The sequence below is a fragment of the Quercus suber genome, unplaced genomic scaffold (genome assembly GCF_002906115.3).
Source record: "Quercus suber isolate HL8 unplaced genomic scaffold, Cork oak 2.0 scaffold_66, whole genome shotgun sequence".
NCBI classification, from domain to species: domain Eukaryota; kingdom Viridiplantae; phylum Streptophyta; class Magnoliopsida; order Fagales; family Fagaceae; genus Quercus; species Quercus suber.
The window spans coordinates 1309631-1380092 of record NW_027069531.1 but is presented as its reverse complement, the minus strand read 5'-3'; the positions used below and the strand labels follow the sequence as shown (position 1 = coordinate 1380092).

The 70462-nt window shown below is 36.5% G+C and overlaps 8 protein-coding genes across 14 annotated transcripts in view; 3 read left to right on the top strand and 5 right to left on the bottom strand.

The window, feature by feature from the left end:
- Positions 1 to 6285: 6285 nt before the first annotated feature.
- LOC112031035 (protein SHORT-ROOT) lies at positions 6286 to 8587 on the bottom strand. The gene has a single exon (XM_024063715.2). It carries the CDS (start codon positions 7982 to 7984, stop codon positions 6530 to 6532), a length of 1455 nt encoding a protein of 484 aa, XP_023919483.2. The 5' UTR covers positions 7985 to 8587; the 3' UTR covers positions 6286 to 6529.
- Positions 8588 to 17456: 8869 nt separating this feature from the next.
- LOC111990171 (peptidyl-prolyl cis-trans isomerase CYP65) lies at positions 17457 to 24797 on the bottom strand. Of its 2 annotated transcripts, none has more exons than XM_065772914.1 (11): positions 24455 to 24797; positions 24272 to 24334; positions 24058 to 24161; positions 20578 to 20669; positions 20384 to 20473; positions 20069 to 20144; positions 19604 to 19974; positions 19103 to 19359; positions 18689 to 18977; positions 18145 to 18258; positions 17457 to 18056 (listed from the first exon to the last, which is right to left on the bottom strand). In XM_065772914.1, exons 1-11 carry the CDS (start codon positions 24580 to 24582, stop codon positions 17850 to 17852), a joined length of 1791 nt encoding a protein of 596 aa, XP_065628986.1. In that variant the 5' UTR covers positions 24583 to 24797; the 3' UTR covers positions 17457 to 17849. The 2 variants fall into 2 exon arrangements, with proteins under 2 accessions (XP_065628986.1, XP_023877732.1); XM_024021964.2 differs by lacking the exons at positions 24058 to 24161; positions 24272 to 24334; positions 24455 to 24797 and adding exons at positions 22702 to 22805; positions 22916 to 22978; positions 23089 to 23425.
- A 1622-nt stretch (positions 24798 to 26419) lies between these two features.
- Positions 26420 to 29284, top strand: LOC111990169 (uncharacterized). Its single transcript, XM_024021963.2, has 4 exons — positions 26420 to 26770; positions 27962 to 28109; positions 28559 to 28629; positions 28752 to 29284. The coding sequence occupies exons 1-4, from the start codon at positions 26435 to 26437 to the stop codon at positions 28971 to 28973; spliced, it is 777 nt and encodes a 258-aa protein (XP_023877731.2). The 5' UTR covers positions 26420 to 26434; the 3' UTR covers positions 28974 to 29284.
- Positions 29285 to 33770: 4486 nt separating this feature from the next.
- LOC112000419 (adenylyl-sulfate kinase, chloroplastic) lies at positions 33771 to 38977 on the bottom strand. Of its 6 annotated transcripts, XM_065772912.1 has the most exons (8): positions 38314 to 38390; positions 37257 to 37359; positions 36851 to 36991; positions 35727 to 35876; positions 35476 to 35594; positions 35255 to 35339; positions 34750 to 34796; positions 33771 to 34375 (listed from the first exon to the last, which is right to left on the bottom strand). In XM_065772912.1, the coding sequence occupies exons 2-8, from the start codon at positions 37282 to 37284 to the stop codon at positions 34277 to 34279; spliced, it is 669 nt and encodes a 222-aa protein (XP_065628984.1). In that variant the 5' UTR covers positions 37285 to 37359; positions 38314 to 38390; the 3' UTR covers positions 33771 to 34276. The 6 variants fall into 6 exon arrangements, with proteins under 6 accessions (XP_065628984.1, XP_023888309.1, XP_023888333.1 ...); XM_024032541.2 differs by lacking the exon at positions 37257 to 37359 and having other exon boundaries at positions 38314 to 38977; XM_024032565.2 differs by lacking the exon at positions 37257 to 37359 and having other exon boundaries at positions 36851 to 36974; positions 38314 to 38439.
- An 8552-nt stretch (positions 38978 to 47529) lies between these two features.
- LOC136067296 (uncharacterized) lies at positions 47530 to 48252 on the top strand. Its single transcript, XM_065772934.1, has one exon. The coding sequence runs from the start codon at positions 47530 to 47532 to the stop codon at positions 48250 to 48252; it is 723 nt and encodes a 240-aa protein (XP_065629006.1).
- A 9810-nt stretch (positions 48253 to 58062) lies between these two features.
- LOC136067308 (BTB/POZ domain-containing protein At3g49900-like) lies at positions 58063 to 62065 on the bottom strand. Its single transcript, XM_065772946.1, is given in 5 exon segments — positions 58063 to 59004; positions 59856 to 60377; positions 61643 to 61712; positions 61850 to 61892; positions 61895 to 62065. Coding segments are annotated over 5 exon segments (1479 nt in total). The 5' UTR covers positions 61992 to 62065; the 3' UTR covers positions 58063 to 58257.
- A 1326-nt stretch (positions 62066 to 63391) lies between these two features.
- Positions 63392 to 64169, top strand: LOC136067289 (large ribosomal subunit protein uL24z). The gene has a single exon (XM_065772911.1). The coding sequence runs from the start codon at positions 63490 to 63492 to the stop codon at positions 63928 to 63930; it is 441 nt and encodes a 146-aa protein (XP_065628983.1). The 5' UTR covers positions 63392 to 63489; the 3' UTR covers positions 63931 to 64169.
- A 3000-nt stretch (positions 64170 to 67169) lies between these two features.
- Positions 67170 to 70462, bottom strand: part of LOC136067288 (mitochondrial outer membrane protein porin 2-like) — an 11953-nt gene continuing 8660 nt past the window's right edge. Inside the window, exons 3-6 of the mRNA XM_065772910.1 lie at positions 68303 to 68413; positions 68127 to 68213; positions 67822 to 68030; positions 67170 to 67696 (exon numbers count right to left, since the gene is read on the bottom strand). Of these exons, the coding sequence (XP_065628982.1) occupies positions 67390 to 67696; positions 67822 to 68030; positions 68127 to 68213; positions 68303 to 68413 (714 nt within the window). The 3' untranslated portion in view covers positions 67170 to 67389. The remainder of the gene's footprint in view (positions 67697 to 67821; positions 68031 to 68126; positions 68214 to 68302; positions 68414 to 70462) is intronic.

The following is a 70462-nucleotide window of genomic DNA, read 5'->3' as shown; positions in this document are numbered from 1 at the left end:
TTATGACAATATATTTCATAAGCTTTCGCAAATTATTTAGTTGATAAGTTGTGATTGGTGGGAAGATGGATTTACAACTGCTAACAAATTTTCATCCACCAATCACAATTTACCACTTCATTAAATTTAAAAAAAAAATTGTAAAAAAATTGTGAATATAAATTTACTTAAATAATCACTTCAAAAGAAGAATCTCATTTTTAAAATAGGTTAAGAAAAAGTATCGTTATTAGTTGAACAATGACATATCGTCTTAACATCTTTTCATAATGCATGTCATTGTTTTGTAACCTCAAGTGCTTGATAAATCAAGAATGTTATGACTGAACATCTAAATCTATTGTTTAACTAGCATATTATATAATATTTTTATTAGATACGTAGTTTTCAAAAACTTTTGTAAAGTAATTGAATATATATATAATATATTTTTTTTTTTTTACCTTTATTATTAGGTTAATAATATTGAAGAAAAAAAATAAAATTCAAACCACCGACATCATAAAATTCCCTTATTTTTAAATTACCACTTGAAACTCGATTGAATGTGTGACCTAAATTGCCTTAAGATCAATTGATCTATTGCACACAACACAACTCAGATTTAAATCTCTCCCACCTACACCAACTACCACCATCCTCCACCACCACCAAATACACACCACCAATACTCTCTGACCTTGCCTAGTCAATGTGCTTTTCTTCCATTGCAAGCATCAAGTACCATTCCAGTATTCCATTGTACACCATTCATTTGCAACGAATTATTACATATAAGAATTGAAAAGAGAATTCAAATTGCCACATAAAAAAAGAGAGGAGATTTCAAACATCTTTAGCCACGTTCTATTTGAGCTGTGAAATCAGAAAAGCAATGAAAGTGTCCATAAGCATTTTAGCAGCAAAGGGTACAAATATGGCAAAAGTGAAATCATTGGTGAGGGAAGAAATTGGAAAATTATGCACAAACAATGATAATGATCATAAAACGTCAAATTGGTCCCCCATTCCCACGCCCCAGATGCTAATGCGTAGCAGGACTGGCTTGCTATGTGACTCCACGATCGTGACACTGATGATGGAGTGGTTAAGCTAACATCGATCCTAATTATTTTGGCAGCTGATAACGAAGAGTAGGCATGACCACAGTCCATAGAACTGAAGTAAGGTGATGAGAGTGGGCAGGATCGGGCCAAACCTTTGTCTCCTCGATTACATAGGACCCGTACACAAATGGATGCACTTGAACTCAAAAAAAAAAAAAAAAAAAAAAAGAAAAGCTAATAAGTTCTAATTATTTTATATTGTTAAAGTTTGAAAGATTGTGTAATAAATAATAAAGTACAAGAGTCTGCCTTATACAAATAGACAATATGTGATGTACAAGTAACCTATAACTATGGGTCTAAGTTCATTGGCTTATACTCTAATAGTATTCTAACAGTCCCCCTCAAACTCATGTTGGGTGATGTGGTGTCAACTTGAGTTTAGAAGTCAAAGCACGAAAAAATCCTAGTGGAGGAGGCTTAGAAAATATGTTCGCAAGCTGATCTTGAAAAGAAATTGTTTGTAACTATAGGGTATCCTAGAGTAGATGATAACAAATAAAGTGGCAGTCAATCTCAATATGTTTAGTACGTTCGTGAAAGACATCATCGTGGGCAATTTGAATATCACTTTGATTGTCATAGTAGATTAGAGTGGCAATGGAGTAGTCACTAAGATCTTGTAGTAGCTAATGTAGCCATAGAAGCTTGATTATGATGTCTACAAGAGCGCGATATTCTACCTTAGTGTTAGATGATGCAACAATAGTTTGTTTCTTATTTTGCCAAGAAATGAGAGAGTCATCAAGAAGAAAGTAGCACTCTCTGGTAGATGTATAGTTAATGGGATCACCTGCCCAATCTACATTTGAGTAAGCTCGAAGGATCAGTAATAACTTAAAAGAGAAGTGTAGTCCACAAAACATAGTTCCTTTCAAATTTCAAAGAATTCTAAGAACATCAGCATTGTGAGAGGATCGTGGGGCAGCCATAAACTGACTAACAAAATGAAATTCATTGGAAATGCTTGAGCTAGGGACAATGAGATAAACAAGACCTCCAATTAGTTGTCTACATGTACTAACTTAGAAGAAAAGTGTAGTCCATAGAACATAGTTCCTTTCAAATTTTAAAGGATTTTAAGAACTTCGGCATAGTGAAAGGATCGTGGGCAACCATAAACTAGCTAATAATATGAACTACATAAGAAATGTTTGAGCGAGTGATAATGAGATAAACAAAACCTCTAATTAGCTTTCTATAGCAAGTTGCATTTGGAAGAAGTTTGCTACCATTAGGAGTGAGACAACTATTATACTTGATAGGTGTGTCTTCTACAGAGGGCACTCTATGGACTCAAGCAATCACTAGGAGCTTGATTCTCAAAGTTTAGCTCAACTATCTCCCAGCTTTTAGGAGGCGGTGAATTTATTCATTTGATTTGATCCAACACGTGTTTTCTGGGACATGTATGATAATGAAACGCAAAGGCTGGCACTGTTTTTTGCCCAGAAATAATACTGTTGAACGTGTGTTCCACTACAACCTGGTCCCGTGAAACATTAAAGTAATAGCTGGTCCTGTCAATTTCTTAGAAGGAAAACATAACCAAAGCTCCAAGCTAAATAACTTATTTATTATAGGTCCAGTCCAGTAGACGGCTGTTTTTAACCTCTATTAAAATAATACCCACCTAATTTATAATTATATTAAAATATATAAAAGCTAATATTTTTGCAATGCATTAAATAAAATTAAGAAAAATCATTAGTTTGTATTATAGACTAAACAATGTGTAAGCGTTGTACTTATTTGCAAAAATTGTTCAATATTATACACTTTTATTTAGTATACAACATAAAATTAAGTTGATAGTACAATAATTGAATAACTTATAATTATCTTAAAATAAAGAGATATGCTACGTTTACAACAAAGTTATAACATTTTTACAATAAATCATAAGTGGTTAGTTGTTATTGGTTCAAATTTAAAACTAATATTAAGATTACTTTTTTCCTCCAACAATAACAACTAATAACAACCTGCCACTTAGAATTTGTTGTAAAAATGTTGTAAAAATGTTATAAACATATCGTTTCTCTAAAATAAATGATTTACTTTAATGTTGTCTTTAGGATAATTATTAATTTAGTAAAATATAACAATTATTAATAAACTATTTTAAAAAAAAAATTGATACAATTTTTATAAAAAATAGAAAAAATGATCAAAAACTTATTATTTTTTCCTTCTTTATAAAAACTTTTAAAAAATGATCCCCTAAAAAAATGCCTGAACATCTGTTAACCTTTTTCGAAACAAAAAAGAGGAAAGGTAGTAATACGTTGACGTGGAGGGAACAAGTCTCATCAAACGATTAAAATGTGCAATGCAACCATTAAAGAAGTTCCCACTTTCCGCAATGCTTCTCTTCCACTCTTTATTATTATTATTCATTTTTAAAATCCTTTCCCCTCTCCCTCCGTGGGCCTAAAAAAGGAAGGAAACCATTCCTTACGTTATTGACATATATGTATTGTATTACACAACAACCACCATGAAAATTGAAAATGAAAGAGTTTCTATGGTGTGGGGGCCATAGATTTTCACACACTCTCTCGGATAGGCTAAACTAAAGCAAAGCAAAGCAAAGCAAAGCTCTCCCTTTCTCTGTCAAATGAAAGCTGATATTGATAGGCTTTTTAAAACCAAAAAAGAAAGAAAAAAAAGAAAGAAAAATAGTGAAATTTGAGAAGACCACATCAAACACAGAGTGCTGGCCACTAAAACACGTTGTGCCACTAACGACTGGACACCTTTTTATGAGATTCTCCAAACACAACCCAACTTAATGGCCGTCCTAAGATTCTATGGCCCCAATGTTAGATAATGACTTTGTGTCATTGTTTAATTATTAATCCAAAGTACTTTAAATTTTAAACCCCTTTCTTAGCTCTTTAATATCCTTGGGATGATATCATCTTTCGCTACACCAAATACCAAACCACCCCATTTGAATTTTGGACTTATGTCTATACTAATCTTCAAATTTTATAGGCTTTTTTTAATTATATAATTAACCACCATTCATCTAAATTAAGAAAATGAAGGATGTTTTTTTTTTTTTTTTTTTCTAAGTAATATAAGAGGTGCTTCATTCTTAATTGTAGCTTAAGCGTAGGGACAAGTGTGCAGGCCATGTATATAGTCAAAGTTGGACCAACCCCNATATATATATTACTTAAGCTTTATATGTTTTGATCTTAAGAATTTATACAAGATAGGGAGTAAATTGAGCAATATTTATGACAATATATTTCATAAGCTTTCGCAAATTATTTAGTTGATAAGTTGTGATTGGTGGGAAGATGGATTTACAACTGCTAACAAATTTTCATCCACCAATCACAATTTACCACTTCATTAAATTTAAAAAAAAAATTGTAAAAAAATTGTGAATATAAATTTACTTAAATAATCACTTCAAAAGAAGAATCTCATTTTTAAAATAGGTTAAGAAAAAGTATCGTTATTAGTTGAACAATGACATATCGTCTTAACATCTTTTCATAATGCATGTCATTGTTTTGTAACCTCAAGTGCTTGATAAATCAAGAATGTTATGACTGAACATCTAAATCTATTGTTTAACTAGCATATTATATAATATTTTTATTAGATACGTAGTTTTCAAAAACTTTTGTAAAGTAATTGAATATATATATATATATATTTTTTTTTTTTACCTTTATTATTAGGTTAATAATATTGAAGAAAAAAAATAAAATTCAAACCACCGACATCATAAAATTCCCTTATTTTTAAATTACCACTTGAAACTCGATTGAATGTGTGACCTAAATTGCCTTAAGATCAATTGATCTATTGCACACAACACAACTCAGATTTAAATCTCTCCCACCTACACCAACTACCACCATCCTCCACCACCACCAAATACACACCACCAATACTCTCTGACCTTGCCTAGTCAATGTGCTTTTCTTCCATTGCAAGCATCAAGTACCATTCCAGTATTCCATTGTACACCATTCATTTGCAACGAATTATTACATATAAGAATTGAAAAGAGAATTCAAATTGCCACATAAAAAAAGAGAGGAGATTTCAAACATCTTTAGCCACGTTCTATTTGAGCTGTGAAATCAGAAAAGCAATGAAAGTGTCCATAAGCATTTTAGCAGCAAAGGGTACAAATATGGCAAAAGTGAAATCATTGGTGAGGGAAGAAATTGGAAAATTATGCACAAACAATGATAATGATCATAAAACGTCAAATTGGTCCCCCATTCCCACGCCCCAGATGCTAATGCGTAGCAGGACTGGCTTGCTATGTGACTCCACGATCGTGACACTGATGATGGAGTGGTTAAGCTAACATCGATCCTAATTATTTTGGCAGCTGATAACGAAGAGTAGGCATGACCACAGTCCATAGAACTGAAGTAAGGTGATGAGAGTGGGCAGGATCGGGCCAAACCTTTGTCTCCTCGATTACATAGGACCCGTACACAAATGGATGCACTTGAACTCAAAAAAAAAAAAAAAAAAAAAAAGAAAAGCTAATAAGTTCTAATTATTTTATATTGTTAAAGTTTGAAAGATTGTGTAATAAACTAATAAAGTACAAGAGTCTGCCTTATACAAATAGACAATATGTGATGTACAAGTAACCTATAACTATGGGTCTAAGTTCATTGGCTTATACTCTAATAGTATTCTAACAGTCCCCCTCAAACTCATGTTGGGTGATGTGGTGTCAACTTGAGTTTAGAAGTCAAAGCACGAAAAAATCCTAGTGGAGGAGGCTTAGAAAATATGTTCGCAAGCTGATCTTTATATAATGTTACTATTAATCAACCCCACGCCGACAATCCTAATTGAATTTCTAGTTCTTGCACATCTTTAATTACACATGATCAAGTAACATCTCCCTCAATTACACGGGAAGTTCTTGATTTACATACCTAGGTAACTATGAGTCTAGTGGAATAAAGTGTAGTTAATTTGGACTTTTAAGAAACTATTTTTCCCCATAAAAGACAAAATACAAGAAAAAAACCAAACCCTTTTTTTAATCACATGTAAAATGAGCTTATTTGACATAAGTATCATTTTTTTATCAATACGAAAATTATAAAAACTAAAATGAGTTCATCTAAAGACAAACACACAAGAAATGAGAAATAGTGTAAAATGTACCAACAAAAGAGAGTAACGAAAATCAATTTACTTCATTTATATTCAAATCAAGCAAATCCCTCATATCACTCTTTCCTCCTTCTTCTTTTTTTTTTTTTTTCCAAACAAATCATCCACAAACTACAACCCATGCACTCACCCAAAAATAAAAATAAAAATAAAAATAAAAAACCAAAAAAAGAAAATAAAAAGTTATTACACGTGTGGACCAACCCCAAACCCAAAGCGTGTAAAGAAGGTACGCACCGCCATAGTTGTCAAGGCCTCCATGCACTGGCCCACACCACCGGCTGATCCTTCCACGCCAAGAATATTCCGGCATCGGAGCACTGTGTCATTGACCAACCTTCCTTGTACCTCCTCAACAAAGCTCTCACATCATCACAAACTTCATCACTGAACGAAATTGGACTGAACCCACTTACATGCAATCTCCGAGCCCATCTAGCCGCTGACTCGCGCCTCTCGATCGACTCTGACGGAGCACAAGCCACTAAGTCCACGATGGCTCGACCAGCAGCTCGCTCGAGCATCAAGCGCTCGTTGCTGGTTTTTGAAAAGCTCTCCTCCAGAGCCTCCAAATAAACCCTAAACCATCTCAAACACTCCTGAAACCCTTTCACAAACTCGACCCCATCAACCCCAACATCAAGATCAGCTTCTTCTTCCACCACTGTGATTATCCTTGGCTGCAATCTTCGAAAGTTTGATATTAGATAATCACGGCGGTTGTCAACGGTTGTGGTGGAGTGTAACGTGTTGACACAGTTGATTGCTAAAGCTTCATCGTCTTTGATGTCTAGTTCAGAAGCTAAGTTAAACTCGGAAAGATCACCAACATGGTGAATGACATTGAATTTGAAAGGCACACCCATAAGTCTAGCGAACTTTTCCATTCTGTTACCAATCTCTTTCATTACTTTTTGTACAGCGGCTACACCACCTGATTTGGTGGCTACCACTGTGGTGAGACGGAGGTGTGGGGTTTCATCAGTGCGTGTAGCTAAGGCTTCAAGCAAAGTAGGCCATTGGGTACAATATGTGTTGCTAAAATCAACTATGTGTAACTTAGGCTCACCTTCTAGAGCTTCCAAGATTGCACCATTACAAGCTACATGTCCGAAAGTGGTCCAAGGGCTGACTTCTTGGAACTTCAAAACCGTTTTTCTAGTTGACTCGAAGGAACAGGTTTTGTCAGAAGCGGAAGCTAGAGTTCGATAACAACGCTCACCAGAGTCAGTCATGCGACTAAACAAGGCTTGGAGGAAATAAGAAGCGAGCTTTTGATCGGTGTCACCATAAGGAGAGCTGAGCTCGTTGAGCATCCACATGAGCTGTTGGACACGATTGCTGTTCTTGTCAGCAATGGCTTGAGCGGTTTCGAGGAGAGCTTCGGGTGCCCAGTTTGATGAGAATTCGAAGTTGAAATCAAAGTCAGTTGGGGTACTAATGTTTGTGTTTGTGGTGGTGGTGGGAGTGAGAGTAGGGGTGGTAGTGGTTGAAGGATTGGGTTGTTGTTGTTGATGATAAGGATAGTAGTGTCTAGAAGAAGACGAGGAAAAGTCTTCTTCATCCATGAAAAAGTTGAAGCATTCTTCGTCTTCTTGTGGGTAGTGATGGTTTTGTCTGGAGGATCTAGAGCTGCTTGATGTTCTACTTGAGTTGAATGATTGATCAGATTGAAGACTGACTAGCCTAAACAAGGTATCCATTTAAACCCACAGAGACCCACATCAATAAACTGTGAGTTCAGTTTTTGTGTTTGGGTGGAAGAGAAATGAGATGATGGGTGTTTGATGTTTTTTAAACAGTAGTAGTGGAGTGGAACTGGAATACAGAAATATATATCTATATATATATATATATGAATGATTAAAAGAAGGATCTTTAAGTTGGAGTTTAGCTGAGATTTAATTTCAAAAACATATTTAGGGGGGAATCTAAGTGGGTTAATACTTTGCTTTCTTTTGGTGTAACCGATGAGAGAATAATGAGAGTGGGGTTGGGGTTTGGGTTTGGTCTCTTTTTCTAGCTTAGGTTATTCTTTATGTGGTATATTTTTTAGACAAATTCATAGGAGGATTGACTGAAATAGGTCTTCCTGTTAAAACTTGGATGGTCGGCGTGGACTGGCTGGTGTTATAGAATTAGAATTGTCTGACAAAAGATGGAAAAAAAAAAAGTTGGAGAAAAAGTTAACAAAGTCGAGATCACCAAATGGGTTAGTGGAGTTTAGCTTTTCATTCTTTGAGAAAGAGAGAGAGAGAGAGTGTTACAAAGCTTTTTAGTGGGAGCAGGCGTGCCAACTGGGTTTTTGGGAGAGAGAGAGAGAGAGAGACATGAATAAAGCTGCCGGCGTGCATCATCATCACAAACGCACCATCACTCCTAGCCACAACCCACTTACATTCGTTGCCTCCTAATCCTTCTCCAAACTCTGCCAAAATTCCCACCCTTCCCTTTAACTTTTACTATTCTATTCTATTATATGATCCCATATACATGAAAATGTCATAGAATAATGCTGTATCCAAATACCAATATGTGCTCTTCCCCAAAATCAAGGGCATGCCTTTTGTTTTGTTTTTTTTTTTTTTTGACCTTTTTTTTTATCTACTTCCATATGATATGTAGTTTACTGTAATCTCATTTCCACACCACCAAGGTTAGGCCTTCTCTCTACTACATATATAGCTTGACTATAATCTATAGCTCTCCTCCATGTCACAATCCCAAAACCTTTGTATCCACTCGACCAACTTTTTTTATGTTATCTTCCTAGCTACCAAGTTGGCTCACAATGATTGTGCTCCAAGCCCAATTACTTGATGAATTTCCAATTTCTCAATTTCATTGTAGTCAGTCCTGAGTTTGGACCAACTATAATATAAATGTCGTCAGCTTAGAATGAGCTTATTCTCAATATTTTGTTTTTTTGGACCAATGTTCTAAATTATTAAATGGTTTGGTCGGATGGGTGCTGGTATGTACACATGCTAAAATGTGTAAAATTGTGTGAAAGCCCTGGATTATTTGTTTTGTCATGTTTGATAACCAACAAACTTTGTTTGATTGGAAATTTTTGGATTTGTTGTTGTTCTTGGTGTTTTGTTCATCAATCATTAAGAAAATTCCATCTTAGTGCTCTCTGTCCCCTGTAGAGAAGTTGCTTCAAGGTAGTTTTCTCGGAAGCCATCATTTCATTGCAGACAGAACAGAAGCACAGAGTGTATTATCATCCAATCCAAGTACATCCAACAGTCATGGATTGCCCTGAGAAAAAGAGCAGTTTGGTGACTTTGGTCACTCCTCCATTCCCAAGAATTATCTGAAAGAAATATTCTTTCCCACTTGCAAAACTATATATATCTTTTTGGTTTAAAAAAAAAAAAAGATATATAGTTTTGCAAGTGGGAAAATCATAAATAAATCATATGAAGTAATTGAAAATCATAAATAAATAACAGCCTTTCTGTGATGTGAATTGTTTAACTGAAAGAAACAAAGACAAATACATTAAAAGTCTAAATTAAGGGATGTTTTATGGATTTCAGAGGCCCACATTCTCCCTTACATTTCGTTTTCAGGATTATTTTAACAAGAATATAGATGAAATGTCACTGTCTTTAACCATAATAGATTTTTTTTTTTTTTTTTTTGGAATGGGATGGTGATGGCAACTTAATCAAGTTCCTAGACCGAGTACAATTGTGCTTAGTTAAATCCTATTTGAAGAAGAATATTAAGAATTGAGAATTATTTATTGGCGACTAGCTGAGCCAGGCAGAGAATACTTATCATTTCGGTTTGTTGATATCTGCTACGCATGGAAACAAAGCACACCTTGACACAGGGTACAATGGCCCCTACTGTGGTTTGCCATATCAGAAAGAAAAATGAAATTTGACTTGCACAAACTTGCTTCAGTGGAACTCGTCCACGCGTTTGCCGTTTACACCATTAGATCACTAATTAAAAACAACAGTGGCCCTGTATGCCTTCTCTTCCCAGGACCTTTTACTGGAGAGCTAACTTTTTGGTTAGTATTATATTTCTTTGTTAAATGTTGGGATAGGCTCTAGAAGTAGTTATTAACCAAATGCTTGTAAAAGTTGTCATCGATGGAACATATTTGAGTTCCTAAATTTATAAATTTTGGGAGACCAGCTCATTCAAAGGTCTAACTTTGCTAAAATATTACTATTTTTGTCCCTAAGCTTCACAAAATATTTAGTTTTGTCCTTAAATTTTAAAAAGTTTATTTGTTGTCTCTACACTTTTGCAACTATTCTACTTTGTGGTCTTTGATCCATGCATGCTCATTAATTTTTATCTTACATGGCCTAACAGAAAGTTGATGTAGTGTATATATATCATTAAGTTCAGACATGGATCGATTTAACATTTCTAAAATAGGATTGAAGATGTGGCATTCGATGTTGGTCACATGTGAGGATAAACCTTTGAGAATGACAAAATAAACCAACCACCACCCCCCCCCTCCCCCCCCCAACATTTCACAATTGAACAATAGAAACCTCACACTTAGCAAAAGAAACCTCACACTTAGCATTAACATCTCAATACATCCTCATATCGGCACCTCTCAAGTGGTCTTCTATTTGAACAGGATTCCCTATATTGTTCAGTCGTGAAATTTGGAGATTTCAATGGGTGAGTGTTACTTTTATCATTCTCTAAAGTTTATTTATACATCTAATCAAGCATTAGATGCCACGTGTTTAGTCTTATTTAAAATCAAATAAAATAAATCCAAGTTAGATCACTTAATCCTTAAAAAAAATTTAAAAAAAATACCATATCAACTTTCCAATAGACTAGGTAGGATAATAACTAACTGACATATGAAATGACACAAAGTAGATCAATTACAAAAGTTTTGGGGCAAAAACTGAAGTCCCTGTAAAATTTAAGGTCAAAGCCGATATTTTAACCCAAAAAAAAAAATCTTCAAAACCTCCAAAATGCCACCATAAAACCTTCAAAACAACTAAAATACCCTCAAAACGACTAAAAGATCTTTAAAATCTCAAAAAAGAAATAAATGTCATAAAATCTCCAAAATAACCGAAAACATTCAAAATGACCGAAATATTCTTAAAACATTTTAAACGACCAAAAATTATCCAAACATAAACATTCAAAATGACAAGCATATCCCCAATTTTCTAAAATGATAAAAATATCCCAAAACCTTCAAAATAATTGAAATACCATCAAAAGATTCAAAACCTCTAAATTGAAAAAAATACTCATAAAATCTTCAAAATGACCTAACTTACTTCAAAACTACTAACATTAATTACTTAATAACCCCATAAAGCCACAAAAATACTACTCACCAAAAAACAATAATCAAATTGACGATAATTCCTCCTAAAACCTTCAAAATAAAATGACCATGATATGCCTTAAAATTTTGAGGAATTGCCCCAAACTTTTAAAAATTACACAAAGCAACTTCTCAAAATAAAGTAAAAGGGAAGTTAGGTCCTAGCTATAATAAAAACAAATGGGTTGTGTGGGTAATTAGTTTTAGTGTTTAACTAATAGCTTTTATTTTTGATAAGTTTAGTGAATATTGGTTTTGTATTCTTATTTGATTGTGATTAATTATATATATGTGTGTAATTTTTTTTTTAAAACTATATTTATTGTTATTATTTTTTAGGTTGGTTGGTTGTTATGTAATAATATTTTAAAGTAGCAATTTTTGAGTTTTTATTTAGTATCTATATAAAATTTTGATATTTTGTATGAGCTAAATACCAAAAAAATGTTTTTCAGAGGATTCAAAAAATAAAAACCAACATTTAAAAAGAAACAATTTCCCATAAATTGCTTTAAATTGAAAACATATTTCGACACAACATTTAACATTGAAACAAATAGAGTCTTAGTATTGCATTTGCTCTTTTGAATTTAATTTTTCTATAAAATTGTATGAATAGGATATATGGTTTTCATTTTTTTTTTTTTTTAAATTTTACTTCTATGTGACTAACAAACACAAGTAAGGGCCATTTTTTTGAACCAAACTAGAATGGGTAGCACCCATTCTCAAACCATAACTTCCTACATTTTTTTTTTTTTTTTTTGGGTTGAGAATTTCTGCATAAACTTTTTTTTTTAAATTAAAAGAATTACATAAACTTGATTATGAAGAGTTGGTATTTGTCTATATGGAATAGAAAGAATTCTTGGTCCATTCAAAATCAAGTGGCGATTCTTCCTTTTTGCCCTCATCCATAGGATTTATGTCTGTTGGGAGATAAACACCTTGGGGAGCTTCCTTGAGTAATTAATATAACATATAGAAACACAATTTAACCCAAAAGGCCTAAGCCCAATGGGTATGTGCTCAATTATGTTATATTAACCACTTATTCTTCTTATCTTTATTCAATGTGGGACTTCACTCACACGTGTAACCAACAATCTCCCCCTCACGTGTAACCCAACAATCTCCCCCTCACGTGTGAGTCTCTGCCACTCTGTGGGCTTCAAGACTTCTCTGTGGGTCATGAATAAGTCCTACTCGCTCCCCCTTGCTTAATGGACTTTTCACTTTATCAGCGCGTCATCCATGGGTCTCTCGTACGTCATCCATGGGAACCGCGTGTCAACCCTGCACGCACATCCATGGGAACCCCGCACGTTCAAGTCCATGGGAACCTCGCACCATACCATTATTTAGCACCACGTGAGTCTCTGCCTCTCTGTGAGCTTTGAACAAGTCCTACTCACTCCCCCTTGACTAATGGGCTTTTCACTTCATCAATGCGTCATCCATGAGTCTCTCGTACGCCATCCATGGGAACCACGTGTCAACCCTACACGCACATCCATGGGAACTCCGCACGTCCATGTCCATGGGAACCTCGCACGTCATCATTGTTTAGCACCATTTGCAATATACCTTTGTTGGGCTTTTCTTTTCTCCAGGATTTTTGTGTGTGGGCCATTAAGGCTTTTTCTGTCCCCGCTGGGTAGGGACCATGAACACCTCATCACCTTTGCCGCACACCAACCTGGCTCTGATACCACTTGTTGGGAAGATAAACAACTTTGGGGAGCTTCCTTAAGTAATTAATATAACATATAGAGACACACTTAAACCCAAAAGGCCTAAGCCCAATGGATATGTGCTCAATTATGTTATATTAACCACTTATTCTTCTTATCTTTATTCAATGTGGGACTTCACTCACACGTGAAACCCAACAATCTCCCAAGTAAAGGTTAGGATTCAATCCTTTGAATACAGTAAAGATGTTAAGCACAAAGTATGATGTAGAGAAGTTTTGTGGTAAGGGAAATTTTTCTCTTTGGCAAAGGCGGATGAAGGATCTCCTAATTCAACAAGGAGTTCATAAGGCCTTGCTTGGGAAGGAGAAGAAACCGGAAACGATGAAGGATGTAGAATGGGTAGAGATGGATGAGAAAGCAGCTAGCGCTATTCGTCTAAACCTAGGTGATGAGGTCATTCACAACATCCTAGAAGCAAAGACCGCAAAGGAGGTTTGGGAAAAACTAGAAGGTCTTTATATGAGAAAGAATTTGACGAACAAGTTGTACGTGAAGAAGCAACTTTATAGTTTGCATATGAAGGAGGGTTTTGATCTGTTGGAGCATCTCAACACATTTAATATGTTGAACACCCAACTGTCAAGTTTTGGGGTGAATTATGAGGATGAAGATAAAGCATTACTCTTATTAGCGTCGCTTCCTACTTCTTTTGATCATCTAGTGACTACGTTGATGTACGGCAAAGAGAGAAGCGGGTTCACAAAGCACCACCTCAACAGTTATATTAACCACTTATTATGTTATAGAGAGAAGCGGGTATGTGCTCAATTATGTTATATTAACCACTTATTCTTCTTATCTTTATTCAATGTGGGACTTCACTCACACGTGTAACCCAACAATGTCCGACTTCCGGGTCCATCTAGAGTATAGTTTCACGTACTTTTCCCAATTACTGTGTATCTTGACACTCAAAACAAGGTCGTATGGTTCCAGTTTAATTAGATAATATTTATCTAGTTTTGATCCTATTTAAGTTGAATCCTTAGAGGAGTGCGGTTTGAAACTTTGAATACAGTCCCACACTTTTTATATGAAATGACTGTTCTTTAAAGCTCATACACAGCTTTGCAACAATGACCTTTACAGCTTTACTATAGCACCAGACAAAGACCCTTAGTAGAAGATAATATTATAACTCTGATTAAAAAAACTAAAGCAGATTAAGAGTTAAGAACTAATTTTGACCACATAACCATGCTTTCCGCGTGGCTTCTTGATATCTTCTTCTTCCTAGTGAAGTTAGTCAAGTAATCCATACCCTCTACGCATTTTTGACCAACTCCAATGGTGGCATATTTGAGAAATGGCACAAAATAATTCGAGTAGACTTTGTCCATGCATTGCTATCAACCAGTAACGTGGGTTTTCTCCAAAGAAATGCGTAAAAAGTAGGTCATTGGTTACGTAACTGTAGTCGCTTTCTCTTTATCTTGCAAATTTTTATTTGCGTTGATGAGGTTTGTTCTGGTCCCACTTGTGGGGTTAAGAGCAAAGACTAATAGAGATTTGAGAGTAGTTAAGCCAAATTGCTCTATAATTGCAATGGTGTGACGACTGAACAAATTTGCTACCGCAATAAAGATCAAAAGTTTGTCGAAACCTGAAATTTGTCTGTTGACAAATGGAGACAAGTCAATTTTAAAATGGTCTGTCATTTCTTATCAATGTCAAGCTTTTGGGATCATTTCTTATCAATATGTTTAGCTTGTTATATTCACCAATTAAGGTTGCCATTTATTAGATTTCGTGTTGGTTTGCACGTGGAAGCAATATATCTAGGAAGAGTGAGTGAATTCTAGTAAAATTTTATGGAGAAAAAAAAATACAATGAGTTTAGATATATAATAAATTTTATAACTTTTTTTCATGATTATGGATGTCACATATAATGGATGGTATACAATAAAAATAATGTTAGTAATGTGTTAAGTAATATTGCATTAATTATACAATTCGCCATTTCAAATATTATGAAAATAGTTGTATGTAATCTTGTTGAGAAAAAAAAAGAGTGATGTGATCATGTGATATCAAAGGTTTTAAATTAAGTTTACCTTTCCTTCCATAAAAGCATTGTACAGCATGAGGTAGACATTACCATATCACTCCCTTCTTCCCTCACCAAAGAGGCAATGACAATCCTAGAGGCTAGAGCCATTTCTGGGTGCGGCCAAAATAATACATATATCCAAACTCTATTAGCGGTGTAAATATAGAATCTTGTAAATTGCTCCTTAAGTATGTGTATGGGTCAAAAACCGAAGACCTTATAATTTCTTGTTTATTTCGCTTTACTCAATCAAAATGTTTGAGGAATGTTCGTTCTAAGATGAGAATATAAGTCTAAGCTCTACTCAATATTACAAAGGGTTTCTCTCTTTTTTTCTTTTCTTCTGGATCAAATCCTTGTATATAGGGTGTTACTCAACCATTAATGCGGCATGCTTGGTTGGTGCAAAGCATTTAATATGGAGGGAACAGTGGCTTTGTCAGGAAGCTTCTTCCAACTTTTGTTCAAATTGGTTACTGCTACTTTCCTCGGCCAACATCCTTGGTATGATTCAACAGTTCTTCGTCGTCCTCGGTTCACTCTTTCCGATTCCTTCCTCGAACTAATTCCTTCTTCGGACTATTTAAGCCTAGGTACTCTATATGAATATTTAATTAGGCCTTCCTAGACCCTAGCCTAGGCTCAATCTCCTTTAACTCACCTTGGCCCATTCAGTATGTATGAAGTTAGGAACTCTCTCAAGCTAAAGTTGAAATTATTTTAGTTACACATGAATGAAGAAGATACAAAAACTTGAGAGAAGATGAGAGGGGAGGGTATAAACATAAAGTTATGGCATGTCAAAAATCAGAATTCAAAATAGGGTTGTGTTAACGGGCACCTTGCAATGCCCGTTAACAGCAACTTTTTGACTTTTTTTAATAATTGTTGTCTTTTTTATAGCTTTATATCATTTTTTTAAGCTTCATAAGTATTTTTGTCTTTTTCTTTCATTTATTTTATTTTTTATTACCTAAGAGCCACGTTAGCGAAACCTTAACAAGCACCTTATTGTGCTTGTTAACGTTTCCCTTTAAGATATAGATTCAAACTTTTACAGGCTTTGACACATTCAAGGTGGAAATAGAGCTTACAAAGTTCGAAATTTGGCACAGCCTTCTTAACAAAAGCAAAAAGTAGGTCAATCACTCAACCCAGATGTTGCCAATATCGTATCACTCATTTAGGTATCTTATGCTGGAATTCAAAGAGATTGTAAGTTTTGTACATGGGGAGATGAAAGGAGAAAAGGGTAGAGGATAAAGTGGACGGAATATATTAGTCCCTTCATCCCCAACATATTGGGAGAAAGAACCTAGAGGCAAACCTCACACCTTAGATTCTTAAGAATATCAACTGACCATAATGGCGCTCATTAGTCACCCAAATCAAGAAGCTATAATCTTCTGAAGGATGTAGCCATTGGGGTTTAAAGTTCCTTATTAGTTGGGATTTCAAGCATCTTAAGATGGGGTTCATGTATCAAGATAGACAAATATGGTTGCAGGGTATTAAGCCTACGGGTTCCTTGATTCAGGCTGCAAATGAATTTCTTAAACAGCCAATCACGAAAGGGCTGTTATTGCAGATTGTGTCTACTGATGTGGCTGACATATCCAAGGCTTCAGAGGTTCCCACAGAAGTGTTATCCTTGCTTGCAGAATATGCTACTGTTTTTGATGAACCGAAGGGCTTACCTCCTTGTAGAGGACATGAGCATCAAATTCTCCTCAAGCCAGGTACTCAACCAACTTGTCAAAGGCCCTACAGGTATCCATATTATCAAAAAACTGAAATTGAAACCATTGTTAAGGACTTGCTTGAGTCTGGTTCAATCCGAAATAGCCAAAGTCCTTTTGCTTCACCAGTGTTGTTAGTAAGGAAGGCAGATGGTAGTTGGAGGATGTGTGTGGACTATAGAGCTCTTAACAATGATACTGTCAATCACTTTAATACTTAGTTCTGATATTATTTCTACTTAGTTCTGATAGTAAATAAATTGGAATGTCAACTTGCACTCGTGATTAGAATTCTGAATATATAAATTTAAAACAATAAGATGCCGGATGCCAATAATGAGTTTATGATGCTTCAACATCAGATCGTAAACATCAACAGTTAAAGGCAGCTATCTACTAGTGACTCACAGGAGAGAGAGAGAGAGAGAGATCACTTTTTTGACAAAATCTGCATTTTAATCTAAAGAGAACTAAAAAAAAAAAAAAAAATTCTGATTGCATGCATTTCATTGTTACATACAGCCTAAAATATCAAGTGCAGTGTTGTCCCCTTTCTGTCTGTCTTCACTTTTGTGACCTCAAAAAGAACTGTCATAAAGCTGGCCTACACCAATGACCAAACCTCCTGAGCCTTCTTTTTTTTCTTTTTTACATATGGTCCAAGATTGGGAATTATTACCAAGCAGAAAAATCTTTGAATTCTGCTGTTGAGGCTTCCACCTTCCTTTTCTTTGCTACAGCAATTGCTGTTACACTAGTGTCGACAGCGACAGATTCAGCTTGAGCATTTCTTGATTTTAAGTACTTTCCAACACCACCACCGCCAGCTCCAGAATTCGTTGTTCCTGTACCTGGATTGCTATACCACGACCCAATTTTTTCCTGGACCAAAAAAACAAAGATTATTAGAACATAAAATAAAAGATCAAAAATTCAAGTGCTCTGAAAGTATAAGGGACCAGAAAATAACATTTTCTTCATCCTCAACATTCTTCTCATCTTTAGCCTTCTCTTCCTCTTCTTCTTCATCGGGTTCTGAGTAAGGATTTACGAATACTGTTACACCAGTAATCTTAATCTCCTCCTGCACAAGAGAGTAGTTGCAAATTCTCATGAACTAGATAGGTAAGGAAGCATCAGGATCAGAGCAAATGGATTCACTAAACCAAAATGAGTTTTATATTTAATTTAGAAGATTGAAAATCATCAAATAATAATGTTTTGGTCTAGCTTATGGTAAGCTGAAACTAGTTTTGGACCTGAACTTTCCTGATCTTATATGTTTGTAGAAATTATTGGTACAACCATAGCATGACATCATTGCTTTCTATACACAGCTTCTATAGCACAAACTCCATAGAGAAATTAGCATGGTACTCGTCATAACAAAACTATGAAGAGAGTATACCAACTCGCTTTCTATACACAATGGTACTTAATTCACACCACATTAAGCATAAAAAGGAGTTAAAAATGCAATAAATCATTAGAATACTTAATAAGTAATAACTCACCAGAGGTCGGTCATCATCATCAACTGGAACCTTTTCCATTGTTGCCAGAGTAGTCAACCCACCAACAACTCCACCAAAAACCGTATGTTTAAAGTTTAAATGATTTGCAGACTTGTAAAGGATGAAAAACTGGGAACCATTTGTGTGGGGGCCACTGTTTGCCATACTAACAACACCCCTTCCAGCGTGAAGCAACTTGGAGTTCACTTCATCTTTAAAAGGCTTTCCCCATATAGATTCACCTCCTTTTCCCGTACCAGTAGGATCACCACCTTGAATCATAAAATTCCTACATAAATTAAATAATATACCTCTTCAAATCAGTGATACCATTAAACTAAGCAGGATTTTATTATAAGTCTAAGCAGGAAATCGAATACAATGAATAAATATTAAGGAAAGTTGTGACCATACCGAATGTTTCTATGAAAAGCTACTCCATTATAATAGCCACGTTCACAGAGAGTGATGAAGTTCTCACATGCCCTGGGAGTAATATCACAGTGCAACTCAATATTCAAATCACCATGTGTTGTATGCAGCTGAACATATCCTTTCTTCTTTGGATTTTTCTCAACTTTGACATATTCATATTCATTTTTGGTGATGGGATCAAAAGAGGTAGAAGTGAAGGATCGTGAAGCAGCACCTGTAGTAAAATGGCTCTTCACCTGAAATAAAAACTAGTGTTAGAACTGACAAGAGCATTTGACAAATTAAATTCCTAGGCAAATACAAATATCAGTCTGACCAAATAAATAATACACTATGGAGTGGGAAGGCCAACTAATATACTGCAAAAAAAATTAATTTCTTAGAATTCTTCTCTAACATATAATTTCAAATTAATCATATGGATGGAGATCCAAAATTTACTGCTTTGAATAAATGAGGTTTTAATGTAGGAAAACTAACCATCTTTGCATTCACAGGTGCCCTCTCACCAGCCATGTGCATAGCTATCCGAGCAGCAGTTTTATCACTTGATGCAGATTTTGCAGCAGCGGCACTTCTTCCATGTACTGAAGCAGATGCAGCATCTACAATACTGTAAGCCTGAGGCCTAACCTCCCCATTCGAATCTGATTTAGAATCTTCTTTAATGTTTGACCTTGCAGCTAAAATTGCAGCAAGTGCAGCAGCCCTTTCATTTTGTGCCTTGCTGCCACCTCCCCCAAGCAGTGCAGCTTGCTTTCCCTTTTCAGTTCCAAGCTCTGCCAGCATCTGCTTGATATCCCCAGTAACATTTATATTATAAGTTGGATCTGAGCTCATTTTATTTAGTTCTGGGAAAAGGAAATGAAAAGGTCAAAATCCCAAATGACCCCAAAAAAAAAATTTTCCAGAAATCAAATGACCCTACAAGGAGGCTAAACTGACCTTCATCATCAATTTTCAAACTGTTTTTAACATGATCAAAATCCAGGAGAACCTTGCTGTCTAATGCGTTAGGATTCTGTAAAGCATGGAAAAAATAATAAGAACATCCACGAAAAAAATTTGATAGGTAAGAAAAATTATACTAAGAAAAAACTACTCCATCAAAAAAATGAAGTAGGCAACGAAAATATTTACAAGCAGCAAAAAGAAAACAAAAAACTATGTAAAGTATAGGAACATCAACAAAAATATTAAACGAAAACCAGTAACGGGCTTTCAACAAACAAACAGGATGTATAACAAAGCATTTACTACCTGAATTGTTATAAGGTCTCCTTTAGTAAATGGTTCATCAGTAAGGAGCTCCTTCCAGTTCTTGGTCTTGATGTTCAATTCTTTAATTGCCTATATAACAAATACAAACAAATGAAGTGTAAAGAACACGGAAGCATACAAAGTAAAGAAAACTAGGAAAGTCTACAGACACAGTTTTTAGCAGAAAAACAAACCTCATAAGAGAACACATTTCCTGTAGTCTTCACGGCAACTATGTGTGTAAATTCAGTAAAAACCTTATTCAACACAGGGCATTGAAACTCTCCTGCAATAAATGTGAGAAGGTTTTGAATTATTTTAAGAATTGGCTAGGTTAGCACAAAAATAATAACAATAATTAGAATGTTAAAGAGGCCATCACAAAATTTGGTTTTGGTATCGATGATATTACATAGAAAGTGCCATTAGAAAATTGTATTAACTAGATTTGTGCCCAACAAGCAGGGGTCTCATTTAGTACACTGTTATTTCTTGATGAAGCCTCCAGCTGTTTTCTCAGGGGTCTCAACCAGGCAAGCAGTTGCGGAGGGGCCTGATTAACTTCTTCACCAGGTTTCTTTTCTCCAAAGTCCAAATTGCAAAACTGCGCTCTAGTTCTGTGAGACATCTTTTCTAAATCCTCTGGGCCCAATGGTTGATCTCAAGCTAGTAATCAAGCAGGAACAACTGCTTGTAAAAAGCCAGTTGACAACAAAAAAAACTTTTTCAAAAATCAATTTGGTGCAGAGGCCAAAAGTATTGCTAATTTGAATTTTCCATTGATGTAATTTATTATAATTGAGGATTATGTGGGATTACGTTTATGGTTTATTTATTTTGTTTATTGATGTTTCACGGAAGCTTTTCTAAAAAAAAGGCTCTAGTAAATGTAAGGGACATATATGATTGACAAATAAAATTCTATGTTGGAATTTTCCAATAGCTATGTATTGATTCCTAGGTTTTCCTACTTGGTGCTGATTCCAAGCAACATAAGTGTTGATTCCTAGACCTATCTTTTTGTTCTCTCTGTCTATTGCCTCTCCCAATTTCCTTTTGAACTTGCGCTGCATCACAATTGTTTACCAATTATGTATATACTACACCAAAATTTTCACAGAAGAAATAAAGAAAAACCACCAAGATAATATGGAACAAGCTGCTCCATGTTCTTCCCAGTCAAGGTAACTGAAGTAGAGTCAAATATTGCTGACAGAGCACGAAGCCAAGAACACATTCAAATAGAAGGGTAGAACATCCTGGTTCTTTTTCCATAATTTGCCTATGAGATGTAGCAGCTCTTGAAAATACACATAGGGAATCCCATCTTCCACATATATCTACACTTTCTTTTTTGAACAATTCCATAAAAGAACCCTAGAGTTTGACCTTAGTTTCAAGTTAAACCCGAAATTTCAATTACTTCAATCTTTAATCCTATTGTAATAAATTTGTTACAATTTGGCCACTTAGTAAATCTCCTTCAACTAAAAATAACAGTAAGTGTGTAAGCTGTACTTAGAACCCATTTTGGACATCAAAAATCCCACATGTAAAATGTAAGTAATATATTGGCATAAACATGGCTTAATGAAGATGCCATCATTTTATGACTTTTAAAAATAAAATTAAAAAACTAAAACTAAAATTTTACCGGGTGTTAATGTGATGATATTTTAGTGCCCAAATAAGGCTGGTGTAGTTCACTTGAGTTTCCATTCCTTTTAGTTACTAGTGACTTACTATAAGAGACAAATTGACACAATTTAAAAGTTTACAGTTTTAACTGAAGTATTTTAAATTTTTGTATTTAATTTAAAATCGCCCCCCTACAACGGAGGCGGATTACATATAGGCTACTTGTTCTGTATCTACATACTCATCCTGTATCTATTTCATTTAAGATAGGAGCAGATAAGCTGTTAAAACAACAACAACAACAACAAAAAACAACTAATCCTTACTTTTGGGCTGGCTATGGATCCTCAACAGACTAATCTAAATGTATTCTTTTCTTCCACTCCAACCTATCCTCAATAGACTAATCAGATAAGCTGTCGAGCCACAAATTTCCCAATTACACTACAAGCCACTACTTCAGGGAAATATAACATTCATACATGCCAACTAAATTTCTGAATACGAATGCACACACACGAGTAACTAGCGAATTGAAGTTAGAACCTCAATCTAACGAGATTGTACTAAACTTAAAGAAGCCAAACTACATTCTCAAATAAAAAAAAATGCACAAATGGGGTAATAAATATTTTGAACTGAAGCTGATAAAAGTGTTGTAGTAATAGAAAAACACGAACCATCGGAGTTCTTATGGAAAGTTAGTGGAATAAGTTCCTCTTGCTTAAGCGGAGCTCCGGTTACAGGATTCTTCCCAAACTTTCTAATGTAGGGGATTATATGCCTGCACCCAAATTACAATCAAGTAAGTAAAGTAAGTTACTTCAAAGTAAACCCTTAAATGGAGAGCCAAAAAAATTTAAAAAAAAAAAAAATCAAAGTGATAACAAGTACATGATATCGAAGACGCTGCCATCGGCAGTGCACACGGGGTCTTCGAAAGGCGTAAACGTAAGACTGCGAAGCACAAAAGAAAAAGAAAAGAATGTTTAGGATTTGAGAGAGAGAGAGAGAGATTCAAATAATAGTGAATGAGTTTCAGGGAGAGAGAGAAGTGGAGTTGGTACCCGCAGCAATAGAAGGGGAGGCGTTTGAAGGAGGTGCGGGACTCTTTGGATTTGGCGCCGCCCCAATCTTTGGCCCACTCCGTCTTCGTTATGAACATCCGGTCTTTGCTGTGCTGCTTCTTCCCCATCGAAACGATTTGGTAATTAGGGCTTTTTTTTTTCTTTCTACTATTTCTCGGCCGCTATGAGTTTCGTTTCTCGTTTCTACAAGCAGAATCGAATTCAGTGAAGCTTTAAAATGTCTAAAACTGAAACATCACTTTGACGTTAGGAACTGGCTTTTGATCGGAGTTCTGATTTTTCATAAGACCGCCTTCGCCGACTGTGCCCCCGGTTCGGACAATTCGGTCCATATCAAAGCTGCTGAGCTATTTGGGCCTTAAAATCTAAGTTGTTTTGGGCTTTTCCACCCTTCATAATTATCGAAAATGAACAGGCCTAAATTTAATAATTAGGCTGGGAGAGTTCAAAAAATTAATCCAACTGATTTATCCATCAAATTTATGTAAATCTTCGGTGTTTTTTTTTTTTTTTTTTTTTTTAATGAACAATCTTCAGTGTTATTTATCCAACTATTTGATAACAACAACAACAACAAAAAACAACTAATCCTTACTTTTGGGCTGGCTATGGATCCTCAACAGACTAATCTAAATGTATTCTTTTCTTCCACTCCAACCTATCCTCAATAGACTAATCAGATAAGCTGTCGAGCCACAAATTTCCCAATTACACTACAAGCCACTACTTCAGGGAAATATAACATTCATACATGCCAACTAAATTTCTGAATACGAATGCACACACACGAGTAACTAGCGAATTGAAGTTAGAACCTCAATCTAACGAGATTGTACTAAACTTAAAGAAGCCAAACTACATTTTCAAATAAAAAAAATGCACAAATGGGGTAATAAATATTTTGAACTGAAGCTAATAAAAGTGTTGTAGTAATATAAAAACGCGAACCATCGGAGTTCTTATGGAAAGTTAGTGGAATAAGTTCCTCTTGCTTAAGCGGAGCTCCGGTTACAGGATTCTTCCCAAACTTTCTAATGTAGGGGATTATATGCCTGCACCCAAATTACAATCAAGTAAGTAAAGTAAGTTACTTCAATGTAAACCCTTACATGGAGAGCCAAAAAAATTTAAAAAAAAAAAAAATCAAAGTGATAACAAGTACATGATATCGAAGACGCTGCCATCGGCAGTGCACACGGGGTCTTCGAAAGGCGTAAACGTAAGTCTGCGAAGCACAAAAGAAAAAGAAAAGAATGTTTAGGATTTGAGAGAGAGAGAGAGAGAGAGAGAGATTCAAATAATAGTGAATGAGTTTCAGAGAGAGAGAGAGAAGTGGAGTTGGTACCCGCAGCAATAGAAGGGGAGGCGTTTGAAGGAGGTGCGGGACTCTTTGGATTTGGCGCCGCCCCAATCGTTGGCCCACTCCGTCTTCGTTATGAACATCCGGTCTTTGCTGTGCTGCTTCTTCCCCATCGAAACGATTTGGTAATTAGGGTTTTTTTTTTCTTTCTACTATTTCTCGGCCGCTATGAGTTTCGTTTCTCGTTTCTACAAGCAGAATCGAATTCAGTGAAGCTTTAAAATGTCTAAAACTGAAACATCACTTCGACGTTAGGAACTGGCTTTTGATCGGAATTCTGATTTTTCATAAGACCGCCTTCGCCGACTGTGCCCCCCCGGTTCGGACAATTCGGTCCATATCAAAGCTGCTGAGCTATTTGGGCCTTAAAATCTAAGTTGTTTTGGGCTTTTCCACCCTTCATAATTATCCAAAATGAACAGGCCTAAATTTAATAATTAGGCTGGGAGAGTTCAAAAAATTAATCCAACTGATTTATCCATCAAATTTATGTAAATCTTCGGTGTTTTTTTTTTTTTTAATGAACAATCTTCAGTGTTATTTATCCAACTATTTGAGGGAATGTCATTTAATTTTCAGTTTGATAGATTCTAAAAACAAATAATCAATTTAATAAACCCTTTTTTGAGGTGGAAAAAAATCCTATGAAAAAAATCAGGATCAAGAGTATCAAACGAAGTAAAACACTTTTATTATTTCTAAAGACTAATGTTAATTTGATCAAATTCATTAAATTCTATTGGGATATTGAAAGTCTCTTTAATGTAAAGGCAGGCATGGAAATATTGTAGGCAAAAGACATTATTTGTTAAGTCTGCTTTTACAAATAAAATATAATCATAGGAGTTACCCTTTTCTTTTACTTTTTTTTGTAGCAATAAAATATTTCAATCTTTTCTCCCCAAAAAAAAATGTCACTATTCCGACATCCAGAAAATAGTTTCTTAATAAGTTAGGATTGGACCAAAAAGTTATTATGCCAATGCAAATGCTCTAATATAAATGAATGAATAAAATAAAATTACAAATAATTATCCACTATCCATTTGTGAGTTGGGTCACTTTTACTTTCTCAGACAAAGTTTTAAAAAAAAAATCACTTTACCCATGTGATATTATATCATTAGATTCATTACACAAACGTAACCCACCTATAGCTATATGTCCACATTAAAGACCCAAGGATGAGAAATCCAAGTAGCATTGTTATCATGAAAGCAAAAGCTTCAAGTTGGCCGTCTCATTACTTTCCTTTCTTTGACCAAAAACACCACAACACACAAACCCAACTACCCAAGACATTCAAAACAAAGCAGTGAAGCACCATTCTTCAAAATGCCCAATTTAGATATTAAATAAAGTGATTAACCCCTAAACTAACCCTTTTTTTAGAATCAACATTGATTACTTTGTATTTAACTTTCAGAAAAATTAGAAATAACATAACTAAAAATATTTGGAGAAATAGACTCCATCCGAACTAATAAAAGAAAAGAACGCTCAACCCTCAAAACTAAAGCATGAGTTATAACATTACCCTACTTACTAATAAAAAAAGAAAATTGAACGGCAAATATAGTGTTTTTAACTAAATATCTAATGAATGAGAGAGAAGGAACAACATGGCTAAGAGCATTAAAACAATCTCCAAATCCTCTTCAAAAATGGAGTTATTCAAGTTGAGGTCATGGACAAAAATGAAAAATCACAACCCTCCAAACCGTTAACATTTCCAGCAAAACAACATAAGCAGGAGCGTTGGGATTTCTTTGAACATAATAGTCATAACCTCGCCTCTATAACTACACACCGCAGCACCGATCCCAGCATCATCTGTACTTGCGAATAAGGCACCATTAAAATTTGTTTTGAAACAACTCCTAAACTAACTCAAACAAAGGTTTTTTTTTTTTTTTTAATCTCAAACAAAGCTGAATAGCTTCATTTAAAAAAAAAAATAAACAAATGGGGCTGGGCCTATTGCATAGCAAGCCCACATGTTTACCCTCAAGTTGGAACTGGGCAACAAAAGCTATTTTGGCAGCGGAGAGAGAAGCGAAGAGGAGAATGGGAGGTCGGAGCAGTGAGAGTGAGGGCAGCAGCGGAGAGGAAGACGGTGATGCCGACTGGAAAGCCAAAATAAATTCCGTCGCATCCTCCTCCGCTTTCTCTTCTCTTAAGAACGGTTCTTCCACTCTTTCCAATAATCCAACAAATCGTAACCATGCCGAGGATGATAATAACCATGATAATGGGTACCATACACACAAACCCCAACAGCTCAAGCACTATCAAGTCAAGGTCAGTGGCTTTAAATCTTAGAACTGATAAATTTTCACGCTTGTTCTCTCTCTTTTTAGTTTATTGAAGGTTATGTAGTTGATAAATTTTGAGGTAAGGATAAAAAAAAGGAACCCATTATTGTTATAAGCTTGAAAGTTAACTTTGGATGTTGTAGTTCACTACATATGTTAGAATGGGGGAGATTGTGAATTGTCTCATTCCAAGAGAACCGAGAACCAATTGAGTTTTAGTGCTGAGTTATAGAAGCCAATGTATGAATAAAACATTTACAAGCTTGTCACTTACCAGTTACTAGCCAAAACAATATGGTAGCTAGCTCATTCAGTTATCTTAGGATGAGGGATTGGGAGTTCGATTTATACAAGATAAACCAGGCCTATATTTCTAATAGGGGGTGGTGTTATCTGTTTTTCACACATAAATTAGGGGGACTTGTTTTTGTAATAAGGAGGTATATAAATTCAGTGCTAGGGAGTGTTATTTTATTGTGGTAGTTTTATGTAATGGACTTTTTTTTTTTTTTTTTTTTTGGTAATAGTTTTATAGAATGGATGTTACAAATATGTTGGGCGGCCTTATGTTTGATAATTTGGAAGATAAACTAGAAGTCAGTTGCCATAACAAGAATAAATTCTGCACTTTGTTAACGATGACTTAGATGAACCAAGGAGGATGCTTGAATACAAATGGAGAAATTTAATTTGGAAAGACTTTAAAAATGATTTGAATTAGTGGCTGATGTCAAAGTGTGCCATTTATGCGTCTGGTGAAATATTAGGCTGTCTTTCTTAAATGAATTGGAAAGTTTAGATGAAGATGAACACTGTGAACTTGCAGGTTTTCTTGATATACAAATTTGCAGGGGTGTTTTGTAGAGGAGTTTGAGTAATGTTATTTGAGTGTTTTTGATATACGTGTGGGTGAAAAAGGGTGTGGAAATGTGCACAAGTGTGTTTGAAATGTGAAAAATGTTGCTTAAAATTGGTTACCAAACGGGCCCTTCAAAGAGGGTGGTATAGTCTTACAACATTAAAGGGAGGTAAAAATAAATGTGAACTGGTAGCATGTATTCGCCTCTTTGTAGCCCTGCCCTGATCTTTGTCAATATCAAATTTGATTATCCTGTTACGAATCTTGATCAATTGCTATCTTACCAGTTTGTGCATTAACTACTAAATTTATCAACAGGCACAAAAGATTTTAGATGATATCCTAGAAAAGACACTAGTGACAGTGAGAGATCCTGTTGATGTCCCTGAAAATGATCCCGAGACTGATGAAGGTGGCATCCGCTTGTTTAAACATGCTCCCCCTGGAATAGTTTTTGATCATATAGGTAAGTCAATCTCATCAGATAGTGTTTCATCACTGATTGGTCAGTTGCTTTCTTTATGTTGCATGTAAAGGAAGTAACCATCAGTCATCTGACTTGCTTCTGGATATTCCATTTTAAATTGTTATATTTGCAACAATGAAGGCGTGGTTATCTCCCATGATAGATAGTGCATGGTAGATGTTGATTTATTAATTAGCACAGGCCAGCACATTTGGAGTACAAAGCTGTTTTTATACCAACATTTTCTGCCCCATAAGCAGTATGACTCCTTTAACTGAGTTTTGAAATCATCCATTGGTTAGAAAATATCCTGCCAAGTTCTGCATTGTTTCTGAATTTAGTCATGCCATTTAATGATTGGAGATCCTAGATGTTGAACTTGTAACGCATTTCTGCATACCCCATGCCAAAATGTATGTCATGTCTGAAGATTACATGTATGCCCCCAGATGAGCTTCAGCAACCAAGAAAGAGACCAAGAATCCTTCCTGGAAAAGAGATTGATGAGAAATCAAAGAAGGTTTGTTCATTTTTCATTAATCGATAAATTCTCCATTGCTCATTATTGATTGTTCCTCTGCTTTAATAAAATTTATTACTTGTAAAAAAGGTATTTCCTAAATGATATTATGATGCTTTCAGTTTAGAAGACGGATCCAATCAGTTGCTGTTGGTGGTGAATATATAATGGCTGCAGCAAGAGATACATGCCAAAAATCACTGGCTAGACTGGAAGCTAAAGATGCAGCAGCAAAAGCAGCAGCTAATAGAGAAAAGGAAAGAGTTGCAGAACTGAAAAGGATTAGGGGGGAGAGATGGCTTCCTTCAATTGCCAAAAAAATGCAGGTAAAGCTTCAAGGTTGAAATATGTTTCCTCCAGACTTTCTGCTTCTGTGTTGTTATTTTTCTGGGCACCATCCCATCGTTTTTTTTAATAGGTAAGCACCAATCCCATTGTTCTCATTTTTTGATGGACAAGTATTCGTTTTGTAATCTCTTATCCTTTTCTTTTTTTCTTTTTTCTTTTTCTTTTTTTGGGCCAAGCAATTGGAAAATATTTAATTTCAGAAATCATATTCCCATGATGAGTGGAGTTCCAAACTTTAGGGTGGTATTTGGATGAAAATTTTGAGAAACTTTCTAAATTTTCTAAGTGACATTTAAATTGATGACAATTTTATTATATTATTTAGATTATTATGATATTTTAAACAATAAGGAGAATAGTAGTGGCAATGATTTAGTGATGGTGGCACCTTGGTGGAATGATGTAAATCATGTAATGGTGGTGGTGGTGGTGGTGGCAGCGGGGGTAGCAACAGTGGATGATCTTCTTGGTGGTGGTGGTGGGGTGGTGGTGGCAATTGTGGCAGTGGCAAGTCATAGTGATAGCAATGGTGGTGCTATTGATGCTGGTGGTGGTGGTGCTGCTGCTGTTGACAGTGGTTGTGGGACAACGGCACTGACAACAATGGTGATGGTGACAATATGGAAAGTAATTTTGGGTTGTGTAGGATGGTAATATTGTTAGGATTTTTATCATGACACCTTCCTTATGGAAATTGAACTTGAAACATGGATATTTGAATATTCCAATTTCAAAATTTTATGGAATTTTAGAAATGACTCCTTTCTTTAACCCAAATCTGGGAAATCAACATTAAAACTCAAATTACAACTTATTAGCTTAAAAATTTATTTCAAAATCCCTCATCCAAACAAAGCATAAGCTTTACTCTTGGCAGAAAGTAACAAGTACCAATAGACTACAGAGTCGTTGGTATGCTTAAGCTTTACTCTTGGCATATTTTTGATGCACTATTAAGGAAATTCATTGTTCAAAATCCGAACCTTCTTATTTCATGTTAGCTTGCCTGAAAATGTGACCGACTAAACAAAAAGCCATGTTCTACGTCCCACTTTTAATATGCCGACAGGCTACCAGCTATCTTTTTCAAAAGGTAATGTACGACTCCTTATTAAATATGTAAGCACCATTTTTTTTAATATTGAGGTACTACCGTACTAATAGTGTATCGGGGGGGGGGGGGGGGGGGGGCTGGGAAAGAAAAAGGAAGAGGCGCATATTCACAATATTTTTATAATAAATTATAAGTGTTAAATTGTTATTGGTTGTTATGGGTAAATAAAAAAGTAACTTAGGTTGAGAATTCAAATTAGAACTAATAATAACTAAAAAAAAGGATAAAGATTAGTTTCTAACCTGTTTTGGAGAAATCTTCTAACCTGCTACTATGACAATTTTTAAAACCATCAAAGTTTTTTTTTTTTTTTTAAGAAACAACTATCAATTAGTCAATTATTTATTAATAGTGTTTTCAATTGTCACCATAATGAGTTGAAGGTTGGAACTAAACATTTTTCCTTCGGTTAAAAAGGATAGAGATCAAGAAAGGAGACTAGTGGAGTATTTGCAATGTCTGCCTTTTTTTGTTAAATATTTTTAACAAACCAAAGGGGTTCTATAAGACCACGCCTCTCTCATTTCTAATATTATATAATGGAAAGTAAAAGATTCACGAGTACCATTGGGCTATTGGTTAAAAATCTATTTTAAGAAAATTTTGATATTATTTTTATAGAAAATGAAAAAAGTTGTTAAAATATTAATTTTTTTTTTTATAAAATTTTTTTAATTAGATTATTAACCAATACTATACGACATTCGTTAACATAACTTATAAAAAAATAAAACCATTATTTTTTTTTAACGAGAAACCATTACTTTTTTTAATTTTATAATACCGATGTTTTTAATTCATTGCATTTTAACATGTACCAGTTCATCCAATGGGGCTTTACCGCTTTAGTGACAAGTGACAAGACGTTCGGTGATTGCGAAACGACAACAAATGTAGTATTATTTATGTACAGTAGCCTTTAAAGCAACTTTCGTGATATTTTCCACCTGGGTGAGTCAGCTAATGAAACAACTCCTTTCCAAGTACAAATAAATAAATAAATAAAAATTAAAAAAAAGAAAAGAAAAGAAAAGAAAAGAAATCCTTTCCAAGTAAAAAGCTGAATGGATCTTTAAAAAAAAAAAAAAAAACCGAGTGAAACATTTTTAAGGAAAGACAATATTGATAAGGAGTGGGAAGCAACGTGGAAGCAACGGTCTCTTTTATCTTCAACTTGGAAAATCAAAGCTCTAATAACTCACCTATGCCTTTTTCTAAACAAATACTCCATCTAAACCCAAAAAGAGTCCCCACTCTCTCACTCCTCACTCCTTACCCACCTCCCCCACTCTATCTTTAGCCTACGATGCAATCACTGCAGAAAGAGACAGCCTTTGAGTTTTGGATAAGGATAACTTTCTGAGCTAAACATTGTTCTTCAGGTTTGATTTACACAAATCTTTGATTACTGGGTGTTTTTTTTTTCTTCTTCTTTTTTCTTGTGTGTGCGATCTAGTTTTGGAAGGACGATGGCTCATGTGGTAGCAATGGTGGTGCATGGGCTAGGACTTTTTGTTAGGACACTTTGGGGTTTGCAGGAGCGTCGGTTCTCTACAACTTTTGAGGCTGTCAGATCTGCTGCGGTTTCCATGACCATGTCACTCATGGTCTGCTTTTTGTCCATTCATAGACATAGACATCAACAACAGCGGGGAATGGGTCTTGCCTTCCTTTAATTTCTCATTCTTTAATTAAATATGCTTCTCTTTTGTTGTTTATTTTTCTTTCTTTCTTTCTTTTTCAACAATGGCTATATTTGTCTTTCTCTTTCTTTTCTTTTTTGGAATAAAATTGTTATGAAAATATGAATATATGGTATTTATTGCCTTTAACAGTCAGGCTACTTTAACTTCTTTAACAAGTTAAATAGTACTAGTATTTGATTAAAACTGAGCTAATGACCTTACGTTGTAGTGTAATTATTAGGCTTATTAGAGCATCCGTATCAGATGTGCCAAATGCCAAATATTTGACACATTTGGCACACCAAACACTAAAAACACTCATTTATCAGATGTGTTAAATGTTCTAAATTTTTGCAATATGCTACAGTGCCATCACAAATTTGGCACTGTACGGACAAATGTGGCATAATATATATTATTATTTTATTATGTATTCTCTCTCCTCATATCATATCACTCTCTCCGTCTCATCTCTGTCTTCTCTCTCATCTCTGTCTTCTCTCTTCGTCTTCCACAGCACACCGAAGACCAATGGCCACCACTCAACGCCGCCGATCACACCACTCGACGCCGCCGACCAATGGCCACCACTCTTCTCGCCTCGGGTTCTTTTTTTATCCTTTTTTCTTTTTCCGTTCACTTTTTTTGGCTGTGATTTGATGGGTGGGTTCGGATGGGTAGATCGGTGGTGGGTGGGTTCGAGTTGTGGGTAATGGCGGTGGGTGGGTTGAGTTTCATAGGTTGATTGTGGGTTATGGCGGTGGGCGAATCGGCTGGTGGTGGGCGAATCGATTGTGGGTTATGGCGGTTATGGCGGTGGGCGAATTGGCTGGTGGTGGGCGAATCGATTGTGGGTTATGGCGGTGGGCGAATCGACTGGTGGTGGGCGAATCGTCGGTGATGGCGAATCTCTGTTCTGATCTCGGTGGTGGGTATTTTTTTTTTTTTCTGGTGATCTGTTCTGTTCTATTTCTGGGTGTGGTTGTAGTAGTAGTAGTTGTTGTTGCTGTTGTTGCGGTGGTGGTGCCGATCTCTGTTCTGATCTCGTGTGGTTTTTTTTTTTTTTTTTTTTTTTTTTCCTGGTGATCTGTTCTGTTCTGGTATGTTTTCTGGTTGTGGTTGTAGTTGTTGTTGTTGTTGCTGCTGCTACCGCCGCGGTGGTTGATGATGACGATGATTGGGGGGAGGAATTTAGTATATTATTTTAATATGTAGGAAATATTATTTTAATGTATAGAATTGTAGTATAAAACATCTGATAAATGAGATGTTGTAAAATGGCGTGGTAAAATAATAAAGTAGGGTTTTAATGTGGCAAAATGGCATAATTTTTGCCACATCTGATGCGGATGCATTATTGACTTTCACAACCCAGACATTGAGTTGCCAATACTAGATTGCTTTTCTTTAATTTCGGTTGAGTTATAAGTGCTAAAGCCACTCCCAAAACAACCATTCAACTTTTAAAGTGAACCATTTATAATAAACACTTACTAATAAATGACAATGGGATAGGGTGAACTACCCAATGATCCCATTCCCTTCCCATCCATTTGTTTTTTTTTTTATTTTTTTATTTATGTAGGCCAAATTTAATATTTGTTCAAGAAGGAAAAATTCGCTGTAACTAGAAGTCTAGAAGGCATACAGGAGTAATGAATAATGATACATTGGGCATGCCCCATCCTTTAACTGTTAGTCTGTTTCCTCTTCTTCTTCCTCTAGAGGTGGTCTCTAGCGTTACCCTATCAAACAGATTGTAGATGTAACATTTAATTTGTACCAACTACAGCTAAAATTGCATTTACAAATTACAAACTACAAATACATCCGAATATGCACAGATCTTTAAGCAGAGTTCTCACTTTCAGTGATAACTTTATGCACTTGATTTCAACTCATACTTTGCGGAAATTTCGTCAGTCACAGAAATACTGTTCTGCTAGGTGCAATTTTTTTTTTTTTTTTTGGAGAAACAGCTATATACACTTGCATAATCAACACAAATCAATCGTTCAATGCTTACTATGAATGCAAGCATTAATCGCAAGTCTTAAAAAACACTACTATTTTACAACAAAATCCTCTTACCAATTGATACATCATATACACCGGGTCCTTTCCCTGCAGTTCCATCTAATTTATTACTATCTAAATCATGAAAGCCATAGTGCACAAATTGACAAAGTGGGGCTTTCAAAAGAAATAACAACAGACTAATGACATCAATTAATCGATTGATTAATTAATCTCGAATAGGAACCTTATTTGAGATTAGACAAAGGAAATGAGCTGTTTTCTAATCATGGAAATAACAACAGACTAATGACATCAATTAATCGATTGATTAATTAATCTCGAATAGGAACCTTATTTGAGATTAGGCAAAGGAAACGAGCTGTTTCCTAGTCGTGGGAAAGGAGCACTTGTACAGTCTGCATCAAACTATGTTACACATGAAAAGAAGCATCAGCAACCAGGAATTGATGCTTCCTTCATATTAAGCCTGCAGGTAGCCTTTCTCCTCCAAGTAAGATATAACTGTTTCAGCCATATCGCTTGGGGACACACAGTCTCCTCCCTTTTGTTGTAATACTATCTGAAAAAAAGAAGGGCATGAGATGTCAGGAAATGAAAAGGTTCAGTGAAACAAAGGCCCTTTTAAATATTTAAATACTAATGCAAGGCACACCATCAGATGGAAATTCTAACAAGTAAAATGAATGGCTCCAGCCATGACCAAAAACTTCCACCTTGATACATTTTCCTTTGATCATTCAGCTACTTAAAAAATTGGCTACCCAAGTTGGAGCTTTTTTTTCCCCAACCAATGCTCAATTGGTTTCTCATATACTTAATTTCTATAATTTTGGTAGTAAATTCAAGTTTTTTCAAGTGCATGTGCATATTTGTGCACATTCAAGCCTATAAAACATTCATGTATGATGTATTTCCATTTACAAGTACACGCACCTCACAATTTAATGGTTGCTCATATGGATCATCGATTCCCGTAAAACCTGCAAAATGCCAAATAAATATTTCACCACCAATTTTAAACACATAAGTAAAAACATCACACCCAATTAAACAGAAAAAAATAAGCACAAGCATAATTAATCCTATAATAGGTCATATAGGTAGATAACTGTCGTAGCTAGAAATATGTTAAAGACTTAGAATATGGGTTTCATATTAACAGAATAAAAATGACAAGGAAAAAAACAATGACATGAAAAAAAGTTATGAATTTGCATTTCACATCATTAATTTCAGAGAGTGACCATATTGGGGAACAGGGAGGGGGGCTGTGAGGAAACATTTCACAGGCTAAACTTAGCAATGGAGCCAATATGAGATAGATATCATGTCTCATCAATATTACAATTTAGAAACCCTTACTAAAAGATTAAATTGATTAAAAAAGATGGGGAAGGGAAGCAGCAAATATTTGGATACCATTCTTATTACAAGATACCTTTGATCTTTCCACATCGTGCAAGCTTGTAAAGTCCCTTTGGGTCCCTTGCCTCACACACTTGTAGTGGCACATCAAGAAAAACCTAAAAAATGATAACATTTTCAGTTCATCACTGGTACCAAGAACATTTCTGCTTGGTTCCTATGCTTCATCCTGGTGGTAATAACATTTCAAACCTATGTCTCATAATTCAAATTGCCCCAATGAGAACCACATACCTCAATGAAATCTCCTTCTGGCAATAACGCACGGCAGGCATCTCTGTCCTTCCTGTAGGGAGATATCAAACTAGCAATGCAAATGATGCCAGCATCTGCAAAGAGCTTTGCTACCTCACCTAAAATCATGACAAGTATGGAGTTTTAAGATCATCAGAAATGCAATTGACATGAATTAAGGGACAAACTTCATAAAAGGAAAAAGACTCGGAATTTTTTTTTTCCTTAAAAAAAAAAAAAAAAACCCTTACCAATCCTTCGTATGTTTTCTGCTCGATCTTCTACTTTAAAACTAAGGTCACTGTTCAAACCATGTCGAACATTGTCACCATCAAGAATGTAGGTAAGCTTTCCTCTCGAATGCAATCCTCGACTCAAAGTACATGCCAAAGTGCTTTTTCCTTAAATTAGATTCAATGATATGAGAGAGTGAGTGAGAAGAATGACAATATAAATTACAGAGTAGCAAAAAGGAAGGAAAGGATCCTAACTCCAGAGTATAAGAAAGTGGCATCAATGGTTGTTAATTGTGTCAAAACTCATATAAATCAAAACTATGCCTAGTTCTGATAATAACTTTCATGGATTATTAGAAAGATTGCATCAAAGTGATCTGTTTGATTCAACTCAAACATGATAACTAAGTTAGCAAAGGCCTTCAAAGTACTCAATTGTTCATATTTTCCAGATACGTGAAGAAGAAAGTAGTAATATTTATCAATTTTCACTTTAAATCACTAGGGGTGTTAATGAAAAGAGCTGCTCACAAGAAATTCAGCTATCACACTCGGAATTCAAATTAAAGGTTAATACTTTTGCAAGGCTCTGTCTACAAGGCTTTACCTCGTCTTGCAGTGAAATTAAAATAATTCCTTAAGATACTTATCAAATTAATACTTAAATGAAAAGGTTCGCAAACATATAACAAAAACACAGTGAGGTATGACAAAGAATAAAGCAACTTTTACAAACATTCTTATAAAAAACAAGCAATAGTTCAGACTTATAAAAAACAATTAAGCATGAACAGGGTAACATTAAGTTAGGTCAAGCTCATACTTGATACTGAATCAGCAAGATAATGCTCTGCAAACACACAACTTTAACATCACAAAGTCCACACACAAACAAAAGGCAATATAAAATAGTGCAAGATTTATAAATACCAGATCTATGAAAAGGAAATAAATTAACATTAGCAATTAAACAGACACTTGATAAGATGCCTAAAACTTTATTGTGTGCCTATGAACCACAGAGTGTATCCACTTGAAATCTAAGATTTTAAAAAGACATTATATATGTCATCAAAAGTAGCCAGCACAGACACCATTTACCAATTCATATTGCAAAAGGCAATTTTACATTAACAAACCTGAACCACTAAGACCGGTTATCCAGATGACACATCCTTTTTGCTGAAGTAACTCTTGCCTATCAAATTTCTCTACTGAACTCTTATGCCACGCGATGTTTGTCGAGTTCCTCACAGTTGACATCTGGTGGAGATTTTCACCTAGTTAGGTAATCGGTCAAAATTAGAACACCCTAATTTGATCCGCGCGAGAAAATGAAAAGAAAAGAAAAGAATATATGCCTGATTAATTATGATCCTGCCACTATGTTCAACACGAAGAACAAAAATAAAATTCATGTGTTCATCAAGATTTTTGAATGTCTAAAGTCTGATGTAACAGTAAAAAAGCAATGAAATTGACTGAAATTCCCAGTAAGACATAGAAAACAAAATGATTAATTAACCATTGTTCGTTTCCACTCACAGATTGTTGAGTTTCGTGAATCTCCCATCTCCTAAGAATCACCTCAGACGCTGTTATTGCTCGTAAAGTTTAGGATATGAGAGGTGTAATGGTGCAGCAATCTCTAGAAGGGAGAGCAAGTCAAAGGTGTTTATTTATCAAGAATGCAAAGGCAAACTAATAAGATACTGTTATATAATTAAAAATAAAATAAAATAATCGTATCTTATTAGTATTAACTTCGCAAGATACTATTTATTCTGTACCAGGTGCTCTTAAACTACCAGTCTACCTAGCCAAGCTTTGAGTTAAATGTTATTGGCAACCTATCCTGTTTAGTTTAGACCACTGGAGCAGTCTAAGCAAATACAATCCTCTGTATCATTATTTGTATTTTATTTTATGTTTCACTAATCACAACTTGATAAATATTTGTTTAACTTTCCTTATGAAATAGTCAAAATTTATAAATAAATAAAAAATAAACGTATGAACAATTGTAATTAGTGAAATATAAAGTAAAATACAAAAAGTGATACCAAAGATCTATATCCAAGTCTAAGGAGAAATAGAAACTTTCTCAAAAACAAAAAGTACTAGGTAGTATCTTTTTATTTATGGGAATCTACTATGTAGTACTGTTAAATATTAGACTAAACCCATAATATACATTAACAAGTACATTCCTAGACCACATTTTTACGTATCTAAAAACATAAATAAAGTCAAAACGGAGAATTAAAAAAAAAAAAATGTAAGGACTACTGTTTTGCATTGGAGGTAAAAATAAAATAAAAGCAACACTTTAGCAATGATTATGCCAAAAAGAAAAGAAAATAAAATGATAGGAGGCGCAGCAGTGAGCCAAACCCACACGGCCACTCCACGCATTATAATGTAACAATGGAAGCCAGCCAGACAGACCTCCATATCATTGAGCTCGTGTAAATTTTAGTTTTTGTAATATTTTAATAACAAACAAAAAGGTCGGTGATTCGGTTAGCTATGAATAATTGCAGCTTTAGCCTCAATAAAGCAGAAAGAAAGTTGTAGGTGAAATGAAAGAGAGAAGAAGTACCAGAAGAAAAGGCAGCAGCACAATCATTGGTATTGGCAAATGAGGCGGCGATAGAGTCTTCCATGGCTTTAATTGGCTTGAGAAAGCTCGATCTCACATTCACATTAAGCCGTATGGTTTTTTCACTGTAACCCAACCCAATCACATTAGTACCACTGAGGCTGACGAACCCTAGCTTCGCAAACCGCCACGACGAAAACGGTCCAATTTCATCACAGTCCGGCGAAGAAGAACCAAAAAAACCCAACGGTCCCGCTCCTCGTATCGCGGTCATTTTCCAAATTAGGACAAACCAAACCAATTGAAGCGATGTTTCGACGGGAACTTTGTTTAAATTAGCGGAGTGCGAAGCAGCGGAGTTGACGGCAGAGATGCAGAGGTTTCGTAACAAAATACATGTGGTTTTTTTTTTTTTTTTTTTAAATATTGAAGTGTTGGAATTTCGAGAAACGGAACGTGGTGTGTGTGTGTGTGTGTGTGTTTGTTTGAGAGGGTGGTTGATTGAAGAAATAGACAAAGAGGATCTACCTGGATGTGTTGTTGTTGGTGTAATGGATTTTTAAGGTGGAGGTGGAGGTGGAGGTGGAGGTGGCGTTTATTTATATGGTGTGTTGAGAGAGAGAGAGAGAGAGTGGGAGAGCTTTGCTGTTATTGGGTGGCATTCGGCATTGTGATGGCCATTAATTTCCATTAAACAAAGGGTTTTACTAATATATTTTTTCAATTTTCAATAATTTTTTTTTAAAACAATATATATTAACTGGACTCTAAAAAAAATCTAATATAATAATTTATTAACCAACTCCTTTACCACAAATTAAACATGACAGAGAGTGAAGAAAAAATAAAAAATAAACGTGTTAGTGATTAAACATGTGCTGGTCAGGTATGCCCTCTTAAAACACTTGCTAGGTGACTAGACTGGGGTGGGTCTGGTAGGGGAGGCCCTGGTGTTGGTGTTGAGGTAGGGATTAAGATCGGGTACGTATTGTAACGTATGCTGAAAGTTGAAAAAAAAAAAAAAAAAGTTATCTCATTCAATCTCAAACATTCAAAGTGAACTGGTAAATAAAATAAAAAAAATTGTGAGAGAGAAAATAGGTAATTGCACCTGGTGCAAATGCAATACCCTGGAAATTGCACCACTGGATCTCAATCCATGAGTTACGTGTAGGGGTTGGGTGCTATGAGCATAGTTAGGGGTATGCATAGGCTTGAAAAGTTTTTTCAATCCATCCTATCACGTTGAAAACCAGAGACGGACCTAGCCTTGGGCTAGGGGGAATTTTGAAAAAAAAATTCTTATTATGTATATACACAAAGAAAATTTTCAATATACCCAAAATATGCAATCTTGGCCCCCTCCCTTCAAAATAATTATAAATTGGCCTATGAAATCCAAAAGTATATATTCTATGCTATCCCTTTTGCCCAGTTACATGAAAAATAATTACAATAACCTTTGGATAATAACAAAAAATAAATAAATAAAATAAAGCACAAATTTGGTCCAAAGAAACTCAATTGCCCAAAAACTAATGTGAATTACCTGTAGACAAAGAAACCTAATTGCTCCAAAAATAACATGAATTATCTGTAGACAAACTAATATTGACAACAAAAGCAAAGCACAAATTTGGCATTATCAAATGTATGATTTTTAGTTCACATGGTATGAACTGTGAAGTGCTTATTGTTATATTTTTTGAGTTACTTATTGAAAAGTTTTTAGTTGTGTTTGGTGCAATAATAATGTTTATTTTTTTATTAAAAAAAATTATATAATGAGTTTCCTGTAATAAATTGTTTGGTAATGTTAATTTTTAAGAAATGAGAGAAATTTGTCAATCTTATGTCAAAATATTATTTAAATGGTTAGGTAGATGTAGGATAAATTCCTTATAATTAATTATTGTTGCCTTTTTTTTTTTAAGATCGTGGAAAAATAATGTTCAATTTTGATTTTTTTTATTAAGAAATATTCAAAATAATTTAGAAGTTCATATTGAAAATGTAGTATTGTCAACATCTAGTTTGAAGTCTCAATTTCTAAAATCCATCAAATAAATTTATGAAAAATCACTATAGGGGCACGGTTTGCAGCCCAGGCCCAGTATGTATGGGATTATGGGTTAATGAGCCTAGTATAATAAATTTGTAGAGAATTGGTCAAAGAACTAGGCCTTAGTGAATCTAACAACGGCTAGGATAGGTTTGAAAGACCATCATGCAAGAGCAAAACACGTAAGATTAAGTGAATGTATTGTCCAATGAGGCAAATATTCTTATAGATAAATGGAATTGATTACAAGTGTGATTCTGGTTGCTACAGTGTTCTTTTTCTCTTTTTTCCAATCTCATTCTCATGAGGGGTCTGTCACATTATATAGCTCCCTCTGGACCATCTTGATCCTACACTTGTCGATCATTTGAGTCCTCACTTGAGTGTCCGTTCCATTAGACACATCTTTTGGCTCTCTGTGAGTTGTGGTAGTCAAGGCAGTACTGTTCAGGGGTCTTCTCCACATAAATGCGGCCAGAAAAGTAACTGCAGTGCATTCAATACGGAAGTAGCAGCCTTTCCTTAGATATTTTCAGGCTCTCTTCCTTCTTGTGTATTCTTGAGGCACACCTCTAACATTGGGGCTTTCAAGGAGGTTATTTTCGTCATTGGGGTGCGTGTCTGGGCTGTGTATGCTATGTCCAAGGAGGAATATCTCCTCGGTTCACCTTTTTCTTCTTTCTTACTTATGAGGCTTTAAACTGGAATCACCATTAACCATTGGTTCCTCCTCGGACATGATAACATCCTCGGATAAGACCCAAGGCCCAATATATGATTCTGGGCCCATGTCCCTACAATCAACATATATAAAATTGGAAATAGTTCATTATAGAATAATCTAGAATTATCACGAATATATTATAATGTTAATTAACACAATACAATTGAACAAGCTTATGTCAAGTTTGGTCTATACCAATTTTTTTTTTAATACATTGGGCCCCCTCATTTCTGAATCCTGATTTCGTCCCTGTTGAAAACAACTCAACCCAATCTAACTCATTACAGAGGTCTAACTCAACCCATGCATGTTGAGTTAGATAGCTTTTTTTATTAAAAGAAAAAAACTTAGAGCATTAGAATAGCAATAGCTAGCAATTTAACAAGTGCCCTGCCATCTTCCAAAAATTCTAAGCATAGCAACATACACAAATTATCAAACCAACACAAATAATCAAATCAAAATACAATTAAATAGTGAGATATCAAATACTTGTATCCCATTTCAATTGAAAAACAAAATAGAATATTAGTATTATCACAAATGTTTCTACCCCTGCCATCTTATGAAAATTCTAAATAGGAAGAAAGTGAAGTGAGAGATTGAGAGTTGAAATGAGAAAATAGGTTAAAGTTTCTATTTTACATCAAGGAGAGGGGTAAAAAGTAATTACAAAAAATAGAATTTATGTTTTAAGTATATATTAAATATAATTGGGTATCGTTAGTTTAGGTAGATTTGTGAATCTCCTTACTTGAACCTAACCTAACCAGGAGCAAAAAAGAAAATTGGCAACCCAATCCAAAAATCCCTAAAAATCAACCTAACCTAGTTGGCGAATCAACAGGTTGGGTGCACACCCCTAAGCCTAACGCTTTGTTTGTTTCATGGTAAAATGTTTTTAAATAGAAAATATTTTTCGCTCAATAAATCGTTTTCATTTTACTATGTTTGGTTGCATACCTGAAAATGCTATAAAATTTATTTTTCAGTGTTTATTTATGCGCGTGTGTATATATATATATATATTTATATGTCTTATATGCTCATCTTGCATCAACTGTCAGCATATCTACACAAACTACTATCCCTAGATGGCCATGGGTAGGGTATGGATCGGGTATACCCATACCCTACTTGAAATGTTTGCCCATGGATACCCAGATACTAATACCCATTAATATCCATATTCGATCCTTACTTGAATGTATTATCCATGGATATCCATACCCGACCCAAAACCCATTTTAAAAAAATGCATTGAATTTCATAAACCTACCAATCAATAAAGCAGAAAAAAAAAATGATGTTCTCTCTATCCATAACTTCGTTTCTCAACACTCTCTCTCTCTCTCTCTCGGAAGCCTTGTGATTTCACCAATTGCTTTATGTGAAATGCGGTACAAGGTAGAGAGCTTTGTGATATGTATGTCTATCTCTCTCTCAACACCATGGCTTTGTGTCTTAAGAACCAAATGCTGAAACTGTAACAGTCATCAACAACGGCTTCGTAGTAAGCTTGCATAAAGGAGAAAGCTGAGTTGAGTTTGATCGACCATGACCCACTCCAATCACCTTCTCTCTCTACTCAGGTACATCATAGAAAGCTTTGATCTTGTTCTCTCTCATGATTTTGAAGACTGATTGCCTTCTCTCTCTTTGATTATGTTCTCTCTGTAATCGTGTTTTCTCTCATGACTGTTGATCTGGGTTGTTCAAGGTTTTTTTTTTTTTTTTGTTTGATCTGATTGTGTTCGTGTGTTTGAGGAGAAGCGAAGAGCTTTGAGAGAGAAAGAAATTTAGGTTTTTTGAGTACGAGTCGGGTTTGGGTAATATCCATACCCTACTTGCAAAATTTAGGTAATATCCAAACTCTACCCGATTACCTTCTACCCATGAAGAACTGAGTATTACCCGGAACATTTGGGTCGGGTAGGGTTGGATATCCATTACCCAATGGGTATGGCCATCACTACTACTATCCACTACTCAAAAATCCAAATATGGAATTAGGAAAAAAAAAAAAAAAAAAACCAAGGATACAAACCACCACATTCAACATATATCTCAACCTGCAACGTGGCATGCCAAGGTTACAAACCACCGTCAACATTGTGCCTCCACTAAGCCTTCAAGCCACCAACTAATGTATGCCATGCACCACAAAGGTCACTACAATTGAGTCCAAATCTTCTGTCTCACCCTTCCTGCTCCATTATATATTCCAGAAATGAAAACAAGCCACATGTCTATCTATTTAATTAAATGATAAATTTATGCCTTCTATTATTTTAATTTCTTAAAATAAATAAATAAATAATCCATCATATTTAGGTAATTGAAATAATAGAATGCATAAATTTAGCATTTAATTAAATAGATGGGCATGTGGCATGTTTTCATTTGTGGAGTATATAGTGGAATATGAAGAGTGGGACAGAAGATTTGGACTCAATACAACTTGCTGCTACCTACAGCATCTCAAAGCCATCCTGTCTAGCCTATGGTATGTCTCATTTTATGTTTTTTATATTGCAATAGTTATAATAGGGGAGGAGATTTATACCTTAAGTATTTTAGTTAGGAGGAAATTACATTTGCATCTTAAAATTTCAAAATGTACAATTAGCACCTTAAATTATAACCTATGTTACACTTTGCACCTTACTGTTAATTCTATCATTATCTTGGATGACATTACATGAAAAGAATCAATTGCCCTTTTTCTCAAACCCTTAAAAACAAATGATAAATTTTATTTTACTACTATAAACTATACTTCCAATTACACTTTACACCCTATAATTTGGTTTTCCATCTAAGATAATGGCAAAATTAATGGTAGAGTGCAAATTGCAACACTAGTTATAATTTAGAGTGTTAACTGTGTATTTTGAAAGTTTAAGTTAGAAAGTGTAATTTGAAGTATATATAATTTAAAGTGATAAAGTGTAATTATTCTTTCCGTTATAAACACAAAGATCACAATCAATTAAACTCCAAGCTCTTGAAAACCTATTTTAATTAAACATTTAATATCAATAATTTTTTAGGATGGGCTTGGAGTCGGTATTTCGTAAAAGTTTTTATATTCAAGTTCTTTTTAGAAATAATTTTATAACAACTATAAGACAAAACCATCAAACAATTAGTTATGTCTTTCTTTTTTTTTTTTTGGTAAACCAGTTATGTCTTTCTTTTTATTTTATGAAACAATTATTTAAATGTCAGGTGTAACACGAGTCACACTATGCAACATTTGTTACAAAGAACGCAAAAGTAAATTAGCCTTGCACATTAAAAAGAGATATTTATTTATCAATCGATAATGATTCCATTTAGCACTGCTTTTATAAAGTAAGAGTTACACGTCACTTCAAACGATTTTGTGCCAATTTGGTACCTTGTCCTTTTCCAAAAAAAAAAAAAGTTGGTACCTTGTCACATCAATACACAAATCTTGTTTGAATAAATTGGAATATATTGCGGATGATTATGTGATCTTTATTATGAATTCTATTGCCTTAAATTACTGTCCTATTTAAAGAAAAATTATTCAGTATCAGCTTGGTCTAATTATCCTTTGCCCCCTTGATTGTGTAAGAGCAATAGCATCAATTCTTCTAAATTTTTTTTTTTATATTTTAAATAAAAATTTATTTTTTCTATTTAAACGATCACTTTGCAAAAACATTTACATTGAATCATCTATTATACAATCTATTTCTTTTAAATAATAATTTTTTTGTTTATTTTACTTTTATTCTTTCCTTACCCCACACGCCAGAACTCTCTCTCTCTCTCATATCTAAACAGACGCTCTCTCCCTCAAATCTGAAACATCTCAAATCTCTCCGATCAATTTCCATGGCTCAAATCTGAAAATTAGATCCCTTTACCCAACCCTCTATTGATAAGCACTTGAAAATTAGATCTATCTTTCTCTTATATTTCCTTAAATTTACTTTTTGTTATTGATCTAAAGTTTATGCGAAATTCACTAGGTGTTTGAATTGGCTGGGAAATGCGGTGAGAGACAACAAGAGGACTCGAATAGTGCTAAGAAAACACGTATTGGTTCCAAATGGTGGTGATTTTGCTTTTGTCTATGGAAACCAATGATGATAACGAATGAGTTTTCACTTTTGTTTTGTTTTTGGTGGTGGTGGTGGGGTGCTTGGTTGTTGGTTGCAATGGTCTTCTTTGTCTTCCTTCTTGTATCTTTTCATATTCTTTTCCTTTTTCTGGACATTTAAGAGATCAAGAGAGTGTAGGGGAAGAGAGGTTGTTGACAAGGGTGAGTGATGAGAGAAAAAAAAAAAAAAGATTAAGGAAATCGTATAGAAAGTTACAGTAAATATGCACGGTTATTGTGACAATATTGTATACATATAGTGTTATAGACCCACTGATGTGAATTATTTTTTAGCAAAAATGTGAAACACTTATTGCCTTTTTTTTTTTTTTTTTTGCACACATGATGTAATTGCTCTAAAAGTCCAAATGTATTTTTTTTTTAATTTTTTTTAGAGTTTCAACATATAGCGTTTGCTGCTGATAATAACTCTTTATGACCAAGACACCAATTAATTTTTGATATTGACGGAGATTGAATCTCATGTTTCTTTATTATTACAACCTTGGTCACAAGGCCCACAACCTTAAATATATATATATATATACACACACACACATATATATATATATATTGTAATTCAAATCAAGTGCTTATAAAAGGCACAAAAACTAGTAATTGAATATATTATATCACTTTTACACGCATTTGCTAATTAAAGTGGAGTCTAAATCTTCTGTCCCACTTTTCCTACTCCACTTTATACTCCATCAATAAATATTTGTCACGTGTTCATCTAATTAATTAAATACTACTATTAATTAATAACTGTAGTATTAATAAGTTAATAATGATAGTATTTAATTAATTAGGTGAACACATGACAAGTATTTATTGGTAGAGTATAAAGTGGAGTAGGAAAAATAGGACAGAAGATTTGGACTCATTAAAGTGTACGTGTGCCAAAGATGCGGGCCTAGACATTTTGGTCATCATCACAATCACTATTCCAACTTTGGCGTTGGCAATGTCTCTGTACCACAACAGTTCAAGAAATTTGAAAACCATTTTTACAAAATTATTGAGATCTTATTTTAGGATTTAATTAATAGGGTTATGTATAAAGTCACATTATTAAAATTTTAAATTATGTTATAATATACATTTTTAGATAGTTGTTGATGGGACTGACGAAATCAAGCATAGACGAGGAAAACTGGTCCGACGAGACGGATTACACTGACGAGTTACTAGTTCATTGACGAGGCTTAAACACCTCATTCAATGCCGCCAATAAACACCCTGGACGGTTACAAAACCAGTTGTACTGACCGTTGGGATAAAATTAAAAGCAACATGATGAGGCCAGAAAACGTTACTCAGAGGAGTGTTAAGAACCACCTTAATTGCCCAACGGCTAGAGGTTACAACAACATATATAAAGCCCCCACATGGCCAAGAATAAGGTATGTGCACATTGAGATAGTTACTGTAAAATTTCTCTGATATACTATATTGCTCTTTCTTAAATAACTTTCGATACTGACTTTGGCATCGGAGACGTTGTGGCAAGCACCACACCGGTGACCACACTCGAGGGTACATACTTGCAGGAGGCTGGAGATCATTTCTGTCTACATACATTGGCTGACGAATTCACACTTCATCAGTTTGGCGCCATCTATGGGAAGTTGGACATTTTCGTGTTCAATACAAAAACATAGTCTCACATGGAGTCTAATCCGGATTCTGCAGCCTTGCAGCACCGTTGAAGAACCGACTAGGCAAAATCAGGAGCTGAAACTACGGCTTCAACAAGAAGAGAATCGATCTAAAGGGAACCAAAACAACGAGGGAGATAGCCACAGAAGAAGTGACCATCAAAGGCCCGCTACTCCAATCGAGCACAACTCGGACCTTCTCCACGAGATGAGGCGGGACGAACTCAGAAACGCCATCAAGGAGAAAACAGATCGAAGTGTAGATCGAATGGTTAGGGCAACAGATTCGCCGTTCACGCCAACGGTCCTTGAGTGCCTAGTACCGTCTAAATTTCGGTTGCCCCAGCTTGAACCATTCGATGGGCTAAAGGACCATCAGGATCATCTGAACACTTTTAAGACGACCCTAGGGCTCCAGTAGCCCCCAGACGAAATACTGTGTCGCTCCTTCCCCACCACCCTTAAAGGAGCTGCAAGGGAATGGTTTACAAAGTTGCCAACGTCGTCCATTGACAATTTCGAGCAGTTGAGCAATGCCTTCTTGCGACACTTCATTGGAGGACAATGTCCTAAGAGAACCGCAGATCATTTACTTACCATAAGGCAGGGAGAAAAGGAAACTCTGAGGTCATACATGAAACGCTTTACTCACGAAACATTGGAGGTAGACGATGCGGACGATAAGGTGCAACTAACGACCTTCAAGGCAGGGTTGAGATCCAGAGAGCTCGTTTCGTCACTCGCAAAGAATCCCCCAAAAACGATGGCTGAAATGCTCCTGAAAGCACAGAAGTACATGAACGCCGAAGACGCATTAGCGGCCATCAGGGATGGAGGGAGACCAGGGGACAAAGAAAGGAAAGATGATGATCGTAGAGGGCAAAAGCGGGAGCGCCCAAATCGTCGGACCAATGACGGAGTCAGGAGGAAGGATGACAAGGGACCGCAAGCTGTAAAATTTACCCTTCTTATTATTCCAGTCGATAAAATTTTAGCGCAGATTAAGGACGAGCATTACCTTAAGTGGCCGCAACCATTGCACTCATCCCCTAACGTCCGCGATAAGAATAAATACTGCCGATTTCACAAGGACCACAGCCATTACACTGAAGATTGTCGAGACCTCAAAGAACAGATTGAGGAGTTGATACAGAAAGGAAAGCTACAGAAGTTTATCAAGAAAGGGGAATACAGTAGATTCCGAGATGGAAACAAGGGTCAGCACGAGTCCACCTCCGGGGGCAATAACCGTCGGTACCAGCCTCCTCAAAATGTGATAGGGGAAATACAGATGATCGCAGGAGGACCCATGGCAGGTGGGTCATTCAAGTCCTTTAAGAAAGCATATCAACGATAGGTGAACAGTGTCCACATGACACCCCTGTTAAAACAGAGACGAACCGATCAGGACATGATTTTCAATGAAGGAGATGCTAGGGAAGTGAAACAACCTCACAATGACCCCCTGGTCATAGCACTTACAATAGAAGGGTTCAACACAAAGAGGATCCTCATGGACAATGGAAGCTCTACTGACATCATTTACTTCCCTGCATTCCAACAGTTGAAACTGGATCCAAAAAGATTGCGTCCATTTGACTCCCCCCTTGTTAGCTTCAGTGGAGACAGGGTAAACCCCAAGGGCATAGTGACGTTGACGATGACAGTGGGAACCTACCTGAAGCAATTGACCTGTGATCTGGACTTCTTGGTGGTAGATTGTCCCTCGACCTACAATATAATCATTGGAAGACCAGCGTTCAACAAGTGGAATTCATCCACGTCAACCTACTGCCTGAAGATAAAGTTCCCAATAGAGAATGGGGTAGGAGAAGTCAAAGGAGATCAAGTGTTAGCTCGGGAGTGTTACCAGACCGTCGTGGGCGCAAAGGAGAACCATACATGGACGATCGAAGAAAAGGGAAAAGAAAAGATGGAGGTCTTGGAGACAGTAGAATTATCTGATGAAGAACCAAATAAGACGACCAAGATAGGGACGACTCTAAGTCCTGAGATGAGAACAAAGCTGGTTCAATTTCTTAAAGAAAACTTAGACGTCTTTGCTTGGAGCCACGATGACATGCCAGGCATATCTCCAGAAGTCATCCAACACAGGCTGAATGTAGACCCAAAAAGGAAGCCTGTCAAACAAAGACGAAGAGTTTTCGCACCCGAAAGAGATCAAGCAGTTACTGATGAAGTTAACAAGCTCTTGGCTACCGGCTTCATCCGTGAAGTATATTACCCAGATTGGCTCGCAAATGTCGTCCTGGTGAAAAAAGCAAATAGGAAATGGAGAATGTACGTAGACTTTACAGACCTGAACAAAGCATGCCCGAAGGATAGCTTCCCTCTCCCGAGGATAGACCAGTTGGTAGACTCTACAACTGGGCACAAGCTTCTGACGTTCATGGACGCTTTCTCTAGATACAACCAGATAAAAATGACAGAACAGGATCAGGAGAAAACAACCTTCATCACCAGCCAAGGGCTCTATTGCTATAAGGTAATGCCCTTCAGACTGAAGAATGCAAGCGCCACTTATTAGAGATTGGTAAATAGAATGTTTAGCAAGCAGATAGGCAGGAACATGGAAGTATACGTAGACGACATGCTTGTCAAGAGTAAGGAGGAACTCACTCATCTGGACAACCTCAAAGAGACATTTGCTACTCTCAAGCAATATCATATGAAGCTGACCACTAGTAAATGTGTCTTTGACGTATCCTCGGGGAAATTCCTGGGATTTATGGTGTCCTAGAGGGGAATTGAGGCGAATCCAGAGAAGGTACAAGCCATAATCAATATGGCCTCGCCCAAGACCATCAAGGACGTCCAGAAGCTGACAAGAAGGATTGCATCCCTCAATAGGTTCGTCTTTAGAGCGACGGACAAATGCCTACCCTTCATCAAGACATTAAGGCAGGCTTTCGCTTGGATTGACGAGTGCGAGGCCGCATTCCAGGAACTCAAACGTTACTTAAGCAATCCACCCCTTCTAAGCCCGTCAAAAGAAGGTGAGAACTTGTACTTGTACTTAGCAGTGTCAGATACGGCCGTCAGTGGAGCCTTGATCTGAGAAGAGGATGGGAAGCAACTTCCCATCTATTACATCAGCCAAGCCTTCCAAGGAGCTGAGTCCAGGTATCCTCAGATCGAGAAGATCACGTTCGCGCTGATAGTAGCTTCACGAAAACTTAAGCAGTACTTCCAAGCACATCCTATCTTGGTAATGACAGACCAACCAATCAAGAAGTCCATGAGCAAGCCCGAGGCGGCAGGGAGAATGGTCCAGTGGGCGATTGAGCTCATTCAATTTGATATTTAATACCACCCCAGGACAGCCATAAAAGCACAAGCTTTAGTAGACTTCATCGCGAAATTCACCCACCTGGACGAGGATGGCTTCACCATCGAACACAAGCAATGGACAATACAGACCGACGGCTCATCAGCCCATAAGAGAGGAGGAGTAGGGGTAGTCATAATCACCCCCGACGGAGAAAAGCTAAAATATGGAGTTCAGTTAAAATTCCCAGCAACTAATAATGAGGCCAAATATGAAGGGATTCTGACGGGGTTAAGGCTTTGAAGAGAGTTTGGAATTAAGAACCTGGTGATCCAGAGTGATTCGAAGCTAGTAATTGGGCAAGCCATGGGAGTATACGAAGCCAAAGAAGAAAGGATGCATAGGTACCTCAGATTGACGAAGACTCAAGAGTTCGAAAAGGTGGAGTTCGTGCAGATCCCCAGAAGCCAGAATGTGATGGCAGACGAAGTCTCAAAGATAGCCTTGTCAGATGAAAGAGCGGTGGAAGAAGGCCTGATGATAGAAGTTCAGAAAAACCCCAACATTGAAGAGGTTCCAACATTTGCAATCCAGAGCTCAAACAGCTAGATGACACCCATTGTATCCTTCCTTCAGGACGGGCATCTCCCACAGAACAAAGAAGAAGCCAGGAAGATCAAAAAGAGGGTAGCCAGATTCATAATCCTCAATAACGCCCTATACAAAAGAGGCTTCTCCATGCCTTACCTAAGGTGTGTTGACGAGAAAGAAGCAACGTACATCCTAAAGGAAATCCATGAAGGTGTTTGCGGGGATCATGTTGGCCCCAGATCCCTGACAAGAAAAATAATTCGAACAGGCTATTTCTAGCCCACTATGCAGGTGGACGTGGCAGAGTTCGTCAAGAGATGTGACAAGTGCCAACGGTTCGAAAATGTTCAGCGACTTCCAGCGGAGAAATTGACGACAATTTCATCCCCATGGCCGTTCGCACAGTGAGGAATCGACATCGTCGGCCCGCTGCCCCAGGGCAAAGGTCAGGTAAAATTCTTACTAGTTGCTATTGATTATTTTATAAAATGGGTTGAAGCAGAGGCGCTGGCGACCATAACCGAAGCCAGAATCCAGAGCTTTGTATGGAAGAACATCATTTGCAGGTTTAGGATTCCAAGGACGATCATATCAGACAATGGACGACAATTCGACAGCCAAGGCTTTAAGGAATTTTGCTCAGGCCTAGGCATCAAGAATCAATTCTCGTCCCCAGGTCATCCACAAGCGAATGGACAAACGGAGGTGACGAATCAAACATTGCTCAAGATTATCAAAACGAAGCTGGACGATGTGAAGGGTGCCTAGCCAGAAGAATTGCCCAATGTATTGTGGGCCTACAGGACAACAACGAGAACACCAACAGGAGAGACGCCCTTTAGACTCACCTACGGCACTGAAGCAGTGATCCCGGTTGAGGTGGGAATAACCAGCATCAGGCGGGAGGCATTCATTTAAGAAGTCAATGACGATCATTTGCAACTCAACCTGGACTTCCTAGACGAAGTAAGAGATAAAGCTTGTAGCAGAATAACGGAATATCAGCAAAAGATGACTGACTACTACAACAAGAGAGTGAAGCTCAGACAACTTGATGACCTCGTCCTTCGTAAAGTAACCCCGGCTACCAAGGATTCCACTCAAGGGAAACTCGGCCCCACGTGGGAAGGACCCTACCGGGTCGTCCATTACTCCAGGAAGGGCAGCTATTATCTAGAAACCATAGACGAGCAAAGACTCCCTAGGCCGTGGAACATAGAACACTTGAAGAAATACCATCAATAAACGCAATTGTGAAATGTATTCATTATTCATTATTGGAATTAATAAATAAGTTATTCAGCTAACGTTTCTCTACAAGCAGGTGTATGTGATCACAAGGCATAAAGAGTCAAAAATGACTAAGTAGCAAGATTCCGCTCTGACGGATGTAAGCTACTGACGATGACAATATCCTTGAAAAAACGGATGTAAGCTATTGACAACGACAAGATCCTTGAAAAAAGGTGTAAGTCATAGTAAAAAATGACTAAGTGGCAGGATTCCGCTCTGACAGATGTAAGCTACTGACGACGATAAGATCCTTGAAAAAAGGTGTAAGTCATAGTCTAAAATGACTAAGTAGCAAAATTCCGCTTTGACGGATGTAAGCTACTGACGATAACAAGATCCTTGAAAAAAGGTGTAAGTCATAAGAGTTTAAAATAACTAGGTAGCAAGATTCCGCTCTGACGGATGTAAGTTACTGACGATGACAAAATGTGTAAGTCAAAGAGAGTCAAAAATGACCAAGTAACCAGATTCCGCTCTGACGGATATATGCTATTAACGATCATAAAATCCGTGAAAAAGGCTAAGTAGCAAAATCACGCCTTGACGAATCAGAGCTACTGACGCATATCATTCCAAAAAGGGTATATCTCATAGAAACAAAAAATGCTAGTGGAAAGAAGGAGATGCAAGAGCTTCATCAAGCACATCACATGAGCAGTTAAAAGCATGCAACTTACAAACGCAGGTAAATACAAGAAGTAAGTTAAAACCAAAAGCAAACAAGCAAATTACCATTGTTTTCATAAACCCATAAACGCTGGGTTAAACTAGTGTTCCCAAAATAAAAGAAAAAGATGTTTCAAAAATAGATTTACAAAAAAAGGCCATGACGGGCACTGATCAACAAACAAAATAAATATTTCTGGTAAAACATAAGTAGCAGGTTCAGGCTTCAGGAGTTGGAGGGGTGTCAACAGCAGCAGCATCGTCAACTGGAACATTCTCTAGACCTTCACCGGTAGGAACCATGGACTGAGCAGTTTTATTAGCGGCCATCTCTTTGTCCACTTCTTCTAAGTCCAGGTTTTCGATATCAACTCCAGTCGGATGTTTGACCATGTACCTTTGGAGGAGCTCAAAGCCTTTAAAATACCAATTGAAGATCACTGTATTGTACTCGTCAGTGGTTTGGAAGGCCTCAATTGATCTAGCTGCGATTGTCCTCAGCGATTCCCTGGCATTTTGAAGCTGCTAGTCCTTTTCCAAGTTCAGCTGATGCTCCACTCTAAGGTCGTCACCCAGGACCTTGACCTTCTCCTTCGAAGAAGTAGCTTCGTCCATTGAGTCGATGAGGCTCTTCTTCAGCTTCGACTTTTCACCCTCCAAAGCTTGCACCCTTGACGAAGGAGATGCCAGCTTAGCCTCTTGGGTAAGATACTCAGAAGCGATATGCAAACCTTCTCCCAAAGCCTGAAAAGAAGTACCAAGTCGTCAGTAAAAAAAAAAAAAAAAAAAAAGGTTAGGAAGGATTGCTCATGAAAGAAGTAAAAACGCTTCACCTGGACAAGCCTGTGGACATGGCCACCAGCAACCGTATTAAAAGGGACCCCAGAAAGAGCTTTCAGGTCGTCAGCCGTGATGATGCTGTGGGCCCTTTCAACTGCCAACCTCTCATCCCCCCAAATTGTCGAGTGACGAGAATCCCCTTTTTCCTTCTCCTTCTCCGTCAGGCGTGGCCTCTTAGAGACAGGCATAGGAAGCTCCTCCACCGAAGTAGACGGAGAAGCAGTCCTCGTTGTCTCAGTCCCAGAGACCAAAAGGAGTGACGGAGGCTGGCGGGGTGGCAGATGGACCCCTTCCGGTCACACGCACAGTCTTTCGCTCAATATTTGACAAGGGCTTGTCCTTCTTTGCCCTTATCTTCACGTACATGTCTTTATTAAATTTTGACGTCATTTCTGTCAATAGAAGAACATTAGTCGCAAATTTTAAAAAAAAAAAAAAAAAAAAAAAAGACTGATACTGACGAAGCTGGAACTTACTTTTTTTTTCCTTCTATATCAAGGTTCCGCAGGACGAAGGCAGAAGGATCAGGCCCGAGGCAGTAAAACGAAAGAGTCCTGGGATCAACGAGATCGTCCCAACTCTCGATTATTTGCGCGTACTCAATAGCCTTCTGTACCCGCTCTCTGTACCTACTCTTAAGCTTTGGTCGTCTCTTGACTAAAAAAAAAAAAAAAGAGTTTAGCAGCCATAGTTGTAAGCACAACAGAATTCAAGAGACAAAGAAGAAATATTGACGTACCTAAAGTCGGGGTTTCCCACCGACGACGTAACCTTGGGAGATCACCCTACAACTCGCCCGAGGGTGTCTCAAAATCGTCCCTAAACACAAAGAAGAACCTGAACTTCCAGTACCTAAAAGAGGACGGCAACCCCTTGACGATCTTAGTCCTTCTTTCCCAGGGCACCAGCTCGTAGTACCCATTCTCTTTAGAGGCTTTCAGACGGTAAAGGTAAACAAGCTCGTCAACCCTGAGCATGTCCTCGTCATTAGCAGCCAACCAAATCCCCATACAACTTACCAGAATCCTCCACGAGTTAGGCATGAGCTGCCCGGGAGCGATACCAAAACGGTCCAAAAGCTCCATGAGGAAAGGATGGACCGGGAACCTCAACCCACAGACGAAGGTAGATTCGTAGAAACATACCTCCCGGGGGAAGAAGTGGCAGGCCCGATCCCCCTCACCAGGCAGACGAACCCTAACCCGATTTGGGAATTGAAATCTATCCCTAAATCTACCCAATGTATCCGCGTCCAACCCATACTCCTCCTCCAGGGCATAAAAAGCCCTAACCTCCCGGGGATTGGAAAGGGTTGTATCCTCTTCCACTGGGTTACCACTAGACGATAACCCAGTCTCGAGCTCACTAGACCTGATTTCTGACATTGTCCTACCCTCTTTTACTAAATTCTCAAACCAATCGACTGATTGACGTAGCAGAGGCAACAAATCAGCCACTACAACAACCAAACTGCTACCCTCGTGAATGAAATTTTCGAGATATGGAAAGTTTCCTAACGCCCCCCCTAGTCAAGCAAAAAGAAACGAAACCGAAGGGCAGCCTAATCTAACCTCAGAACTATTGAACATAGAAAACTAGAAAACACAAAAAGTAAGGAAAATCTAGATACCCCAAGGCCAAAAGGAAGCCAAACAAAAGAAAGAAAAACAGCAAGGAAAGAAAAAATGGAAAATTAGAAAATTGCTACAATGTGTATAGGCAAAATAAAAGGAAGCAGAAAGAAGAACTTACCTTGAATAAAGAAAACTGCTGCACTGCACACCAGTCGGAGGAGAAATCGCAAAAAGAAAGGGTGAAGGAGAAGAGGGTCAGAGTAATGATTGAAAGATTTTTTGAAAAAGTAAGGGAAAAATAGGAAGAGGGAAGGTTTTAAAACCAAGGATTGGGAAGCTAAAAAACTAGCGGGAAAATCAATAAGACCCATCATATGGAGCATTAACTCCCCCAATCAAAATATGCCACGTAGGCCACAACCCAAAAGGCACCGCCGCAATGCATTTAATACAGCTCAAGAACCCAACCGCTTACAATTCCAAAGCTTTTCACCTTCCCTGGTCAACACGACATGTCATGACGACCACGGAATCCGGGGGCAATTGATGGGACTGACGAAATCAAGCATAGACGAGGAAAACTGGTCCGACGAGACGGATTTACACTGACGAGTTACCAGTTCACTGACGAGGCTTAAACACCTCATTCAATGCCGCCAATAAACGCCCTGGACGGTTACAAAACCAGTTGTACAGACCGTTGGGATAAAATTAAAAGTAACATGATGAGGCCAGAAAACATTACTCAGAGGGGTGTTAAGAACCACCTTAATTGCCCAACGGCTAGAGGTTACAACAACATATATAAAGCCCCCGTGGCCAAGAATAAGGTATGTGCACATTGAGATAGTTACTGTAAAATTTATCTGATACACTATATTGCTCTTTCTTAAATAACTTTCGATACTGACTTTGGCATCGGAGACGTTGTGGCAAGTACCACACCGGTAACCACACTCGAGGGTCATACTTGCAGGAGGCCGGAGATCATTTCTGTCTATATACATTGGCTGGCGAATTCACACTTCATCAGTTGTATTTAATTTAAACTATAAAATGAATCAATTTTAAATAGAGAATTTTCTTTCCCCGGCTGACCACAATGAGATACAATGGCGAAGATGGGTTGAAAACAAAGCAAGTAAAGAAGACAAAAGGCATGACATTGGAAGCTGAGCGTGGTAAGCCCCAGAATTGGTTACTATGGGCCTATGGCTTTTCTCAAATTTCCAAAAGAAAAAACATTAAAGTGTCTAACTACACATATTAAATCAAATTAAACTATAATGGGTCTCGTGGCACAATGGTACTATCTAGCATTGAGAATAACTTAAATTTGAATCCCTTCTTCTACTTGGTAAAAAAAAAATCAAATTAAACTGCAAAGGAGAAAAAGAAGAAGTGGATTGTTAGTTACACTACTACAGAGCCAAGATTTCAATGTGAAAGCAAGTTCTCCTTGTTTATGATATCAATCACATTGTCATCTTCATCTCCTACTCGATTTTGCTCCATTCGGCTTGATTTTTTGCTCTCAACCCCATTCTTGGAGGGTGATTTTGATACTCGAAATGCACTCTTTAAACCCTTCATCAATCTCTGTCGAATATTCTTTGTTATTCTTGGAGTCTCATTAGTACACGACCCCTCCAATCTAATCTAACCTCAGAACTATTGAACATAGAAAACTAGAAAACACAAAAAGTAAGGAAAATCTGGATACCCCAAGGCCAAAAGGAAGCCAAACAAAAGAAAGAAAAACAGCAAGGAAAGAAAAAATGGAAAATTAGAAAATTGCTACAATGTGTATAGGCAAAATAAAAGGAAGCAGAAGGAAGAACTTACCTTGAATAAAGAAAACTGCTGCACTGCACACCAGTCGGAGGACAAATCGCAGAAAGAAAAGGTGAAGAAGAAGAGGGTCAGAGCAATGATTGAAAGATTTTTTGAAAAAGTAAGGGAAAAATAGGAAGAGGGGAGGTTTTAAAACCAAGGATTGGGAAGCTAAAAAACCAGCGGGAAAATCAATAAGACCCATTATATAGAGCATTAACTCCCCCAATCAAAATATGCCACGTAGGCCACAACCCAAAAGGCACCGCCGCAATGCATTTAATACGGCTCAAGAACCCAACCACTTACAATTCCAAAGCTTTTCACCTTCCCTGGTCAACACAACATGTCATGACGACCACGAAATCCGGGGGCAATTGATGGGACTGACGAAATCAAGCATAGACGAGGAAAACTGGTCCGACGAGATGGATTTACACTGACGAGTTACCAGTTCACTGACGAGGCTTAAACACCTCATTCAATGCCGCCAATAAACGCCCTGGACGGTTACAAAACCAGTTGTACAGACCGTTGGGATAAAATTAAAAGCAACATGATGAGGCCAGAAAACGTTACTCAGAGGGGTGTTAAGAACCACCTTAATTGCCCAACGACTAGAGATTACAACAACATATATAAAGCCCCCACATGGCTAAGAATAAGGTATGTGCACATTGAGATAGTTACTGTAAAAATTTTCTGATACACTATATTGCTCTGTCTTAAATAACTTCCGATACTGACTTTGGCATCGGAGACGTTGTGGCAGGCACCACACCGGTGACCACACTCGAGAGTACATACTTGCAGGAGGCTGGAGATCATTTCTGTCTATATACATTGGCTGACGAATTCATACTTCATCAGTTGTATTTAATTTAAATTATAAAATGAATCAATTTTAAATAGAGAATTTTCTTTCCCCGGCTGACCACAATGAGATACAATGGCGAAGATGGGTTGAAAACAAAGCAAGTAAAGAAGACAAAAGGCATGACATTGGAAGCTGAGCATGGTAAGCCCCAGAATTGGTTACTATGGGCCTATGGCTTTTCTCAAATTTCCAAAAGAAAAAACATTAAAGTGTCTAACTACACATATTAAATCAAATTAAACTATAATGGGTCTCGTGGCACAATGGTACTATCTAGCATTGAGAATAACTTAAATTTGAATCCCTTCTTCTACTTGGTAAAAAAAAAAATTCAAATTAAACTGCAAAGGAGAAAAAGAAGAAGTGGATTGCTAGTTACACTACTACAGAGCCAAGATTTCAATGTGAAAGCAAGTTCTCCTTGTTTATGATATCAATCACATTGTCATCTTCATCTCCTACTCGATTTTGCTCCATTTGGCTTGATTTTTTGCTCTCAACCCCATTCTTGGAGGGTGATTTTGATACTCGAAATGCACTCTTTAAACCCTTCATCAATCTCTGTCGAATATTCTTTGTTATTCTTGGAGTCTCATTAGTACACGACCCCTCCAAGCCTAAGGACGAAGACCCTCCTTCTAATTTTTCTCCTCTTGCATAAAACCGGAAGCTCCCCGAAGAAGCCGATCCTATGTCACCTCTTTCTATCTTATTCTCTAAACTACAGTTATGGAAACTCGCAGACCGAGCTGACACCATTATGCTTCTCTGCTGTTTCTCAGACTCATCCAACAGCTTCTTCATGACATTTAGTTCTTTCTCTAGGCTTTGGATGCGCGAGCTTGTGGCGTCCATTGCGGCTTTGAGATGAGCTGATTGGTGTAGAGCTGCCTCACGTTGAAGTATAGCGCCTAGGGTTACAGGGTCTTTGCATTGTTGCCTGCGAGGTTGGCTGCTTTCTACAGGGACAGTGAAAATGGAGCGGCGAGTGTTGAGTTGCTCCATCAACATGGCTCGAACTATGAATCTTAATGGCATTGTAGGGTTTTGCACTGCCTCTAAGAGGAGTTGAGGTGAAAGGCTGTTACAATCAATAGAACTACATATATGGGTTTTCTGCTCCTCCGTTATCTTGCCACTGTATGCCTGGTGTATAATTAAGAAAGAATTCAAAATTATACAACTACATAACAAAGAAAAGAAGGTTACAAATTAATATATTAATATATAGAGTCTGATTAATTAGGCATTTTGGGAGATTTAAAAGAACATTTTTAAAACTTAAAATTCTATTTTGCAACCATAACATCTCTCAGTTTTTGTTACAAACTCTTATGTTAAACTCAAAATACAATTTTTCAACAACTGATACCCATAATATAGTAAAATGAATTGAAGGAAAAAAAATTGTACAATATAGTCATTGAGTTGTTTCGCATCAAAGAATATGGAATATACACCCTAATATTTTTTTTTTCTTTTTTGTTTGGCTACCATTTCAAATAAAGATGATCATTTCAAGAAGTTTGAAAGAGCGCGCCTACACACACACATATATATATATATATTTTACCACTTATAAATCCTAGAAGGTGATAATTTTCCTTTTGATTTAGGACCAGGATTTTCATATTAAAAGAAATGGATCGTATTCATTTCAAAGTCATTACTTGGTTTTCATTAATAAAAGAGTCTATATTATCATGATTCATGTCTCTTAAAATTTCATTACACCAATTTAAGAACAGTATTCTATCTTTTAATCAAAAAAAAAAAAAAAATTAAGAAGAGTAAATAACTTTAAATGATATATATTACCAAACCTATTAGTTTTATAAAAATTAAATCTTGATATTAAATGGACAATAATCTGTCCGTTTGTTTTTGAAATCAATGAAATGGAGAGAGATCTAAGTCCCGATTAATTGTCTAAATTAAGCCACAAAGTTACTCCAAAAAAAAAAAAAAAAAAAAAATGTGATGCTCCAATAACTAACCTTGAAATAAAGATCAACGGTCCTATAAAGAACATCGTGGGACGTTAACCGACGGTGCATGGACTCGGCGACTATTTGAAAATCCTCGGGAGCCATTGCAATGACGTCATCAAAACAAGCAACTTTGCCGTCACCGTCATCCACCGAACTCAACGCTTCAACGCATCTGCTCACTAGATACGCCGTCGTTTCGGCCTCGGGTAGCAGAGACAGGCACGAACGGAAAACAATGGACGCGTACTCTCTGTTAACGGTGATAATTCGACGGAAATAGTTTTCCGTTATCTGCAACAGGTTCTCCTCGCCTTCGCCGTTAAGCTCCGTCATCTCTAGTAACTCTGCAGCCGTTCTGAGAGCCGCGACGTTGAACGGCGTTATGACGATGTGGGTCCCGTAGCAGAAATCGGCTACAAGAGAGAACGTTTCGGCCGTTATGTTCAACGGTGGAGAGAGTGACAACTCCGAGATTTCCGTCATTTCGAATTCCCGCTTTAAATATGAGCTTCTTGATGTCAGGGCATCCTAGGACCAAAAATGAGAGACACATTGATACATGGTAAGTGACCACTGAACACTGTTTTTTCTGTTTTCACTTCACATTAATTGCAAGAGTCCCTCGTTAGGAGCAGTTAATTATTTTTTATTTTTACACTGAATTTAGGTGAATAAAATTATTTTCATTGTGTTATTTTGGTTAAAGTGTAAGTTCAATAAAATAAAAATAAAAAGAGTTAAAAGCTTGTGTTTAGTCAGTGTAATGAATATATTAAAATTTGGATAACTGTCTCTCAACATATATATTATATGGTATCAGTGCATTGAACACATTAATATTTTATCCAAATTTTGATGTGTATTGCACTAAATACAAGCCGTGTTCATAATAAGTACATTGTTATCATTTGTCTTGTGCAATTACACTAAAATCCTCTGATGAGCAGTTACCTTTCTTCTATATCAAAGCACATTTGCCATCAAATTTTTAATTCGTGGCAAAACGGATTACTATCTTTAAAGACATTCTTATGTCACTTCATTATCTTGTAATAATTCATAAGTAACGTATGCCCTTGTCTAAAGTTATCACACTGTTTTTTCTTTTTTAATAACTTCAGTTCTTTTCTATTTTCAATGAAAAAAAAAATTAGGAGTAATTTACTGCGCACGGGCCCAAAAAATTCTACGTTGTTGAGAGGTATTTCCTACCCACTTGTAGACAAATTTGTTTATTTCTTATGGCCCACCAAACAAGGCAGTATCTCTTGTGTTTGTTCTATAGGACCGGCAAATCCACAAAAAAGAGAAGATAATTACTACGACCAAACACCCCCACATTCTCCCCCCCTCCCCGCCGCCCCCTCCTCTTCTTCTTTTTTCTTTTTTTTTTTTCTAAGCCAATTGAGGAAATTAAAAAAAAAATTTGATATGACCTAATTGCTTTCTGCATTCCCAAATGTAATTTGCTCACCCTGGCAAAACCTCATGTACATTTTGTCAAATAAGAAATTAATCAAACTAATATACTTGTTGAACTAATTTTTTATAACCTTCACCATATATTTACTCAGATTTTTTTTGAACATTTCTTCATCATCCATTGTCGGTTGTCACCCATATTCAGTATCCCCAAGCTTAGTCTAGTCTCATTTACATTTTCAAAGTGATAATATAACCCAGGATCACCATCCCTTTTAAAAATAACATCTTAAAAAAAACTTCATAAGCCATATCAATTCAACAAGAATGGTAGATCAAGCAACACATAAGAGAGTGATGAATCAACTAACCTTGTGCAGATGAAAATACCTTCCATGAACACATATCAAGATGTCTGTCTTCTGCCTCCTTGCCAAAGACCTAATATTTAACATAATTCATTAGAATATCAAGTAGTTGAGATTTTCTGGAACATTGAAATTGATATGACAATATACCCAAAACAATATAATATATATATATATATATATATAGGAAAAGAAGGGAAAACATTTTACCATGCTGCTACTCTAGTATGCAGAGGTGTGGGAGGAGAGACATGGTTGGGGAAAGAGAAGGGGAGGCAGAGGAGAAATCATATTCTTTTTCTTCATATATGGTATCTACCACACCTAGATTTCTCCAAGCTTTCATTGCCATCTTAGCTTCTCTTCCTTGACACACAGACAGAGAGAAGTATTCTAAAATACTATTTTGAAATGTTGTTGTTGTTATTACCACTAGGGTTCTAGGAAGGTGAGAAATTCCCTGCTTGCTTATAAATTGGTGGGATATTAATGGTATGCATGTGATGACTCATAAATGCTAGCCTTAACTCCTCCATTAATAACCTTTCTTTTTTCAATTTTTTTTCTTTTTTTAATTTTTTGAGTGAAATTCTCTTGGTTAAAGTGATTTGGAAAATTAGGTTGGGACTTGCAAATTTTTAATCGCTTGTTAGGAAATCTTCAGACCTCAAAACATGACTTGACCGTTTATGATCTGTTTTACTTTTTTCATTAATGTACAATTTTTTTATTAAAAAAAAAAATCTATATTTTTTTAGGTATGGCTATATTTTTGTGTAACTTATTTTTTTAAAATAAATAAAAATAAAAGTAAGTTCATTCGAATACACTGTTACTTAAAAGTTAAAACAATGGTCATGTGTTTACTTTTTAATAATTGATGATGGTGCTCAATTTAGGTTCTCAAAACTTACCGTCAAAAAAAAAGGGATAGAAAGCATAGTGCACTACATGGTATAGGAAATACCTTTCTTACAAAACAGTGGTGATTGCCTTTCACATTTCTTGCAAAAGAAAAAAGATAAGCCCATTCTGGCATCCCTTATTTGGCGACATAGTGTAGGAAAAGCCTCCTTTATAATCCCACTAATTTTTTGGCAGAAATTTGGGCAGCTCAATCGACAAATCATATATTTTAGTTTATATCAAGGTTTATTCTCAAAAAAAATAAATAAATGTTTATATCAAAGTCAAGCATAATTAAATTTTAATTTGAATTCAAATTATTTTTTAATTATTGTATAATTTTGCATTTTATATCAATTTAAACGATTACATTGCTTCACTCTCCTAAAAAAAAAATCAAAAGTACAAGTTACAACCTAATAATAATATTATTATTATAAATTATTTGTCACATACTCATGTCGAGTTGAACCTTAAGTAAGGAAATAATTTACACTTTATAAACTAATTTACCAACTGAACTAACTTGAATAAATATTGATTATAAATTGATTATAAATAATAAATAATAAAATTGTAAATCTAAGCGGGTCCCTGAAATTGTGGGCAAGTGAGACTCTAATAAATTCGTGTTAAAAAAAAAAACTAGCCCAATATATTTATTTGGGCCTGAGCAGCCCAATATATTTTCTTTTTTTGGAAATAAAAGTTAAAAAACCCAATAGTTTTAAGAAATGGGCTAGACCCAGAACCATAAAAACCCTAATTAAGCCCCCCACAAAACCCTACCTCATACAATCCTCTGAAAACGCCGTCGTTTCCACCCATTATCATTTCCTTATAAAATCCTCAGAAACCCTAATCTCTTCCACTCTCCCCTTTGGTTGCCGTCACTTCCATCAGCTAGGGTTTCCCTCACACAGAGAGAGAGAGAGAGAGCGAAAATGAAGTACAACCCAAGAGTAACGAGCTCACGGCGCAAGAACCGTAAGGCCCACTTCACAGCTCCGTCGAGCGTGAGGCGCGTGCTGATGAGCGCGCCTCTGTCAAACGACCTGAGGAGCAAGCACAACGTGAGGTCCATGCCGGTGAGGAAAGACGACGAGGTCCAGGTCGTGCGCGGGACCTACAAGGGCCGCGAGGGCAAGGTTGTCCAGGTGTACCGTCGCAAATGGGTCATCCACATCGAGCGGATCACCCGCGAGAAGGTCAACGGGTCGACGGTCAACGTCGGAATCAACCCCTCCAAGGTTGTCATCACCAAGCTCCGCCTCGACAAGGACCGTAAGTCTCTTCTCGACCGCAAGGCTAAGGGTCGCGCCGCCGCCGACAAGGAAAAGGGTACCAAGTTCACGGCCGAGGATGTCATGCAGAACGTTGATTAAAATTAAGGTTTTGGTTATGGGATTATTATAGATCTGTTTTTTTGTTGAGTAATAGTGTTTTTTTTTTAATTAGGTTGTTTTGTCTGCGGTGGTACTAAGAGAACGCTTATCTTGGTTTAATGTTTTATGGATTTTGAGGGTCTTATGTGTTGTGTCTGGCTCTTAAAGACCATGGATTTTGTTTAATCAATGCGTTTATTCTGAATATTCTGGTTATAATTCTCATTTGGGTTACTTAATATTGGATCGTGTGGTTTTTTTGTTTTTATTTAATGTTAATATTAAAGATGTAGTTGGTTTTTTAAGTTAATAATGTGATGAATGTTGTAATTTTATTGGGGTTATTAATGTGCATTGGAATTTCATAGGGTTTATATAAATGTTTACTGTGTTTCCAATGCCTTTTTGTTTGTTTGTGTTGGTGATGTCTGAAAGAATTTAGAGTTTTAACTAAAAAATTTATGGTGACAAGTGGGTCTTGAAAATCTGAATTTAGTTTTGTATTTGATAGTTTTCTGGTGGTGACAATAACTTGGATAAATTTCTTGTTTTGTTTTTATTAGTTTAGAACTCATGTAGTGGAGCTCAAGTTTTCATCTTCATAGCCTGTGTTTAGTTCTGAATGATTGTGGGAAATGCGATTGAAGTAATGCTAAGCTGATTATGGTAAGCAGTGTTAAAAAGATTGAAAGAATGTAAGCTAGGCATATATATTATTGTTAATAAGGTGTTCTGTTTTGTGGATAAATTTATCAAAAATTTTTTTAATGATCACATATTGGCACTCATGGTGTCTTAGTGGGAGTGGAAGAATTTTTATAATTATATAGCATTTGCTTTTGGGAGGTGAATTGTTATGCAAAAACACATCAGGGCTATGGTGCACAGTGACATTGGTATGGTTTAGGTCTTTATGCTATTGCATGGTTAAGACTTTATGTGCAGACTGCTGAGATTTTCATTAGGTGCACATTGACGTTTGGGAGTTCATTTTGGTTGTGGAGAGGTAGGTTGTGAGGTTGAGCTTCTCTTGATCTACTTAAAGTTTTGGTGGTAGCTTTTCTATCAATGTTTGTTAAGATGTGAAGTTGGTAGATGTGAGATTTAGCTAGAAGAATGAAGGGGTTTATTAAACACAAGTATCTTGGCTTTGCATGGGGTTGATGAAATTGCACTGTCTTTAAGCTTTTGTACCCTATGGCTTGATGCGGGCTCTTTGAGTTTGGGAAACTTGTGGTGTCTTAGGAGTTAATTGCTTTTGCATTTCAAGATTTCGGTGTTTTTGGTGTTCGTACTTATTAAAGGTAGTTTGTGATGATGATTTAAGTATTTAACCATTCCTGATAAAATAAAAAGTACATCATGGTTGTGATTTGTTTATGGTCTCTGTTTGCAAATCTAATAGCCCTCTCGGCATGTTTTCATCAATTGATCTCCCACTGGTAATAGTATGTTGATATGTTCCCCTTCGTGTCAAAGGGAAAATAGATGTATATTTTACTTGAAAGTTGAAACATTTCAAGGTTGCCAACTTCAGCGATTGATAACCATGTCTTGTTTTGATTGCTCGTTTGATAAAACACGTGTAAACATCTACGAGGTCAGTTTTTTAGATTTGATAGCTTGAGCTATGGAATATTTTCAAAATGATTTGAGCTGTAGGTCTCGTTACTTTGCCACGACTGAATTTGGCATGGAACCCCTCTGTATTTTCCAAAATGTCACAGTTTTAGTATAGAATAAATGGTTTCAGTGCCTGCTGTGATAATTTACTTATATCAAATGCGAGTAAGCCGATGTTTTACTAGGCACGTATTTTTGAAAGAGATCCAAATGTGATTTCTTATTTTTTAGTCTTTGACGCCCCCATCGAGTATTCTCATGCTATATTTCCTATTCCACTCATGCTATATTTCCTATTCCCAAATTGTCTAACGTTCGAGAAATTTTAGAGTTCTCTGGTCTTTGACGCCCCCATCGAGTATTCTCATGCTATATTTCCTACTTCCAAATTGCCTAACGTCCGAGAAATTTTAGAGTTCTCTGTGGGCCACGTTACTTGTCTATTATTTTACTAAAAAATTTTCAATATTGCTGAGTCAGAATTTAATTTTTATTTTTTTTAAAAAAAATTAACTAATAATTTTAAACAAAATGCAGTATTTTAGTGAAATTGTGGACAACATCACTTGTCTAGTCTATCATATAGATCTTATAATTTCTCATCAGAAAAAGTTTTTAAGAGTGCACCTCTTACGCACATCTAAATAGCTTTAGTAACTTAAAACTCTTATTGTTTAAGTAGAAAATTGTAGAAAGTATTTTCCCGAAAAAATTACTGTTTTCCTTTGGTTGAATCTAAAAATTACCCAAAAACACTTTGTTGTTTGGCTAGCGTGTAAAATCATTGATATTTTATATAAGCATGGGGGTTGGGGTGGTGGTGGCGAAGTTAGTGGATGTGTAAAATATAGTGTGGTGGCAATGGTGGTGGTGTAACGATCGAGGTAATAGTGGAGCTGGTGATTGTGGTGAACCAGTGATGCCTCACAAAGGAACGGAAGGATAAATGGCAAAAGGGAATAACAAAACATTTTCAACTTCTAAAAAGGCAAAGGCGTTGCCTCTTTTGTCTTGTTTTCTGTTTTTGAAACAAATGGAATGCAAATTTTCCGTAGCATGCTTCGCTGCATTTGATGGTTCCATTACATACACACAATCGCTCACCCAATCGCTTGTTCAGGTTGTTTTATGGTTGATTCACGAGTAACGTTCCGAAGCCTTTTGATCCGAAGCCTTTTGGAAGGATTACCTAGTTTATTAGACTAAGAGCTCAGCATTTTGAGACATGTCAGTCGTTTCTCAAACTTGGATTAGGCTCCTATTTACTAAATCATAGAGATACCTCCTGGCGACGTCTTCTGAGGCCAGTCCTAAGCCCGCACAAATCAGATCACCATAGCAAAAATGTTAGATTATCATCAAGTCGTATACAACCAGCATAAGGACTATAGAAAAAAGTATAGACAGATTCATCAACACAATGCAGGAAAACATGTTCTTCAAAACCAGGACTCCAATATACCATATAGCACTATCACCACTTTGCGACCCCCCAGATCGGGGAGAAAATGACCGATGCTCAAAACATTTCTGGAAAGTGACCCTCAAAAAGCATATGAATTACGTAGAACTCCTGATTTAAGGACTAACAAATATAAGATGTGCAAACGTCAAAATGCCTACAACGGGAAAGCATAAAAAGATTAAAAAAAAAATAATTTGAAACAGATGACAATGGTAGACCTCAAGTATCAAAACAATTGATCCAAAGTCTGCGAATCTGAATCAAGTACATCTGTGGAACTCATTATTATGCGCTCCAATTCATGCGCCACCGAAAAAATTGAATAGAAGTTGTAAATTCCAATGTTGTATCATCCAACAGCAATAAACCCTTCAGGGCCTAAGAGCAATGGCCAATCCAAAATTGGGATTTTTGTCCAAGGCCTTGGTGTCAACCTCCCCAGAGACTGTCAGCACAGACTTGGGTATGACCTCATGCTGCAGGAGAGCCCCTAGCTTCCCATGGTTGTTGAGCTTTGCTTTCACCACTGTCAGGCTATCAATCGCATATGACCCTCCAACTGTGAAAGTGTTCTCATTAGTAGAGAACTTTCTAGTGATCTCTCCAACAGCAGCACTCTTCTTAAACTCATCCAAGTGATGCACATATGATGCTTTTATACTGTCCCCCTTGTCGCCCCTGAGAGAGAGAGAGAGAGAGAGAGGGCAACTAAGTACTATAATGAATAAATTCCTAAAGTTCAATATAATTAAGATAACATTGAATCAAAAAAGTTGTCAGTGCATAAGAGTATCGAATCTTACAAGATTATTGAAGCAGATGATTCTGGTTTTGCCACACTAAGGCCAGCAGTGTACTTCGTAAAATTACCAGTTGTAGTATCATAACCCGCCTCTGCACCAAAAGCAATGCTTGGGGTACCAATGGTGGCTGAAACATCAATGGCAGGGGATTGGTTCAAAGCAACGGCTGTTGTCAAGGTAGCATGGTCATGAAAGTATTGCACCTCCAACTGCCAGAGGAAAAAAAATTGAGTAAAAATACAGATATTAAGGCAACAATGATCATTTTGAGAGTTTTCCAGCATAAAAGAAGCCAAACTTTGTACCTTGCCAGAGTTATAATCAGGCACTTTAAATGAAGCAATTGTCTTTGTGGATGGGAGGATTTCAGTGAATGTAATGGTTGTTGAGATCTGCCAAAAAAAAGAATGAACAACGCAAGATTCTTAACTAACCACGTAAATTTACTGTTCTAACATTTTCAAACAACAAAGCAACCCACATTAGATTCTGTATCAACTTTGACATCAAAAATTGCGTTCTTGTACTTGTACTGTGCTGCCACATCCCCAGTTGAGAATCCTCCTTTCTTCACTGCTGTTGATGTAAGTGCCTGGAAAAGAGAAAGAAAAGAATAAACAAAAAAGAACAGTTGATATTGTTTCTCCCCAATGATAAATAAATTCACAAATCACAAGACAAGCAGTCCTCATAGAAGGAATAACTATGGCATCAACACCAATCAACATTCCCAAATCAAGCATGACAGGTACCCAGAAATTTAAATTTATCTGTTAATGATTGGAGGTGCATTCACAGAATTAGCTGCTTAAGATACTAACAGGTCAACCTGCATAATGTCACAGAAGCATAGGACTGCTAGGCCAATGAGCTCAGTTCATATCACTCTTCCTCCTCCATTCATATGGGATGGAGAGCACGGTCATAGGTACAAGACCCATGGGGTGACCAAGCACTTTACCAATTAAAAAAAGAAAAGAGAAACGTAGGATTCCTAGCCTAGCGGCTGCCCTTTAAAGACATAGAGGAGCTTTTAGTAAGACAAAAACAAACAATGTATTCAGATATGTGCATATTAAAAAAATAGGTTTACTATCCAAGTGTAAATCAACCCCTCCCCCAAATAAAAAAGAAGAGAGGGAAAAAAAAGAGCTTCTGGGCTCCATACTATACTATCAAAACTCTTGCAGAAATAATTTAGCAGTGTGCTTTTTTGTGGGGAGGGGGTGATGCAGGAGAATTTGAGCCCAACAAAGAAAAAAGGCCCCTTTGTCCATTGCCTTCTATTTATATAAGCATTTCAAAAGATAATGTGACTAGCATGTGACTTTTAATTATGTTAGATGATTAAGATTTAATTGTTGTTATATGTAAGGCAAAGGTCTAGGATTCTAGGGTTATTAAAGGCTATTATAAACAGCCCCTTATGAGTTATTGAGCCTAGAAATTGATATTTGATTGTTCCTACTCCAATCCTATTATCTTTTTCTTTGCTTTAAATCTTATTTGTTGTTGAAATTTCTTCTTAAACCCGTTTCTTACACTAGATCTAATGGCCAATTTCCTGCCAACTCCCCTCTACTCTCCCTCCATCCAAACTGGCTATAAGTTCTCCTCAACGCACAAGGGGGTGTTAAAAGAAATAGCAGTACAGTTGAAATACCTTGCTATAGATAACAGCAGCCTAAAATAATAACAAATTACCAAAACAACTCAAGCCAAGTGAACTTAATTAATTTCGAACTTTTTTAATACATGGACAGCTCTAAACTTAAATTAAAAATATTAAATCAGACTCGATGAAGGTTCGTGAAGCAGTCAGGCACAAACTCACTGTAAGGTACCATTCACACACTACTTAAAAGGTGATCAATAAGCAATCCATAAGTCACACTACAATAGTAAATGATAATACCCCAAATCTATTTGAAAACGACATTCTTTTAATCTCCGTTGGCACCAAACAACATCCCGTTCCACCATTCTATGCTAGCTCCACATTTTAAGTTAAAACATCGACAAAAAGATCTAGCTCAAAGAGCACCTACTTTTCTTGTAAGAACTAGACAGAGAGTGACTTCAATACAAACTGAGTGTCCATGTAACTTTACAAATCAAAGAAGAAAAATCCTAGGCCAAGGGGCATTTTGATAATTCGATAGTTACAATGGGGGAAGGGGATTTGAATCCTGGATGTCTCCATTGGAAACACCAGCAGGTGCTAGTTGAGCTACAACTACAAGGCTCTGGGCGTGCTAGGCTAAAGGGCTTAAAATGAACAATATCTGAGGCGCTGAATCAAAATCCCACCAATAAACAACTTTACAAACCTAAAAATATATCAATCGAATGCCGTATTCTAAATTCGAAGGTAACAATTTGCAAAATGTTCATTAACCCAGCAAACGTTGACAAATTTAAAAATTAAAAAAAAAAAAAAAAAAAAAAAAAATTGTCCATTGCCTTCTATTTATATAAGCATTTCAAAAGATAATGTGACTAGCATGTGACTTTTAATGATGTTAGATGATTAAGATTTAATTGTTGTTATATGTAAGGCAAAGGTCTAGGATTCTAGCCTTCTAGGTTATTAAAGGCTATTATAAACAGCCTCTTATGAGTCATTGAGCCTAGAAATTGA

What these genes read in the sequence shown, in the direction of transcription:
- LOC136067296 (XM_065772934.1), top strand. Translation starts at nt 47,530, where the DNA reads ATGAAACGCTTTACTCACGAAACATTGGAGGTAGACGATGCGGACGAT.
- LOC112000419 (XM_024032541.2), bottom strand. Translation starts at nt 38,587, where the DNA reads ATGACCGCGATACGAGGAGCGGGACCGTTGGGTTTTTTTGGTTCTTCT. An exon ending in TGCTGCTGCCTTTTCTTCTG is followed by an intron (nt 36,992 to 38,313) that starts GTACTTCTTCTC and finishes TTACCTAACTAG; the next exon opens with GTGAAAATCTCCACCAGATG. An exon ending in AGAAAACATACGAAGGATTG is followed by an intron (nt 35,595 to 35,726) that starts GTAAGGGTTTTT and finishes TCATGATTTTAG; the next exon opens with GTGAGGTAGCAAAGCTCTTT.
- LOC136067289 (XM_065772911.1), top strand. Translation starts at nt 63,490, where the DNA reads ATGAAGTACAACCCAAGAGTAACGAGCTCACGGCGCAAGAACCGTAAG.
- LOC111990169 (XM_024021963.2), top strand. Translation starts at nt 26,435, where the DNA reads ATGGGGCTGGGCCTATTGCATAGCAAGCCCACATGTTTACCCTCAAGT. An exon ending in TCAAGCACTATCAAGTCAAG is followed by an intron (nt 26,771 to 27,961) that starts GTCAGTGGCTTT and finishes ATTTATCAACAG; the next exon opens with GCACAAAAGATTTTAGATGA. An exon ending in TTGATGAGAAATCAAAGAAG is followed by an intron (nt 28,630 to 28,751) that starts GTTTGTTCATTT and finishes TGATGCTTTCAG; the next exon opens with TTTAGAAGACGGATCCAATC.
- LOC111990171 (XM_065772914.1), bottom strand. Translation starts at nt 24,582, where the DNA reads ATGGGGAAGAAGCAGCACAGCAAAGACCGGATGTTCATAACGAAGACG. An exon ending in GGCAGCGTCTTCGATATCAT is followed by an intron (nt 24,162 to 24,271) that starts GTACTTGTTATC and finishes ATTTGGGTGCAG; the next exon opens with GCATATAATCCCCTACATTA. An exon ending in GAAATGTGTTCTCTTATGAG is followed by an intron (nt 20,474 to 20,577) that starts GTTTGTTTTTCT and finishes TTTGTTATATAG; the next exon opens with GCAATTAAAGAATTGAACAT.
- LOC112031035 (XM_024063715.2), bottom strand. Translation starts at nt 7,984, where the DNA reads ATGGATACCTTGTTTAGGCTAGTCAGTCTTCAATCTGATCAATCATTC.